This window comes from Manis pentadactyla, chromosome 11 (assembly GCF_030020395.1).
Source record: "Manis pentadactyla isolate mManPen7 chromosome 11, mManPen7.hap1, whole genome shotgun sequence".
In the NCBI taxonomy this organism is placed as follows: domain Eukaryota; kingdom Metazoa; phylum Chordata; class Mammalia; order Pholidota; family Manidae; genus Manis; species Manis pentadactyla.
The window spans coordinates 26,700,237-26,772,044 of NC_080029.1; the positions used below are offsets into that span (position 1 = coordinate 26,700,237).

General features: G+C 47.0%; 1 protein-coding gene across 4 annotated transcripts; it reads right to left on the reverse strand.

Moving 5' to 3' along the window:
- Positions 1-5,632: 5,632 nt before the first annotated feature.
- JDP2 (Jun dimerization protein 2) lies at positions 5,633-43,436 on the reverse strand. Of its 4 annotated transcripts, none has more exons than XM_036913128.2 (4): positions 43,317-43,436; positions 33,631-33,854; positions 13,252-13,356; positions 5,633-6,605 (listed from the first exon to the last, which is right to left on the reverse strand). In XM_036913128.2, exons 2-4 carry the CDS (start codon positions 33,829-33,831, stop codon positions 6,420-6,422), a joined length of 492 nt encoding a protein of 163 aa, XP_036769023.1. In that variant the 5' UTR covers positions 33,832-33,854; positions 43,317-43,436; the 3' UTR covers positions 5,633-6,419. The 4 variants fall into 4 exon arrangements, with proteins under 4 accessions (XP_036769023.1, XP_036769024.1, XP_036769026.1 ...); XM_036913129.2 differs by lacking the exon at positions 43,317-43,436 and adding an exon at positions 42,914-43,150; XM_036913131.2 differs by lacking the exon at positions 43,317-43,436 and adding an exon at positions 42,448-42,566.
- Positions 43,437-71,808: the final 28,372 nt, after the last annotated feature.

The window sequence follows — 71,808 nt, forward strand, 5'->3', positions numbered from 1 at the left end:
CAGTACAGTCCACCCTGGTGAATACTGTCCTTCAGAGCAGTACAGGTAGATGCTTAACTGTTAACTTCACTGCAAATGGCCCAAACCATTAGGAAGCATTTCTTTAGGAATCACCTACAAAGCCAATTTAGAAGCCAAACAAGAAATTCAGTCTCTCATAATACTTAGTTTTTAAACCAAAGCAGTATGCCCAGCTTAATTAATTTACTCATTAACCATAATCTAACCCTCCCCAAAGAAAGACAATTTGCTAATATAGAGAACAAGCTCATTTCAAAATTATAGAAATGTAATATAAAGGAGAAAGAAGACAGACATCAATGTTATCACTTTATGCTTAGCCACATCTTTTATGAATAAATGTGTGTCTGTGTATCTGTGTGTTGTATATGTAACTGTGTCTGTACCTCTATTGTATCACATATCTGTGAGTTTATATGAGTGTCTGCGTGTATTGTGTGTCTTTGTTTTGTGTGTGTAGACCATATATTATGTGCCAAGCACTGTGCCAGGCACTGGGGTGCCCCATGTAGAGACTAAACAGCCCATCTTGCCAGAGAGTGAGGAAGACCACAGTTAAGAACCTCCAACTTTTAAATTTCTGTTATGGTAGGCAGAATAATGGCCTCCTAACGATGGAACCTGTGAACACGTTATGTCACATGGTAAGGGGGAATTAAGGTTGCAGATGGAATTAAAGTTGCTAATCAGTTGACCGTAAAATAAGATTACCTTGTATTATCCAGGCAGTCCAGTATAATCACAGGGTCCTTAAAAGATGGAAGGGAGAAGGCAGCAGAGTCAGTGTCAGAGTGATGTGAAGAGAGAAAGACTCAACCAGCCCTTGCTGGCTTTGAGGATGGAAGGGGCCAGGAAAGGAGGGCAGCCTCCATAAACTGGAAAAAGCACGAAAACGTTCTTCCTTAGAGTTTGCAAAATGAATGCAAGCTTGCTGATACCTTGATTTTAACCCAGTGAAACCAATTTTGGAATTCTGATCTCCAGGACTCTAAGATATTAAAATTTGTGTTGTTTTTTAACCCTTAAATCTATGGTAATTTGCTGTGGCAGCAATAGGACATGCATAACATACCTGTAAAAACTGGGTTCATGTCTTTAAAACGCTCCCCCTTTACTTTGCTACTAGCTTTAGTTTAAAGGTGCAGTGGATTGCATTTTGTATTGGGTTGAGAAGTCAGTATGTAATGAGATACAGAGTCTGAATTAACCTTGAACATACTTTCAATAGCCCACTATGTAGACAGCAGGAACCAGGATCCCCTGAAATGAGCAGATCGACACTCCCAAGGTGCCCTCGCTCCCCCAGGCACCCAGTGCTTACTCATTGCAAGGGCCAGCTAAATAAATCACATCCTTTGAGTTATCTCTCTCTCCCTCTAGGCATATAATTAAATTTGCATCAGTTCAAAGAGCATGGCTGCAACTCCATTGTAATTTCAGATTTTGTTTTTATTTCCTGAATTTGCTAAGGAAAGAAAGGAAAACCAAAATCTTCTCTTTGTGTTATGGCTTGTTCTCTTTTATTATGAAATATACCAAGCATACAAAGTGTGAAGAAGAATATAACCAATGTCTGTGTGCACATCACCCACCTCTGACAAATTCTAACGTTATTCTACATTTGATTTAGATTTTTTTTTTAGAGGGCATATCTTATATTTATTGATCAAATGGGTGTTAACAACAATAAAATTCTGTATAGGGGACTCAATGCACAATCATTAATCAACCCCAAGCCTAATTCTCAACAGTCTCCAATCTTCTAAAGTATAATGAACAAGTTCTTACATGGTGAACAAATTCTTACATAGTGAGTAAGTTCTTACATGGTGAACAGTGCAAGGGCAGTCATCACAGAAACTTTCGGTTTTTGATCACGCATTATGAACCATAAACAATCAGGTCAAATATGAATATTTGTTTGATTTTTATACTTGATTTATATGTGGATCCCACATTTCTCCCTTTATTATTATTATTATTTTTTTTAATAAAATGCTGAAGTGGTAGGTAGATGTAAGATAAAGGTAGAAAACTTAGTTTAGTGTTGTAAGAGAGCAAATGTAGATGATCAGGTGTGTGCCTGTAGACTATGTGTTAATCCAAGCTAGACAAGAGCAACAAAACATCCATGTATGCAGAAGATTTCTCTCAAAACAGGGGGGGGAGAGGTTCTAAGCCTCCCCTCTGTTGATCCCCAATTTCTCACCTGATGGCCCCCCTGCGACTGTGCCTGTCTTAGGTTGTTCCTCCCTTGAGGAATCTTACCCGTCTCTGGCTAACCAGTCATCTTCCGGGGCCATACAGGGAAATGTAAAGTTGGTAAGTGAGAGAGAAGGCTTATTGTTTGAAATTGATTCAGATTTTTAAATATAAGTGAAATGTTACACAAATAGTTGAAACCCAGTGTCCTTATCCTCACAGATGCCACCCCCAGCCCCTGTCTTCCTCACCCCCAGGAGCATTCCATAGCACTGATTTCTACATTTATAGTATTACTATGCTTTTATACCTCTACTACCCAGATCTGTGTGTACCCATAAACAATGAAATATGAGTTTGCCTGTTTAGAAAGATTACATAAATGGCATACTGCCTATATCCTTCTGCGACTTGCTCCCCTGTCTACACTGATACCTGTAGCTCTGGTTCATCTTTTTAACTGATGAATAACATTTGATTATATGAAAACACAATTTGTTTATTGCTCTTCTGTTCATAAGTATTTAGGTGGTTCCGGGTTCTCTTTATTACAAAGCTTCAGTGAACATTCTTGTTCATTTCCTTGTGCCCCTTTGCTAGAGTTCCTCCAAGGTATATATTTAAGAGGGAAATTGCAGGTCAAAGGATGTTTAGCTTAGTGTCACTGGTTATTGCTTAATTGCTTTACACAGTACTCACACCAATTTCCCACTGGCAGTGTATGTAAGTTCCCTTTAATCCACATCCTGAACAACACATTCAAGTTTCTACCCATCTGATTGCTAATGGGTCTTGTCCTTCTCAAGTTGCACGATTGATTTTCAGAGCAGCGCTGGGCAGAGGTGGTACAGGTTTTGTTTATGGCCACCTGGAAGGCAGGCATAAGGGGGCCCGGGGGAGGGGAGGATGCGCCCAACGCAGGTGGCTGTGGCCATTATGTAGCCAAATGAACCCAGGAGTCTCGGATCCCAGGCATTCATCACCATGGAATCAGACACATGGCCAGAACACAAACTCTGCAGCCACCTTTAAGGAATAAGAAATATTCGAATAACTTATACTGAGATAAGTATCAACAATTATTCAGGCTAACAGAGGGCAAGATCAAGATAATTAAAATTCTATGGAACTTTGTTTCACAAAACACTTCTATATGCATTCCTCCTTTGACCTGACAACAACCCCATAAAAAAGACTTGGGTTATTACAGTTCCCGTTTAACAGTTAAGAAAAGGGAAGCTCATGGCTTGTCAGTAGGAGATTGGATCATGAACCTATTTGCCTTTAAAGTATGTCTTTTGTACCTATGCTTGGTGATGGGGTCTGAGAGTGGGGGATTCTCAGTAGGTATCATCTCTTCTGGTCCCTGTGCAAGTTCTCCTGGCAACAAGGTCACACCACAAACAGGGACATTTCCCCTCAGAATGAGGCCCAGCCCAGTCTTTGTACACTTGGAGTTAGACCAGAAGAACATCCCAACTGCCACCCAACAGGACTGTCACCTTGGGCAAGGCATTTCCCTGTGCCTCAGTTTTCTCATCTGTAACATGGTGACAGGGCACCTGTCTCCCAGCAGGGTCTTATGAACTGGTCGCAGTAACACACGTACAGTGGCAGGCACACAGAAAATACACAAACATCAGCTCTGTGACGTGACTTCTGGCTACACACACAAAGAGGCAGTGGCCCTGATGCAGAAGAAATGCCAAGGAGGGCTCTATTCTGGAGGTACGGGCTCGTGGCACACAGCCCAGGACCAGGGGAACCACGACCAGGGGCAGGCGGCAGTCCTGCAGCAACGTCTGCCGGGTCATGGGAGGGGTCCTTGTTCAATTTCATTTGCACATTTTAAGTCCACATGTTCATTTTTCTGGCATCTTAAAAAATGTCAAAGGATTATTGCTGAGGGTTTACCATGTGCTGCCCCAGCTGGCGGTGCGCTGACGGACTCTGCTTCTAAAGTAGGCTCGAGGCATCCACACCCAGCTGGGGGCAAGGGATCTGAGGTGGGTAAGTGAGGGGCCACAGGTATATGAGTGACCTTTCCTCAGCTCCCATCCATCCCAGAAGGCCTTGTTCTAGATTTGGGAAGCAACACCAGGTCACTGCTGTTCTTGACATGAAGCCTCAACAAAGAGTTATTTGGCCCCAGCGATGGGGGAGAGAGCAAGCACACACCATCAGAAGGCAGGAAGGCGGGGCTCCGCTCCTAGTCCTGCCTCTTCCTAGCTAGGGGAACCCGAATCTTCCCAAGTCTAAGATGGCACAGCTATACAGTGGAGAAAAACACCTACTCCACCTACCTCACAGAACTGTAAAATCAAGTGAGATAGCATGCATGCAAGTGCCTTGGGAACTGTCGCATCCCACGTAGATGGCAGTCACGGCTCATCACACAAGCTGCTCTTGCTCTTGCGGTCAGGAATTCAGCTGTGCAGCTGAGGGCGTGGCTGGTCATCCACAGCCTCTCTGCTGGGTCAGCACACATTTGCCTGGATCACTGGCTCACTCCGTGATCATGACACAGCCAGCAATTCCATCTAACCCTCCCAGAAACTAAACCTATACCTGTAGCCTCACAGAATTCCTGTTCTAATCAGACAACATATTCAACCACAGGGATAATCAGCCGGTAACAAGTGGAGAGAGTCATGGGTCTTTGGAGGCAGAGTTCAAACACCTGCTCTGCCCTATGATGGCTGGGTGACCTTGGATAAATCATGTACCCTCTCTGAGCCTCAGTTAAGTTCTCTGTTGGGAGAAGTAAATGAGACTATATATGCTTGTTACACAGTAAGTCAATAGGTAGTAGCTGCAAGTTTAATCTCCCTGGGCCTCTAATTCCTCATCTGTGAATTGGGGACAATTGTTGCTCCTTGGCAAGGCTGTTGTAAAGATGAACTGAGCGTGTAGAGTAAGCACAGGATTTAAGCTCATGACTGTAAGCTCCATGAGCACGGGGCCTCGGCCTGTTTTATTCCCCACACAGAGCCTTGTAGCACACCCCTAGCAGGCACTCAATAAACATCTGTGGAATGAATAAATGAAAGAAGGACTGAAGATTTCTTTAACTTTTCTGAGCCTTGATTTTCTCATCTGTAAAATGGACATAGAGGCACCTGGGAGCACTGTTGTGCAAACCAAGGGCCTACAGCAGATGCTCCGAACATTCTCTGATGCAGCACATGAGGAGGCCCACCGAGCACGCCTTGCATCCCACCCCCTAGGCAGACACCACAAGAGGCAGCTGAGTAAGTAAGAGTAGCGTTTACTGAGCGATACAGGACTGAGTACTATGAAGGGTTTACCAGGATGGAAATGCACCCCACCCCCGCCCCGGCCACCCCCGACACCCAGAGACTACAGTACTTAGGAGTTACACACAACGGCCATAACTGCTGGATATCTGTTCGTAACAAACAAACCATAGCATATTTATACTGTATCACATCAAGTGATTATAGAAATCCACATATATATTGCTTGTATAAAATCTTTTTTTTGTAAAAAATATTAAAAAAAAAAAAGTATAAAAAACATGTGCAGTTGAAAGCCCTGCCAGGACAGCCAGTCTGTAAACATTCAGTGAGTATGTGCTTTGGAAGGGCGCCTGCGCCTCGTGCCCACAGCAAACTCCAGCAGGGCCGGCGAGGGTGCGCCCCGGCTGCCGCTCCGGCAGGGCCGCGCTGGACCGAGGTGGGCGGGTATGGCAGGGCCCCCTCACGCCCCTCTCCAGCCCCCCAGGGTCAGGGCTGGGGGCAGGCTGATGGCAGTTTCATTCTGAGTTCCATCCTCAGCGGCATTTGGTTGCAACTCATGGCTTTTCCTGGCTGCTCAGAGGTCCCTCGGGTGGGCACCCTGGCAGAGAGGCCAGAGAAGTGCCAGAGGCTGAATGGTTGGGCATCTCTCTGGCGGGGGGGGGTCTATGCCCTGCCTCCTGCAATCCGGGCCCCAGGCAGGCCAGCCCCACCCGCGGGTCTACTTTGGTCTCAGCGCTGGGTCCTTCCGGGGTTCATCAGCCGGCTCTTCCCCTCGTGTGGCTGATCTGAGTGTCACAAAAGAGCCCGGCCGGTACTGGCTGTACTGAGCCTCATTACAAAGTTTTATATGCAGCCAGGAGGGGCCCTCTGGGACCCCTCCTCTTCCTCCCTCTCCCCAAGTCCTCCTCTTCCTCCTCCTCCTCTGCCCAGCCATGGTCACTTCTTCTCCAGCTGCTCCAGCAGCGGGTTGCCTTCTGACTCGGGGGTCTTGACGCTGTCTGTCCGGACGATACAGGTGGGGCGATGGCGGTTCAGCATCAGGATGAGCTGCTGCCGCTCCTGCTTCAGCTCCTCGATCTGGGTCTTCAGCTCTGCGTTCATGAGTTCCAGCCGCTCAGATTCCTGTACTCAGACACAGAAACACAGCTTTAAGCTTTCACTGGGACCGGCTCTACCTCTGGGTTGGTACAAACATCCAGGCTGGCATTTGTCTGTTTTCTGTCTGCCAGGTTCCCACTGGAGGAAGCACAAAACCAGCCTTGAGCCCCTGGGGGGATCACTTTCTGCAGTGCCCATCACACCTGTGACCCTGGCCTGTGTCCCCAGAGGGGTGAGCCCAGGTTATATGCTGAGGCCAGCCTGGCTCATATCCCACCCCCATCTCCTCACTCAGTCCATTCCAGCCACAGTGACTTCTTTGCTATTGCTCAAATATGCCAAACACTCTCCTGCCTCAGGGCCTTTGCACAAGAAACAAAGGGTAGGAGAAGAATGGAGGCCAAATGGATCTAGAGCAGATGTATGGAGAGTCCATGGAGTGGGTAGAGTGGCCCACAGATGGCAGTGCAATGGCAAAGTGCTTTGATGTGTGATAGACGTATGTTGGGAATACTTTGGCCCATAGGATCTATAAGCCCCAGTGTGGTCATGTAATTCCTCCTAGAACATGTGCTTCCTGGTTGTTAGCCCATAATTATTGCTTAAACAGCCTCTTCCTTACCCTCTGTTATCTAGAAGTTTTGCCCCTTGGGAAGCAATCAACAATCATCCTTCTGGATCCAAAATGGGGTTTCAAACAGACCTCAACTGAGATTTCCAAAGAACTCCCAGTTCAGTTGGAGAGGCTCCAGGGAAAGCAAGGAATGTTGATTTGATTTTGCAGGGACTTTACAAGTTCACAGTGTGGACAGGTGATGGGCATAGCAATTCAAGACTCAAGGATCAAAACAGTAAAACAGAAAAAAGAAAAACCTGGATGATTTTTCTTGGATTATGCCTAAAAACACAACCAATTAGAGAACTGGAATTTACTCAAGGGCCAGCGAAGCTTTAGACCAGCAGTTCTCAACTTAGGTGAGTTTGCCTTCCAGAAGGCGATTTTGGTTGTCACAACTGGAGAGGCTGGGTGCTACTGGCATCTCATGGGTAAAGGTCAAGATGCTCCTAAACAGCCTACAGCACACAGAGCAACCCACAGGAGCTCTCTAGTCCAAAATGTCAACAGTGCCAAGCTGAGCAACCGCTATCAGATTGTGTGACACCTGGGCTGCACGGTCCCGGCTGTAGCCTGTGAGCTTGCCCTTTCACTGCCGGGGCCTGGCTGCACGGCCTCTCCTGGGGGTCTTGGGCTCTGTCAGGGCTGCTGTCTCCCTCACACCAGCTGGTTCATCTGAATTGTTGCTTGTGCTCATCTCTGAGGTGCCAGGGTGAGGCCTGGGGATCTCAGAACTGCTGAGATGTGCAGTCCTCATGACCAGACACCGAGGGAGCACAGCCTCCAAAGAGGAAAAAAATGCTCAGGGGAAAATATTAAAAACCAGCTCTGGTGATTTTGGTTCAACAGGATGAGGCATGACAGGGAGGCTGGCCTGGTCCACTGTTCCCAGAATTCCAAGAGAAGTCCATCTCTGAGGGCCAGGAGAGACCCCACGTGAAGTCATGAGTCTGTGACTCTTCACTCTGGGGCAGGTAGGTGCTAATCTTAGCTGCCTGCTCACCAGGTCTGATGTGCTGGTGACCCTGGGAACTTCTCACAAACCCTCAGACCATCTGTCTCCCCCAGCCAAGGATTTAGCTCCAACTTCGAATCCTCTGAGCCTCTACCTCTAGAAGTCTCCATTCAATCTACCTATTCATGAGTATTTGCTGAGGACCTGCTGTGCACAGTGAAGCCTCTGGGGGAATCCAAAGGCCCATGAGCCCCCAGCACGGCTCTTGTGCAGCTTCCCCTAGAAGGGGAAGCAGGATCCATACAGCAGGGCAGAACTAACTATGTGCCCATCAACCATGCAGCGTCTGGAAGACCTTCAGAGAGGGCTTGATGGCCAGGTCTGACCCTGCGTTTGAAAAATGGGTTCATGCTGGTTGAGTAGTGAAGGTCTGGGTGGGGGGTGGGGAATGACTTCAGGAAGGGACCCCTGAGTGAACAAGGGGGCAGACATGAGAAAGCTTAAGCTGTAGTCAGGAGATACAGTCCTCCATTGTGACCACAGTCACTGTAGGAGGTAGTAGGGTAGAAAGCTGGGAAGATGGGCTTAGAGCCAGACCCAGGAAAGCTTGCAGGGTGTAGGATCAGAATCTAGAGCAAGTTTCTTCTCTGAGCCTCAGTTACCTCATCTGTAAAAAGACGATGATTGTAGGGACTAAATGAACTCACAGGGGAAAAGCACTCTGTAAACCAGTTAGGAGGCTTAAGGGATTTTTACTTTAAGTGATGAGTAAGAGAATATGAGGAAAGAGAATGAGGAGAAACAAAGGAGGAGGCTGCTTCAAAGAAACCTTGGGAGGTCCTGGTGACTGCCTGGGCTTGAGGAATGGAAGACAGGGCCGAGAGCTGCCTGTGGGCCTGGGGGAAGGGGCCAAGGAATGGGCAGCCAGTGGAAGTTAAAACTGGACATGCAAGGAGTGGCGTCTGCCATGCCGCACTCACTGCTGTGTTTAGACCCACCTCCTAGGAACGGCTGCATATCCCACTGACTTTATGTGTGAATATATGTATCACACAGAATGATCGAGGAGGTGACAGCTACTTCCTTCACACATGCATTTCTCGGAGGAACAGCATCATATTCTGTGGGTTTTAAAATGTTAGAACACATCATGGAATAGCCTGAACTCTGCCTGTCAGAAAGGAAGTCACTGCTTTTTTGTTTTATTTCCTTCTTGACTCAAACAATTATTGTTTCATGTTGCATATTTATTTATTGTGTAAGCAGAAGTTGAGTTCAGAAGAATCTTTTTAAAATCAGGCTTGCAGAAGTGGTCTGTGGTTTTATAACAGCAATTACCTGATTTGTTACCCTAATTAATTAAGGAATGTGGGCTAGGATCTTCATATGTTAATTATGAAGTGAATAACTCTGCTTACATTTTTGTTTATCATTTTGCAGATGTTTATTGCTCTAGAGAAAATGAAACCATTTGTTATTTTAGAACAGAATAAGTACAAGTGAGGCTTCTGTCTCCTCCACTGTGGTCAGCAAAGGCAGCTGAAAAATACAAGGTGAGGGGCTGGGTGTCTGGGCTTTTCATCCTAGCTGTATGACCTTGGCCAAGTCACTTGCCGCCTCTGGGCCTCAGTTTCCTCCTAGAAAATATAATGGTTGGCCCAGGAGACTTAAAGCATTAAGATTCTCTATTATTTTTTTAAGTTACCCTAATCCACTTACAATAGAGTAAGTTGAGAAGAAGCCTCTGTGGCCTCCTGAGCCCAAAAGACTTGCCTGAATTAAAATCTTGACTCTGCCACTTGCCAGCTATGCCACTGCACACAAGATTCCCAATTTCTCTGAGCCTGGGAAGTAAAAGAAGCACTGGGTTCTAGTCCTGACTCAGCCATGGTGTGACCTTGAGCAAACATTAACTCCTCAGAGTCTCAGAGTCCTCATGGGTGGGACGGGGCTGCCTTGCCTCCTCCCAGAGTCACTGCGACCATGGAGGAGAGGGGCTGTGAATCCCATGGGAGTGAGATGGTTGTACTGCCACCAGCAGCAGGACACCTGGGCCAGGCACAGCAGCCACAGAGACCAGCCTTACAGAAAGGAGAAGCCTGGGGCTGCTGCTTCTGACTGCAGACAGAGGAGGCACTGAGGAAGCCCTGGCAACCTCCGTCCTTTGCTGGTTCAGGCAGGCGGCCTCTGAGATGCTATGAGAATCTCCCAGGTAGATCTGGGTGTCCAGGGGGCAAGGACGGGAGGGTAACTTTACAATATACATATATATGTATATATGTGTGTGTACACACACATACCCCTTTGTACCTCTGAGCTCTGGGTAAACATTTTTACCTATTAAAAAATAAGTTACAAGGGAATCCCCAGGTCTATGGGCACTGTCAACACAGCCATCTGTATCCTTGACCTAAACCTCACACCCAACCTCTGCTTCCAAGACCAGAGGGGAGGAGACGAGCAAGGTAGGAAGGGAGGACTGGGCCTTGGCGCAGACAGACCTGCCCAAAGCTCCCTCCTGAGTCCCGAGACCACTCGCTTCTCCCCGTCCTCACAGCTGCCTTCTCGCACCGGGAAGACACAATGGCCATGTCACTGATCTTCCCACTCTATTCTCGGCTGCCCCATTCATGCCCCATGCTGCAGCCAGAGGCATCTTTCTAAGGTGTGTCTCTTTCCTCCTGAAGCCCTCCACAGCTCTCCAAGACCATATAATTCATCATCCTAATGAGAACATGTGTGGGAGAAAGAAGGTGCTCTTAACCCGTAGGCCAGGACAGCAGGCATGACCTGGGACTGCCCAGCATCGAGGCCCACCCTCAGAGTGAGCACCTGGGGCCTGCCTGCCTCTCCATTCACCGACTTGTCCTCTGCACTCCAGCCACTCTGGCATTCTTTTCAATTCCTTAATCACATCCTTGAGCACCTCTTGCCTCTGGCCTTGCTTATGCTATTTCTGGTAACCCCTTCCATCCCTGGGCTTCCTCTCATTAGTGCCTATGCTTCTGATACGTCTCAATCATCTGTCTTTCCTCGGCCTAGACTAGGATAGGGTCTCTCTGTGTGTTTTGACAGCTCTCTGGGCTTGCCCAACATAACAGTCAGTATACATTACTATTCCTTGTTTACCATCTGCCAGCCCACTGCAGATGTCGCTGGCTTGTTCAGTGCAGAGGATACTCACTTGCTTATTGGTTGGACAGATGCATCAGCGAAAGATAAAATGAATCCTAGCTCCACCACTTGTTAGCAGTGTGACCTTGGGTGAGTAACTTGACCTCTCTGAGCTACAGGTCAATCTCTAAAATGGGGATAACCAATGTCTGTCTCATTGGAATGTTAGAAGGTTAAATGAGCCATGTGAAATGCCTGGCACATAGTAGGTGTTCAGCAAGTGTTACTGGAATGTGAAGAGAAGCTAGCACCACTCATCTGGCACTGTTTTCTGCACTAACATGTATTCACTTGGCATATATTGCCTACAGACTGGCTGACAAGCCCTTGAAGGCAGGGATCTGATGTGAGACCTCTCTGTTCCTCACTCAGTTCTGCAGGCATTCAGGGCTGGAAATCAGGTATGAGAAATTCCGTCCATCTTAAAAGCCTGTGGGATACCCATGTATTAGAAACTTCTTGAAAATTGCTGGCCTAATGTTGGTCCACCATCTCTTCCAAGGGGGTTCCCAGCCCTAGGAGTCTCCCACCTTTAATAGCCATTCTCCTGCCCTAGATGCCCAAAGCTGGAGGGGTACATGTGTCACCATGCTGTCTGCACATGTAACCTCAGATTTACTCTCTGCTTGTTGCAAGCATGAGAAAAGACCCATAGATTCCCCAGTGTCCCAGAAAGGCAAGGCCATTCCGGCCTGGTCTCTCCAGCTCCCATAGGAGGGACCACACCTGCTGCTTCTTGGGTGCCCCCCACTGCACCTAGCACGGAGCTGGGTATTTAGTACAGGTACAAAAATGCTTGTCAACAAAGCAATGATGAGTGAAAGAACACATGCCCAAATGAATGAATGAGTGAACGAACGAATGAATAAGAGCTGTATAACAGAGTGTTCAGAAAAACTGCTTTGAAGTTAGCCTCAGGCTTGAATCTCAGTTTTACAGTATAGTGGCTGAGGGACCTGGGCAAGTTACTTAACCTCCCTATCTGTAGGAAGAAAGCAATGAAGGCACCTCATTTGCTGTTATTATGCCAATAAAATGAGATAATGCGCTTACAGTATTTCATATAGTGCCCAACTTTACAACTGTTACAATGCTGTTAAGAGCTGTGTACTGTGGAGCAGAGCCTGACTCATGATGTTATTATGTATCTTTAATATAATTCCTTAGTAATGAACAAATGATCGTTGAGGGGAGGCTGAAGACTAGTGGTCTGAGCTAATTAGCTGTCTGGTTATGTTCCTTCACTGTCATCTACCATTTTTGAGAAGCAGGGAAAACCTAAGAAATGGGACTCAGGGGAGAAAGAACAAACGCCATGCTCGGCACATTCAGAGAGGAAAGGCAGGACCTGCTCGGAGGGCCAGGAAGAAAGGCAGCCCTTGGCTGGCGTGTGCACGGAGGGCTGACTTCTGGTCCCCAGGGTAGTAGACAAGAGCTCAGGGGGCATCTTCCGTGGGACTGAGGCCAGCAAGACGGGACGCAGGGCTGGAAGGGCTCCTGCAGCTAAGCACCGTCAGGTACTGTGTCCGCTGTCCGTGTGCATGCGTTACCAGCTACTTCATTAGCACCCACCCCACACAACTTTGGTAGCCACCAGGGTACCAAAATGGGTAGTACCGGTTCTGGGCCATCTGGGTCCATCAGCACCAAGGGTCTAACTTCAGTGGCGGGAACTCGGCTCCTCTCACCTCCCCCGGGGCCTCCGGGCATCTGGATGGGCAGGACCTGCTGCAGGCTGCCCTTGGCAGTCTTGGTTCAGGGAAGGGGCATTCGGTAGGAGGCAGGGGAGAGCCGCGGCTATGTGGGCAGATGCCAGGAGGTACACATGGGTTCTGCAGCTTTGATGATGCCTCCTGGTCCAGAAGGACATGAGCCCGCTCCAGGAACGAGGCAGCCACCCCGCCCAGGCCAGCTGCCCTGCTCACCCGCTGCAGAAACTCCGTCCGTTCCTTCTTCTTGTTCCGGCATCGGGCCGCCGCCACTTTGTTCTTCTCCCGGCGCCTTTTCCTCCGCTCCTCCTCCTCATCTAGCTGTGAGGGCGAAGAGCCACCGATCAGACACTGAGGCAGGCCTGGAGTACAGCCTCCCCCTGACTCACAGACAGATGGACGATCCCCAGTCCTAACCTACACCTCGGCAGTAAGCAAGCCGTCCCTGCCTGCCAGTCCCCTGGCCTCTCAGCGGGTGAGATGGAAACACTCCCAGCGGCCCAAGGATCCTCTTGGAGCAGGCGGGCATCGCTCCGAGGAGTTAGTGCCCCAGAAGGGCAGGGCTGCCTGGGTTCTGCCAGAGTTCAGGAGGCCTGGAGCCTGGCGAGTCTCCTTGCGCAGAGGTGGCACCTGATGGGTGGTGACGGTTTGTTCTCCTGCCCAGCCCAAGCCCTCTTGGCACTATTTTCCAGGCCAGTGATTCCCAGGCACTTCCCAGGGCACCGGCAGAGAGTTCACATCCTGCCCCCACCCACTTCCACCTTCCTGAGGCATCTTCCTCTCCCTCTTGGTCCTTCCAAATGCTCCCATCTACCTCCTGGTGTGACTGAACTGTCTCCCTGGCCTCCTCACCCGGCTCTAATCCTTTTCCCTGCCTCTACATGTTCTTCCCCCGGGGAACCCACCTGTATCCCTGAGTCCCAGGGGTTCCCCAAAGTGCCCGGCTCAGGACCCAAGTCAATGGGCCTCCTTGGTCTCCAGGCTTGTTTCTCCCCCAGGACACATCAGGAAATTCACCTCGCGTGAAAGAGGGCCCATTAGGTGGGAAGGAGGAAACTTACCGCCCCCCAGCACTGACTTTCATCCCATTTACAGCTTTCATTGCTTCATCAGTAGCAAGAGCTGCTATTGGTTGTCTGCTTTGCTAAATGCTTTAACAGAGGTCATGTAAACCAATGCCTGATGAGGAACACACCATTACTATCCCATTTTACAGATGGTGAGACCAGGGCTCAACAGCTGTCTGCCCAAGGCCATACAACCAGGAAACGGTCAGGATGCCCACTCAGATTTCTCTGACTTCAGCCTTCCTGCTTGTGACCACCACCCCACACAGCCCCAGCCCATCAGGATCACTTAGACATGGTGCCTCTCGCTGTCCATTACCTCCCAGAAGAATCCGGAGGATCAGCTGGCCTGGGGACAGCCTAAGTCAGAGGTCAATAGAAAAGTCTCTGGGTTGCCCTGGGCTTGCCAACTCTGTCACTTTTCCAGCCAGGGAGGGTGATTTTGGCAGCCTGAGGCTTGGAACAAGGTCTCAGCTGAAAGGGTTTTAGGCCAGGAAAATAAATTGCCTCTCTCTGTGCACTGCCGACATGTTCTAGGAGCTCAGGACGAAGGGTCTGGCCAGAGACCAGCACCCACGGCCATCAGCACACTCTGGCCCAGCAGCCCGGTCTCCCTCTCCACCGCCTTGTTGCTTCTCCCTGACCCGCTCCCACCCTGCTTGGGAGGCTGACTGCAGAGGCGCCTTGTCAACCCTGCCACACCCAAGCACCTCCTGGCCCCTTGGCCTCCTTTGAAACAGAACCAGATGTGACAGCTCCTCTGGCTGACCCGCATCTGGGAAAAGAGAAACCTGACAAAATTGATTCCACCCAACCTCAACCTCACTCCCAACAGGGCCGAGGTAACCGTGACGACAGGCAGAGGGAAGGAACTGGAGGAAGTGGCTGGCAGTGCAATCTCCCCTCGGCCTAGAGGGTTTGCCCACAAACTGCCAAGGTGATGTGTGCAACCTGGGCGCTGCTGGGCTCATGGGGCCTCAAGCCCCTCCCTGGAGCAAGGCCTGGCCTGGCAGAGTCCCCGTTTCCTAGGACACACTCTGTCCTCCAAGGCCTAGCTCCCCCCTCCCCCCATGCAGGGCATCATCTACATAAAGTCCAGGGGCAAGGGGATGCTGCTCTAATAGCAGATGCAAGAGGGTTCAGCTCTGGAAGTTTAAGAGATCAGCTGGGCAGGACTGATGCCCAGACAGGGGGCTGCTGCACCCTCCCCCTCCAGCCACATCAATCCCCTCCAGCCAACACCCTCTGTTTGAAACATCTCTCCCTTCTCCAAAAGCCAGCCAGGCCCTCCTGAGATGCAGGTAAATGCTTACTCAGTCTTCAAGAGCAAATGTCACATTCTCCAAGAGGGCTCCTTTGATTCCCCAGATAGAATTAACTGCTTTTTCTGTGCTGCTAGAGCACTCTGAGTACCTCGCTGTAAGAGTCTCTATCACATCTCCTTGTTTATGTAGGTAATGTAATTCTGTTTATGTAGGTACCTGTCTTCCTTGCTGGGGGACAGGGGCATCCCCAGCACCTGGCACAGAACATGGCACTTATTAGGGGCTCAGCAAATACTAATCAAATTAACTAATTGAACAAAGGATGCCAGAGAAAGATGCCACAGGCTTGGGTTCTATAATTAGAGAAGTGATTTATTACCTATGTTTGCAACTGCTTAACTTTACCCCCATGCTGTAAGGAGCCTTCTCTGCCAAGAATGGCCTCTTCTTGCTGCAGGAAGCCAGCAAGGCTTGGGGACTGGGTCCTGCTTTTCCCAGAAGCATACTTGCCAAAGGCAGAGTCCAGATTCAGGGCACAGGCCCTTAACGGATGGGGCATGTCTGCACAAATCCTGAGCAGGCCTGAAAATACCCAAGCTGTGCCCTTAAGCCTCAAGCCCCCAGTTCCACAAGCACCACCAGCCTCCAAGCTCATGCTGACATGTCCCAAAATGGCAAGATATGGCCCCAAAGCCCCATCACCACACCTTCCCCACTGACACTGTGCTGCATCTCTGCCAAATCTTCCTGCTACTTTAAGAGCTGCCAGAGGAGATGTAGAAATCAGCTGCTGGGATCCTGCCAGAAATCAGGTAGGAGTTGGCAGTGCCCCTCAGCCTACTCTATCCCCATTGCTAACTCTGGCTCCTTTCCCCCATGCCTGCATGGTCTGTGCCCCAGGCCTGGGACTGGCTGGAGACACCCCCCACCACTCCCACCCCCAGCCCTCCTACAGTCTTTCATCCCCAAAGTCAAGGCTGCTGCCCTCCCTGCAAGACACTCTAGATTCTCTAAAGCATTTGGCCATGAGTGGGTGAGAGACAGAAGAGAGTTTTCACCACACACAGCTCAGACATCTGAAACCGGAACCCACAATGGGAGATGACCATTCTGTCCTGCAGATACAGCTGGAAGAACCAGAATGTTTGAGGAGGAGGCAGCTTGAAGCTCGGCACACATAAAGAACTACGAGATGTGGGCCTGTTCTCAAACTTAGTTCTGGCTGTGTTTCTACCAGATTCCCAGGAAGGCTGAGGCAAAGCTGTCTGTGTTCTGGGTGAGGGGACCCCTGTGTGACACTTCACACTGGAGGGACAGACCTGGGAACCCACAGCCAAGAGGGCCCTGTGCTGAGCAGCCCCTCAGGGCGCCTGTTCTCAAGCCCCTGCCGGTCTGCGGGGCAACCAGCTTCAGCCACGTGCCAGAGAAGCAGGAAGATCAGGCTGCTGATGTGTGGAGATGAGCAGAGACCAGAGCCCATGGCAGCAGGAACAAAGGCTCTGCACCAGCAGGGAGTCAGAGAGACAGAGCAGGATGATGACGAAGAGAAAGGCGGGGCCTGGGCCAGGGTGAGACAAGCCAGGGGCCCAGGACAAGCACTTAGAGAGGCGCTCACTTGGGCTTGTGCCAGGGCAAAGGCAGCCCCTAAGAGTAAGCACCTCCTTAAATGGGACTTTGAGAAGGTTTCTGCCTCTTGCCCAGAAAGGTGCCCAGGACACAGGGTCCCATCCTTGTGAAGTAGTGCCAGGTGAAGTCAGGTGATGCCAGGTGAAAATGGAGGGGCAGAACATGGTCCTCAGTGACTCAGGGGAGAAACACTGCTACCCAGGAACCATGTTTCTAGACCAGTTGAGAACGGAGCAGAGCCTGGATGCAGAAGAGCCCTTGCGCAGAGGTGGGTCACCTTGGTAGGTATCAAATCTCCTGGATCAGAAATCCCAGTGGGTTAATGGTCTCAGTAAACCATCCAGAACCATCCTATTACCCTCCCAACTTTTGCAGATGAGGAAACTAAAGATATGAAGGCTGCTTAAAGGTCCACGACAGCTTTGAATGCAGGCCTTGGGCCCTGGGGCCCAAGCGCCTCCTGCTCCTGGGTCAGGTGGTCTGTGCGCCCCCACCTGTCAGCTCCACCCTGGCAATAGGACTAAAGCAGAAAGCAGGGCCTTTTGACTCTGAGGGCAATGGCTGTTTTGTTTTTTCTTATTTGGTTCTTTTAATACAAAAACGATTTATTACAAAGTAACACTGACTGTGTAACATGAAAGCTGCCCGGCTCACAGGAGGGCGCCCCCAGGCCCCTTTCCTACCTCGCCCTGATGTGTGGCCCTGCTTCTCAGGCCCCGTCTGCCGGCCATGTGGCTTTCACACGGTGGCAGCCTTCGCCCAGATGGGATTTTGAATTATGATGTTTCATAACCGTTTCCAAAAATATATCTTGCAGGGTCCACAAAGAGAGAGGATGAAAGAGCAGTGACACTTTTTAACCTGACGCACTGAAATATACAAACTCTCACTTGGACAAAGCAATAAAGGAGGCAACAAGCAGATAGAGAGGGGAAAACCCCCAAACAAGCCCCCAGCACTAACTAGAGTAGTGATGGTCTGAAAGGCTTTATCTTGTACTCTACGTGGGTGCAGAGAACCAGGTTTACCTGAGGCTCATGGCTCAGGGTTGTCAGCGTGGGCTTTGGGGTCTGTGAGGCCTGGGTCTCCCAGCAGCTCTGCTACGCACTGGCTGTGTGCTCCTGGGCAGGTCACTTGGCCTCTCTGATCCTCACGTGTACTAGGAAGGCACTGAGCCTTGCCACACAGGGTTATAATGAGAACTAAGTCCCAGCCCAGGAAGGGCTTTGTAAAGGCCAGCTCCCGGCCAGCTTCCTGAGTGAGGCGCCGGGGCAGTTCTAGCGCTGCTAAGGGCACACCCAGCCTCCAGCATGGGCAGAATCTGGCAGAGAAAGGAGACCTGGGGGTGGGCAGGAGAGGGGTGTGCTTCAGGGCACACAAGCTATCAATGATCAGGCCTGGAGTAACAGCTCTGCAGCCTCCAAATCTAGCCTCACCCAGGCCCACTAGGGTCCCCCCCACCACCACTACCACCACACTACATGGAGGAGCAACATTTCAACACCAGGGACCCATAAGCACCCTGGGAAGTAAACACCCAAATACCAAACATACCAGACATTCCCCCACATAAACACGGCTGCCCTGAGCCAGGGGCTGTGGCCCCTTCACGCTCCCCTCAGTGTCAACAGAGCAGGGCAGCCGGGGAGCGAGACCTCAGCCAGCCCAGCTGGCCACATAATCCTCTCTACCCCCTCCCACTCCCACAGGGAGGAATGAGGAAACCCCAGGGGTCTTAGTCCAACACCCTTACTGACCCCCTGCAGGCCCTCCCCACCAGCATCCCTGCCAGGGCTGAGCTGTTGGAAGCTCTCTGCCCTTCTTTCTCTCCCATCTTCTCTAGCCAGGCCCTCTCACTCCAAATGGCCAAGGTCTGGACCTCAGCTGTGAAATATTGGACAGTTGCCGTGAACAGAGGACAGAGCTGTAAGGGAAAATTCAAGACAAATTGTCAGTTGAAGGCTGGACTTACAAAACACAGGTCACCTCCAGGGGTCAAGCAGGTAACCTTTAGGGAGGGAGAAGGGCTGGATGGGGCTGTGACCCCCAGAGGGGACAGCCCAACTGGCCCCATTGCAGAGCAGGCTCAGGGTTGCCAAATCTCCCAAGTTTTCAGGACTAGCTGAAAATACAAGTCTTTCAGTAAAATCTCCCAATTTTTAGTGCTGGCAATGAATTCCATCTTGGAAAGGACACTTTACAAGCCAAACAAAACATATCTGTGGGCTGCACTGGCCCATGGGCTGCTAATTTATGGCCCATGACAGACCCCGGCAGCGCTGGTCATCAGACACCTGGTTCTAGTCACCATGACGCCCTATCCTGTGACCTTGGGCCAAGCAGTTCCCTCCCGTCTCTCCCATCCTGTGGCTCATCTTTAGTAACCACAGTAGATCCCGATTCCAGCTAACCTTCAAATACCTCTGCAAGGTCAGTATTAGGGACCCAAGGTGGGTATTAGGTGAGGAAAGTGAGGCTCAGCATGACGAAGTGTGTGCCCGAGGTCACTACACTTAGAAAAGACAGGAATTTAACCCCGTTACATCATGCTGCCTTCCAAACGGTGGGCTGCACCAAATCTCCACAAAGTCCCACCCGGCTCTGACTTCCCCGGGCTGTTCTTCATCCCAACTTCAGGGCCAGTGTTCGCTTGATTGACAGGAGAGGTAGGGGATGTGAGGAGGACATCTCCCCCTTTTCAGAAGTTTCAGAAATAGTCATTTCACAGTTTCTTACAGCCAGAAAGGGACTCTTACTAAGCACCTGGGCCAATCCATAGAATTTACAGATCAGAAAACTGAGGCTCAGGGAAAGAAGCAGATTGCTCCAAAGCTCACACTTGAGGGCAGGGCTGGGTCCTCTTGGACAATTCCAAAGGACATTGCTTGGTCAGCCCCCCAGGCCCCCTGGCTTCACCTGCCTATCTATCACTCCCTCTTTCTGGAATTCTCCATACCCTGAATGCATGACATTGATCTTGTCTGTCCTCTTCCTACTTCTCTGACCTCTGCTTTTCTGTGTCTTGCTCAAGATCCTCTTCCTGATTCTTTCAGGCCAATATCTCCCCGGGTCGTATCCTCCTCTTATCCTGTGTGCATCCCTGATGGGTCATCTTTTTCATCTACTTGAGTAGTTTTAACTACCACTGAGGCACAAATACCAACCCCATCTTTATTACCAGCCCAAAACACCCAGCTGCCAGCAGGACATCCACTCTGGATGCCCTTGGCCCCCTGGCATCTCTATCTTCACTTGGTCATTTCATCTCCTTTCTGCACCCCCGGCTGGCTCCACTACCCACACTTGCAGTGGAGTTAGAAACTCAGGCATCCCCCCTCCCCCGCCCCTCCTTATCTCCAGTTTTGACCACACAGGCCATCCAGTTCTACATCCCAGATCTTCCTCAGATTTGCTCCCCACTCTCATGCCCACTGCCACTTGCCAGGCCTTCTCACTCTCTTCCTCGGCCACCATCTGGGAGGCCTCCTGACCCTGCACGACTATCCTCCATCCCAGCCACTGGAGGGATCTTTCTAAAATTAAAATCCAAACCAGTTATTGGCCTTTGGTGGGCTCCTTGGGACAAAGCCCAAGATCCTTAATGCATCAAGCAAGATTCTCCGTGACTTGGTCCCGCATGCTCTGGCCTCACCTCCTGTCCACCCTATCCTACACTCCACATTCCTGCAATACTGTGCCTCTCTATGTCCCACACTTTCCTGGCCTGATGCCTTTGTCCCTGCTGTCCCCCTGGATCACTCTCATCCTGTACATTCAGTTCGAGCATCACCACCTATAGGAAGTCCTCCCTGATTCTTATTCCCTCCAGGCTGGGGAGGTGTCCCACTGCTCTGGGCCTATCTTGGCTCCAACCGTGCTGTGTTCTACCTTCCGTTTCTGCCTCCTCCACTAAACTGGGAGTTCCAGGAGGGTAAAATCTGCATCTTGCTAACTTTTTGTATGCCCAGCCCCTTGCCAAGTTTGTGGCCATCAGCAGTGCTCGATAAATGTTTGCTAAAGGGAAGCCTGATCTACAGAGTCCATGACCTGAACAAAAATCCAGGACTCCCGACTCCCCACCCAGCACCCGTTCCACTTCACTCCGGCTGCCCCCAATGCCAGGCTATATTCAAACACGTTCACCAATGAATAGACCCACACACCGGACACTGTGCTCACTCAAAGCATCAAACCAGCCCAGCCAACCACCAGGTGAGGGCTCTGAACAAGAGCTGGCAGAGCCAGTGGCTCCACCTGCCAAGATGACTCACTCAGCTCGCTGGGCCGGGGGCGCAGGTGGGTAAGTGATTGCGCAGTGCACTCTGCCTCTGCAGGAAAGGGTAGGGCACAGCAGGGCTGTAAACTAAGCTCCATCCTGACGTTCAGGAACTGAGAAGAGGCTGAAATCCTAGGTCCCTGTGCATTCCAGGCCAGGAAACTCAAGTTCCGAGGAGAATAAGTTACCCAGGTCCCTGGGTTGGACAGTGGCAGGACCAAGCAGAATACCACTGCTTTCTGGAAGGGGGAGGGGACACCTTTGTGAACTGAGAGCCTGACAGTTCTTTCTCTGTTGGGCATCAGCATCTACAGGGGGGGTCCATCCAAATGGACTTCTCTGTCTCCTCGCAAATCAGCACAATAAAGCATTTCCCTGATGCGGCTTTCCCAACCCCCCTGTCCTCAGTAAAAGCCATCTCCTAGGTTAGGAGAATGCATAAAACAATAGGTCGCTGAGGCATGGGGCTGGTGTATATGAGCAGAATCGGGAAGAGCCATTCTCTCTGAGAGCAGTGGAGAACAGCCCATTTCTACTGCTAAGAAAAGACAGCCTTGTGTTTGGAACAAAGCCTGAAAAAGCCGGCTGGGCAGGGTGACACCCATTTGTGGATGGTCCTGCTAAGGAAACAGCAGACACTGTTCCTACGAGAGTCGTAGAGGCCAGGAGACAGGAAAAATCAGCTTGGCATGGGCAGAAAACCTCACATGGAAGAGAAAAAGGGACGATGACTGCGGAGAAATCCTTTTGCTGGAAAGAGTTATTTAAAGGATGATGGCTTTTGTTGAAAATGTCTATTTCAGGTCCATTTCACATTTACGGTTTAGTGAAGTGGTTTCCTACTAGGCAATCAATTTTCTTTTCCAACTGAGGATTGCTTCAAAAGAGGAGAGAAGAAGGGAACTGGTGGGCCCCACAAGACTCTCTCCACTTTCCAAAAGACTTAAAAGAAGCAGAATATATCTGGCAGGGAAAAATCAATTTTCTTCTCAAAAAAAGTTAATAATACAGTTGAAACTGATTCTTTAGCAACAGCAGCAGCCTTGTGATATGCACTAATTGCACTGGGGCAAAAAAATTAAACAGATACAAGAGCTCCTGCAAAATGACTATCTACAATTAAATGAAAATGCAGTTCCTGTGAGGAATATTTATGAACACGGCTTTTCTAAAAGTCCCAAGTTGGCCAAAATAGAACATTTCAAGTACCATTAGCCTATTAAAGCCTTGGAAGTCATTTGTCTTTCATCATGAAGGTGAAAAGCAAGGTCCTTGGCTTAATTATTCTCCACCAATGCATTTTCGTTTAATCTGTATGCAGGGTGTGCACCTAAAACACAGATTTCAGCCAGTTTCCTTCAGGCACAAGGCATAGATAACAGACAAGTCGTGGAGCAGAACAGCGACCTCCACTTTGCCAGCACTGAACGCCAGCTAATAAAAATCCCACCCAAGGTGACACGGCCTGACGAATTCCCAACCAGGGATACCTGGCCTGGAGTTTGGAAGGGTTTCACCATGAATGATATATGTCATGAAATGGATGCAGTTAAGGTTGGAGGGAGGAAGGAAGGAAGAGCTTCCCAGCAGCAGGCAGATGCAGGGGTGGGGTGGAGAGCTCCTCAGGGCTGCTCAGAACTCCCGCCAGATACCCAAATGAGGGCTCCTCTGGCATGGGAGCCGCTGATCTGATTCTCACTTGTAGAACAATGAAGGAGCCAGCCTACTGACAAGCTCAGCAGCTTAATTAATTGGTAAGCCCCTTAGGGTGTGAAAGCTGGCAACCGGAAGATCTCAAGACCTGGAAATAACTCGTTTGGAGATGCTAAGGTGTTTGCTGACTCAGAGAGCCACACACATTAATGAATACCTGACAGTGTGCAGTTCCTTCAGGAAGCTTGAGACTGGTCTGGAGAAAAATGTGGTTTAGACCCTGGTAGCCATTCTCAGGGAGAATCATTGCCAGTTAGCTGGAAGGAATGTTCAGGTCATCTAAACATGCAGAGAGCATCAGAATCCCCTGGGGGGCTTATTACATCACAGATTTCTGGCCTCCACCCTCTCGTGTGTCTTCAGGACATACACTTCAGGACAAAGCTCTTCTGCTACTTCTCTTTAACTGACACACATCTGAGAGTGCAAGGTAAGCGGATAGAAAATGATTTACATATATGCAAATAGATTCATATGCAAAGTGAGATTCAAGAATCTGTACTTCTAATGTGCTCCCAGATGCTGGTCACTGGCCTACGGACCCCATTTCGAGTAGTGCTGATGTAAACCAGTGGATTTCAGATTGGTGTCAGCAGAACTCTCTTGTTCAAACAATGCCACAATATACTAAATAAATAAAGGTGGTATTTATTATGGAGCTCAAAATTGTGTCACATATTCATTATAGTCATGCAGTGGGAACAATAAAATGTGTATGGTTGATGCAAAACATTTAACACTTAACTCAGAAGTTATGGGAGAAGGTTGCAGGTTTCTGACAGTTTCAGGATCTAAATTATTCCTGTCTTGGTTCCCTTGCACACACAGATCAGTAGTTACAAATGCTGTGTATGTGTGTGTGTGTGTGCATACATATATATACACATACATATATGTGAATAATTTTCTATCAGCTTGCCTTGCACGCTCAGGATGCGCATCAGTTAGAGAAGCAGCAGAAAGAGCTCTGTCCTGAAGTTTATGCAAAAGGAACCTGGCACCAGACATCACCTTGGCAGAGCTCTCCAAGGTTTTAGATTTGATAACTAAGAGCACGTGTGTGTATCTTGCTTTGTTGTTGTTTTTTAAGTAGTTAAAATTATGCTTTAAAAATGAGACCCTGGCAAGTTAACCTCTCTGAGCAACTAATGGTATTAACAGCACCTACCTCACAGAGCTGTTGAACAGACCAGAGCAGATAATGTGTACAAAAGCAGTTTGCAAAGCACAAAGTGCATTGCTTGTGTGAACCTTCTGCCCTGAATGCAGATGTCCTTACTTCTTCAGAGACCTGGGCCAGTTTATACCACACCAGGGGGCTCAACCAATGGCTACAGGCTAAAACCACCTGCTGGCCCCACCCAGTCCAAGTGAATCACAATCTCTGGGCTCCACATCAATTTTTTTTTTTTTTAGTGTTCTCCAGGGGACTGTAATGAGCAGCCAGGATTACTTTTTATTTCCTCCCAAGTTCCTACAAAATCCTGCCAGATTGCTCTCATTGCTTCTGGATAGTCACTAGCAAAAAAAGGTAAGAGGAGAAAATGCTCCTAACCAGATTGTAGCTTTCTGACTGCTGTTGGCCTAAACATGGTTTTAATAACTATAGCTACTAATTCTGGAGCACTGAAACATGCTGGGTGATTTACACACATTATCCCTTTGAGTCCTCTCCCTGCTTCTGTGAGGTAGAAACTATTCTTCCCCATTTTAAAGACAGGTTTATTGAGATAAAATTCACACATACCATGTAATGCACCTACTTAAAGTATACAATTCAACAGCTTTTAGTATATTCACAAGGTCATACAACTATCACCATGATCAATTTTAGAGCACTTTCATCACCTCCAAAAAAACCCCTTATCCCTTAGCTGTCACCCCCACTCCTCCCATCTCCCACATTCCTAGGTACCAGGGAACTGGTTCACCAATGTCTATGGATTTGCCTATTCTAGACATTTCATATCAATGAAATCCTACAAGATGTGGTTCTTTGTGCCCTGTTCCTTTTGCTTGATGTAATATTTTCAAGGTTCATCTATATTGTAGGCAAGTATCAGTACTTTATTCCTTTTTGTGGCCAAATAATATTCCATTGTGTGGATATATATTTTATTTTACTTATCTTTTCATCAACTGATGGACATTTGAGTTGTTTCCAGTTTTGAGATATTATGAATAACATTGCTATGAACATTCATGTACACACTTTTTGTGTGAACATGTTCTCCTTTGTATTGGGTATATACCCAGGAGTGGAATTGCTGGGTCATATAATAACTCTATGTTTAGCCTTTTAGAAACTATAGACTGTTTTTTCAAAGTGTCTGCACCATTTACATTCCCACCAGCAGTTTATGAAGGTTTTACAACCTCTCTACATTCTAATACTTGTTATTATCTGTCATTTTCATTATATTCATCCTAGTGGGTGTGAAGTAGTATGTTGGTGGTTTTGACTCGCATTTCTTTGATGGCTAGTGAAGTTGAGCCTCTTTTCTTGTGCTCAGCCATTCATACTGAGGTACTTTGCCCATTTTTAAATTGGGCTATTTGTCTCTTTTTATTGAATTGTAGTAGTGATGCCGGGGTTCTTGTTTGCGGAGCTGAAGAATGAACTTCACAAACAGTCAAGGTAGGAGAGCAAGGTACAGGCTTTTATTTAGAGATAAAGTGAAAGGACAGAGCTCCTGGCTCACGCCAGGAGGGGACAAGAGAGTCTGTATTGGTGCATTGTCTAGGGGGTTTTATAGGCAGTTGAGGATTTTTCGAGAACATGAAGAAACTTAGGGGTGGGGACTTGTTAAGTGGTTCTTGAATATTAAAAATTAACTTAACTTTCCTGCCTTGATTTCTCTCTGGGACACTGGCACCTTGGTCTGGGAGCATATCAAAAGGCTTTCTGCCCAGCTCCCAAGGTGGGCTGAGGTATTGTCTACTTGCTAAAGAATCTTGCCTCTTGAACTTTCTGGGTGTTAAAATGCAATCTTATCTTCAAGATGGAATTCTTCCTGCCCTTTACTATGCTGTTTATAGCTGGGTCTGCATGCTAAGTTAGTTGCTCAGTTTGCAGAATTACCTCATCAGATCTGAAGGAGGAAAGACAGCATATAGGCCTGGGCCTTTTAGTATGCTGAAGTGAATCTTACACATGGTTACAAATGATTAACATAATAAAATATGTGCTACTTTTCTTTATCTGGGGAACATTAACTGATTTCATTGAAGAATGATTCTAGAGCTTAATGTTTAACATAGAGTTTTAGTAGAAGGGTTTCCTTGCATGTAGTTACATTGCTCTGACTGCAGATATCCTGCCCTGCCCCCTCCGGAGGCTCTCACTTTATTCTGACTACATCTATGGCCCCGGTCTCAGTAGTTCTTTGTATTCTAGACATAAATCCCTTATCAGATCTATAAGTTGCAAAAGTTTTCTCTCATTCTGTGGACTGTCTTTTTTACTTTGGGTTCTTTAAATCACAAAAGTTTTTAATTTTGATGATGCCCAATTAATCTATTTTTCTAATTCTGTGGCTTGTGTTTTTGGTGTGATATCTGAAAACCCATCACCTAATTCAAGGTCACAGAGATCTACAGCTGTTTTCTTCTAAGAGTTTTATAGTTTTTGCACTTATATTAGGCTTCGATTCATTTTGGATTGATATTTGTAAATTTTGTAAGATAGGGGTCTATCTCTCTCATTTTAACAAGGGAGGAAATTGAAGCTCAAATGTCTAGTAACCTCTCCAGAGGTTCCCGTGCAGCAGTCCTTCTTTGCTACAATACTTTTAAAGAACCAACATTTTTTACTGATGGTGGCTGGGGGCAGCGGCAGGGAGAAGGGCCTGTGACAAACCGTGGGGGAGCCTGTCACCCAGAACATGGACACACACCATGCTTAGTAAAGGGGGACTCCGCAGCCACAGAGCACAGCACAGTCTACGAGCTCCAGCATAGGGCAGGGCGTGCGCAGCCTCAGCCTCACTCCTGGCACCTCTGCAGCCCACCTGAACCTTTCCATTTGTCCTTCTAGGTCTCTGAGCTCCAAACTAGGGCCAATTTGTTCTGTGCCCTTTGGGCACAGTAAAGGGGAGAGGAACTTGGCCGGAGGAGCCTCACCTGAGACAGGACTCAATTTTCCAACTCCGTGTCTATGTTGCCAGCAGACCTGGGCACCCCAAAGCAGGACAACTTGCACTGACAAAAGAGGCCACTTCATCAGGCTGCTGAAAAACTGATGGCTCATGGCAATCTAGCAATGGCCTTAACATCACAGGAAACAAGATAAGGGGTCACACCAGGCAGCTCAGGGGAAAACAGGGTTGAAGGGCCTTCTCATTTACAGTTTGTGATGGTAACTAAAACTCTGACTGCATCTAAACTGCATAAATGGCCAGAAACAGGAAGGTCTGCTTGCTTCCCTGAAACCCAGATCACAGGCTCAACACACAGAGGAAGGCCAATGCTGTCCAAATTTGCACCATGATTCACTGCACGTGGACTCCGTCCCTAATAAAGGTGTACTGTGCTGCAGGCCAGTCATCTTTACACACAGTGCCTCACTGAATCTTCATGATGAAAACTCAGTGAGTTTCAGCTTCCTCCTTTTATAGATGAGGAAACTGACGCTCAGAAGAGCAGCTGACTTGTCCAGGGTCCTACAGGGAGGGAGCAAAGGAGCCAGACTTTGAACCCAGAAGCTTGAACCCAAGCCCAGACTCTTCCCAGGCCCCAGAAGCAGCCTCACTGGTTAGGAAGCCAGGATGGGTGCCCTGCATGGGGGCACCTCCAAACTCCAGGCTGTTCATCCACCTTCAAGGGCAAAATACCCCCTCAAGGAAATGGAAGCCCAAGGAACAGTTTCTGAATCAATTATAAAAGCTAACATAATTGACATATTTGAAAAGTGAATCACAATCATATCTTACATTTGTTGTATACCTTAGTAAATGCCAGGCATTATGTGAAACCCATCACCTGCATTAGTGCATTTCATCATCCCAGCAACACTGAAGGAGGTACTAATATTATCCCCATCTTAAGACAGAGAATCTAACACAGCAGCACAGGACTCCAGGAACTTTTCAGAGGTGTATGATTTTTGCAGAGAACATCCAGCCATGTCCCCACCACCACCTCCAAGAGACCCTGTGCTATGAATGACAGTGGGTGTGACCAACCTATGATGTTACAGAAGAGCTTCAGAACCCTTGTAAAGGTTTGGGGTATTGTATCAAATAAGACTCGGTAACACAGGCCAACATTAAACACGGTCACAGCTGCCTTGAGTCACCACTCATTCTCCTGTAAATGAAACTACTAAAGGAAAAACACAAGCTAACTGCTTTTTAAAATGTGCTAGCAAAGTGATGGAACTAATGCAGAAACTCTGATTTCAAAGATGAGTTGGGAGATTGTGTTCCAAGAAGGGACAGATTGGATCTCTGTGCCAAACAAGTATGAGACAGAAAAAGCATCTTGAGTCAGGGGAGGAGGGCCAATGCTATTCCAAAAAGCCACAAATTACCAACCAATGATGCAAAGCTTGCTAAAAAAATGTCAGTGAGCTACCTTAATGTTTTAAATCACTAAAGACACAGCATATTTATGCCAACTCATCCAGCACATCAGCTGGTTCTGGGCAAGTCTTTATGCTCAGGCTAAACATGAGCAAACATTTTGGTCTTTTTGGTGAAAAAACTAAACTCTGGGGCAATCACCAATGAGGGAGAGTGAGCCACCTTCCAAAGCTACTCTATAGGCCCCGGATGCAAAGTCACCCTTCATCGAAAGGTGAAAACACTCTCAATGTTCTCCAGCGTGCCCAGAGAATTTGGGAAGTGACCTGTGTGAAATCTACAGATGGCTATGTCTCCTCTCCTGCTCTGAAGATGACGAGGACAGGCATCCAGTCCCCAGGTGGAATATGTGCGGAGAGGCAGTCCATGATGAATGTGCAGGCTTCTTAAGGTGAAGCCACCGGAATGCTCCCTGACAACAATCAGAGGAGCCTGAGGAGAGGAGTAAACAGCTAAAGTCAGGTTCCCAAACAGAGCCAGTGACCTCTGTGCCCATAAAATATACAGATTCCCTGGACTCTTCCCTCAGAGGTTCTGAGTCCTTGGGCTCAGGGCAGGTTCTGGAAGTCTGTAAGAAGTTTTCCAAGCAGCTTTGGTGATCTGTTAACTTTGGGAACAGTTGGTTTGATTTGCATTGTGTTTTTTTTTCTGCCTGAAACTACTTAAGTTCAGAAACAGAATAACAAGTGGACAATGCTTGGAAGTAAGAATTGAGAGAGACAGAAATCAAGGGACAGAAAGTTTACATGACTTGCCAAGTTGACACAGCTGATGAATGTTCAAACCAACAGGTACATGTTAAACATACCTTTCATGCAAGGCCCTGCACCCAGTCTGGTGAAAGTAAAAAGAAAAGTGAGATGCAGTCCTTGTCCTTAGGACCTAAACACAGGATACAAACTCAAAAGCAGGCTGTTGTCACACACAGAGTGAAGTGGCCTAGGGATAAGGCAACAGGGAGTAACGGGGACTGGGGTGAACTAAAGCCTGCAGGCTAATACAGTGAGCATCTGCTGCTCAGCTCTAGCTTCTTGCTGCATATAAGGGTGTGGGCCTCGGGTGGCCAGATAGTCTGGTTTCTTTAAAGAAGCCAGAAAGTCCACATTTCCTGGCTTTTAAATATAGTAATTCATTCAGTTTAAAAAAAAGAAAACCACACTGAGGGCCAAGTGCGATTCATCTGTAGGCTGACTCCTGCTCAGGGAATGACAGTTAGCCTCTTTCCGAGAAGGTCAATCCAGTCCATCCTCCCTTGACTAGAGTTCCCTCTAGAGCCCTGCGGAGTAGCACAGGGTGGGAGGGGCCCAATCCAGCAGGTTCTTAAGAGTGGTTGGTATGAGTCTGGGTGTGCAAGGGTGGGGCTTCTGGCCTCTCTCTCCCCGCTAGAAATGCACTCCAGGCCCAGAGGCAGGGTGTGGCCACTGCAGCTCCAGCTTCCTCTCCACTAGAGATGCTCTGGGAGGGGCCACGATGGTCAGGTCATTAGGGGCTGCCTGGTTGAAGAGTCTAGCTGCAAGCGGCTGCAGAGTGAAAGTGAAGGAAGGAAAGCTCGGGAGAAAGCCAGAGAGCAAAGCTGTCTTAAAAAGGAACATTGGAAAAGAAAGAAGAACAAAGGCAAGAAAGAAAAGCGTGGGCTCTAAAAATCCCACAACCCAGAATAACATCCCCAGATTCCTTAGCCAGCCAGCCAAATGAGCAGTCTAGCCACTCTCCATCCAGTTGGTCTGCTAAATTTTCCTCACAATACTCACCACTACCTGACCTTTTCTACTGACTATTAATTTGCCTATTTTTATTTCTGGATGCCCCCAGTACAAAACGTAGCTCCAAGAAAAGGGAGTGTTTCGTCTACTCTGTTTATGGTTCAGTTTCCAGTGTCTGGCACCCTGCCTGGCATACAGTAGGTGCTTAGCAAATATCTTTGGACAAATGGACTGCAGGCAAGCAGTTGGCACTGGAACAGTTTAACATTACGTGTCAACCATACAACAAGAACATCAGCACAAAGCACTTATCGCTTACAAAACCTGTCCTTTAACTTAACTCCTCCAGTTTTCTTTTACCAAACTGCTTCGTGCATGTGGGCATGGCTCAGGAGACCACTGGCCTCTGCAAAGTGGGCAGCCTGCACAGAGCTGCCTGCACAGCAGCTTGGCTGGCTCTCTCTCTGGGGCCTGGGAGATGATGCGGCTGCAGCAACAGCAAGGCTCAGCACTAATCGGGCCATGTCATCAAAATGATCAAGGCAGGTTCTGGGGCCAGGTTCACCCCCAGATCTCCAGAGCACTGATTAGAAGCTTATAAGGGACATTGAGAGCATGGGACACAGCACAGCATAAAGAAAGCTCTGGCTCTGACCACTGGGCTTGTTTCCCAGCTGTATGACCTTGGATGCCTTTAAGCCTTGTTGACTTCACCAGAAACGTGGGCAAACCAACAGTAACAGTAATTACTTCAAAGCATTCTTGTGCAGGGTTCAATGAGATACTTCACAAGGAGCGCCCAGCACCGTGGCTGGAGCATGCAGTGCCATGGGGACACCACTATTCACAGCAGCTGCCTGGTCATCTCCATGCCAGCCCCAGCTCTGCCGCTTTCCAGCAGTGGGACCCTGAGTGACTTGACCTCCTCTTCCCTGGACTTCAAATTCCTCTTCTTTCAAATAGGGAGAACCCAGTCACCAGGATCAGGTAAGAAATATATGAGATCATACATGATAAGCAATTAGCATAGGGTCTGGTACATATTAAATGCTTAATAAATGTGAGCTAGTATCTTATTATTATTCAAGAAACTTTTACTAATCTAGAATGCCAACATGAAAATGCAGCAAAGGCAGTTTGCCATATGCAAATAAATCTTCGGGACATAAGGTTCTCCAGCTACAAGTTTCTCTCCCCCCCCACTTTATTTTTCAGTTGCTCTAAGAATGAGCCACTGCCCCCACCACCTTGGGTCTGACCTTGGAAGCCTGTGGAGGCCATTTCCCAGTGCAGCGCTGACCTTACCCCACAGCAGTACAATCCCCACTTCTCCATCTGCCTCTTCGCCCCCACAAAGCTGCAGTCTGACAGTGAGGAAGAGGACATGCAAATCCGCCCTAAAAACGGCTTGTTATTTTCACGGCCTGGATGGTGCGTGTTTGTGGGTGCCTGTGAAGACAGCGCGTCGCTGTCAGGTACAGGGCATATGCCACCAATCTGGGGGAGGCTGTGAAATGTAAAAATACTCAACCCAAATAAAAGCCGTTTCCAAAAAAAGAAAGAAAGAAAGCTCCTCTCACTTTTTGCCCAGGGAAGAGGTGGGAACTCAGATCCCCAGGCAAATTCCCTCCAGACCAGCCCCAGACCAGGGCACCTGACTCTGTCAATCCCAGGACCTCAGCTCCCCAGTAAAACTGCTCAGCTACTGGTTTTAAATGGCAGTTATACTGCAGAACACAGAAACAGCTGCTTTCAAATGACACGCCTGAGAAGGTGACTAGGGAAGGACCAAAGATAAGGGCCCTCCATAGAGAAAACAGAACACTAAATAAGCCAGGAAGTGCCACTGACAGCACGCTGATTTACAAAATCAAATCAGAAGACTAATTAGCATCAAATCCCATCTTGTAATCAACAGTCTTTAGTGGGCATCTACAGTGCACCTAATCCAGGTGTCTTGAGCACAGTCAACAGTAGGGGCCAAGCAATTCAGGAAAAAGAAGGCAGCAGGTGGTAGCAAAAGTAAACCCAACAATGTAAGCAAAAGCAAGAATAACAGGGAGGTGTGGGGGCCTGTGGCAAACTGGAGAGAGGAAAGAAGTAAAGTGGGTCTCTCAGTTCCACACAGCTGTTGCTGTGCCCGAACAGGGCACCATGTGACCAGATCTCCCAACTTTTAATCAAAGATTAAAATCCAAATTTTCAAGTTTCTCTTAAAACACAGTGCAGACCAAATAAAACACATCTGAGAGCCAGATCCAGCCAGCAAAGGGCCAGTTTGCCACCCTGGCCAAGCCCCCGGCAGCCCTTGGCAGGTTTTATGGCATGCAGGGGGAGGAGGGCAGAGCAGTACTTGCAGACCATACCCATCTCCCCTTCGAGTTCTCAGACACCTTTCCCAAGTCAAGCACCCTCTCTCTGGAATGCCCAGCCCTCAGAGCCCATCCTAAAGATGAGCCCCCAAGCAGGTGCACCTTTGCCTGTGAACGCTCCTTCTCATCTGAGCTGCTTTGGGCAATCTGCCTCCAGCCACCTCTGCACCTCCCACCACCCACTGGACTCCTCCTTTCCAGCTGTGCTGGCCTCTGAAGAAATGGCCCTGCTGGGGACCTTACTGGGGCAGGCCTTTGGACAAACTGCCAGCCCTGGGAAAGTGGCTGGAGGCATGAACAGCAACAATGCTCACACATGCTGGGGACTTCTGCTTCCCACCAGTCCCCAGGGAAAAGTTGTTCTTCTGCAATAGGCTCCTGAGTGCCTCAGCTGCAGGGACCTGAGGAAGGGGCATTCCTTATTCTAAGGTGCTGGGTGATGGGTGCCATGCCCAGCTCTGGCAGCAGCTGCTTAGGAAGGGAAGCCACAGCACCCTTCCTCCAAGTTCCCACGTTTACTCCAGTCCAGGACCAAGAGAAGTAGACGCAGTGATGTAACTAATGATAACAGTTCTTAAAAATAACCCAATATTGGCATTTCTCGTATGCTTTTCAAAGCATATGCATGCTTTCGTGATCTTCCCTGATCCTCCCAGTACTCCGTAGAGACTGTCAATATAACATTATTGTTATTATTAATCACTCTTTCCTAACCCCTGAAGAATCAGAAACAGGTTCAGCACTCTGCTCCAGCCCAGGGCTTCACAAACTTTAACATGTCCATAAATTCCCAGAGGGAGCTTGTTAAAATGCAGATTCTGACTTAGAAGATTCCGTAGGAGATTCTGCATTTCTAATAACCTGGGGGTCCTCAGACTCCATATTGAACAGCAACACTTGGGTTATGCCACAGCAAGGGTAGGGGTAGACCCAGGACGCTAACCCAGGCCTCCTGCCTTTGGTTCTGCCTGAGGGAACAAGGCTAGCTCACCTCACTTTTCACAGGTTGGGGCCTCTTGCCCAGTTTCACCTCCAGGAAGTGCAAAGGAGCAATCATGGCCCCGATGTTGCGGATGTCGGCGTATTTCAGCTCCTCCGCAGTCAGAGCCGAGCCAGGGAGTCCAGTCAGGGGGCCAAGCCCTGGCAGAGAGCCGGCAGTCACGGAAGGGTCTGGGATCTGCCCAGGCATCATAGCAGGAGGAGTAGCAATCCAGCCTGTCAGTGGGAGAAGAGCAGGACAGCCGCTGTCAGCCAGGTAAGAGGTTTGCTGAGGAGCTCAAACCCCCATGTCTTGCCAGGGCCTCAGGCTTTTTTTTTTACTAACGTTCCCTTAACCCCTTCCCCACCCAGTTGCTCCTCCTGCCCTTAAGTCCACCCTGATAGAGAGGGAAACATTGATCAATTAATTCACATCAAGGTTATTCTTGGCACTTAAAGCAGTGCTTAACCCTGTCATAGGTCACATCAATTCAGCATTTGTTCTGTGGCACTGCGGTAATCCTTCCATTAGCCCCATAACACTGAGTCAGAGCCCATTACACAGAGGAAGAAGCCAAGGCTTAGAATGGTAACGTGCTCAAGACTGCACAGTCAAAACTGGAGGAGCCAGCATTTAAACTGCAACATGGATTATAATGGAATCTCAAGCACCTTTGCACCTGTTTAAGAGGGAGCTATTTTTGGTCTGGCATGGTGCCTCCCCTCAAATCACACATCCCCTTCTGCATAGCTGTCAAGACACCCTGAATGCGAAATGAAGCAAATCAAAGTTAAAGGTGAGTGTATGTGTGACTATGTGCATCTGTTATCTTTGAGGAGGAGACTGGGGCAAAGGAAATGGAATTAATTAGCATGTGCTTTCCCAGTGGAGGCCAGCACCAGAAAAGTCCTCCACGGTCTCTTCATTCTCAAAGCAAACACATATTCTGGCTCTGCCAGACCCTGAAGGCTTGCAAGGGAGGACAGATTCAGGCATGAAAGAAAGACATAAATTAGACATATCAACACCAAGAGAATTCTTATTTCTTCTTTGTCTTTACTGGGGGAAGCAAATGGGTAAGAAATGGTCACTTCAAGGCACAGATGGAAATGAAGAAAGCCTGTCTGCCAATCACACCAGACTTATCTAGTCTCTTACAGGGCTCCCACCCATCCATCCAGTCATCTGTCCATCCCATTGCTGACCACCTACTATGAGCGAGGAGGCACCAAGAATTTGGGGATCAGATGTGAACTGCTTTGGCTTCTAAACAGCCTTGTAAGTAGCATTTTAGTACAAAGCTATTCCTGGATTCCAGTCCTGAAAAGGAAATCATTTCTCTTCCTTCCCACCTTCCTGCCTAGGGCCATAAAAATCAAAACTTTGACTGTCTTGCAAATCCTGAGGGAGAAACTTTGGCCTACCCCTTCCATCTTCCCATGTCTCTTCCAACCTAAAGGGATATATTGAGTGAGACTGGGGGGATGTGACATCCACTGGACCATGCTTCTCTGTTGCACAGAGTGAACGTACTCATATGGCTACACGGTCCTGGGCTCTCTGCCTCCCACAAGAGTGGCCCTGGAGGGTGACCCACAACTTCTGACCCCCATCCAGGTTTTCAGGTCTAGATTTTCAGAGAGGCATATTAGGGGGCCCACTTTGGCCACAAGTACATGCCACATTCTCCATCTCCATTCCATTTTCAGAGGTGAAATGTGGTTCCCAGTCTAATCCTGTGTCCCTTTCTCAGTAGGTTCTGCACACTGATGGGGAAAGCATGTGAGTGATTTGCACCCCCCAACCACAGAGACTTCCACTGGACATCCCTTTCTTTAAAGAAAGCTGCTTGTGAGTGCACAGTGGGCGGGCCATTTCATCTTCAGCACACATCTGCCCAGGAAGCCAGAGCTCCCTGCCTTGCGCCCAAGTTTACATTTGGTCACCAAGCTCTTTCATCTATGCTCCACCTGCTCTACCTCCCACATCTGGCCCCTCAGCCCCTCTTTCCCACCCCACGTCCTTTCTCCTCTTCCTTAGCACCCAGTGTCCCCTGGGCCCTTTCAGAAAAGGATCTGAGACTCATTCACATCAAGTTATAGTCTTACAGCTGGAGGTGGTCTTGTGCTTATCTAAACCACATCCTTATTTTGCATATGAGGAAATTATAACTCAAAGAGGTTAAATGACTTACCCAAGGTTGCACAGCTAAAGAGGGAAAGAGCCAGTGCTGGACTCCTGGTTCCTTGATTTTAGAACACAAAACTTTCTCACCCTGCCCTTTTTGTTTCCCCTCCTGGGGTTCAAGAGATATTAATGCAGAAGGAATGATCTTCTAATAGTGGACTTTCAGACACTGGTCTATAATGAAAGAACATTCTCTTGCACAGAGGACCCTCTACTCTGACTCCCTGAGATCCAGGTTTAGGAGGAAGTTGCTCAAATAACCCCATGGCAGCCTACATAGGAGTCCAGACATAGAAAAGGCCCCTGAGACATCTCACAGGTGGTTGGTCAATGTGCTGTGACCTTCCCTAAACCTGAGCTGGACCGGAGTCCAGGGTCAATGAGAGAGTCATGACTTTCACACTCTAAAGCCAGATCTGCAATGCAAAGAGGGCTGCAGGCTGCCACACCAGGAGGCTGCTCTGGGATGTGGTGCATAAGCTGCATGTCTCCCTGGGTGTCCTTCAGGGAGAATAAGAAAGGAAACTCACATTTATTCCTCAGAAAAGGAGAAAACCCTATAGAATCCCCTCTTCTGGCCCTGAACTGATGCTACAAGGAATGATTGACCCCAAAAAAGAAGCTTAATTGAGCTGGCCAAATGGACAGGAGATGAGAGGGTGGAATCTCCTCTATGCCTGGTGCTTCAGCTGGAGACAAACCCCTAAGAGAGGATGCAGATGTCATACCTCAGGTATGGAGCAATGTGAAAATACAGAGCAAAATTCCCTTGTTGGCCAGAAGCCCCCAGAAGCTCCCTGTACTGTGAGAACATTATGGTGTGTGGCAAAATATGCCAAGTGGCCACTCAGCAAGTGGAAGGGTGATTTCCAGGGGCAGACATGAGTCATGGCTGGTTGTTGCCCCATGAGACCCCAGTGCCTAGCATCATTTCTGGCACAGAACTGGTAATCAACAAATATTTGTTGAACTAATGAATGAGTGAATGAATGAACAAATGATAACAAATTAATGGCAGAGGAAATTCAGTGAGTGGAATATTGATCTGTCTCTGGAAGTTTAGATGCTCGTTATCTACCTCCAGATTATTCACTCCCACAGTAGACCCCCAGAAAAATACTCCAGAAGCTTTGGTATGTTTCCCTGCCTAAGCCATCTCTGGGAGATGGAAGCCAGACCCCACTCTGTTCCAGGAATGATAGGCTCTGCTTGCAGCTTCTGTTTATTTTCATACAGATGGTATAAATGAGACACTAACAAATGACCCCAAAATATAATGAATTCTCTGCTACTGTGGAAGCCCCCCAGAGGGTAACCACCCCCTAGTAGCAGTGGCCCCATGAATTCTTGCCATTCTTGCTCCTCTGTGAACCCATCCCAATGACAAGCTTCACTCAGGGGATCAGGCACCAGGCTTTCCTTTGCAGAAGCAAACCCCCCACCTCTCTTCCCTTCCCCCTAAAGGGCGCCCCTAACTGCTCAGATACAAACCACAAAGTCCTTAACATATGCCATTCCTAGGAGACAACCGCAACAGCTGACATTCACCAGCAAGAAGTCATCCTAAACGGCTCCTGGGGGTGGAGGGGCAGAAGATGGAGGAGCTGGAGCGGCTGCCTTTCATAACTGGATCCTCATTAACTGCAAAGAGCTGGTTGACAATCCAAGGCGGAAAGGCAACTTTGGTGATTTGAAAAATAAAACAACTTGATGTGACTTGGGGATCTATAAAGGTGTGGGGTTGGTGGTGGGGCGGGGGGTGGGGATCGGGGGCAGTAGCAGGGAACTGAACCAGAAGGAATTTACCCACTTCAAGGAAGTCACAGGAAAGATGACAAGAGGTGAAATCATCTCCCAAGCTGGTTGTTCCATACGGAAACAATTCAGTAGAAAAAGGAGAACTATGCACTAAAAGGTTTAGGAGAAGAACCCAGTTTTTTCCCCTTCAGGGCCCAGGAGGTTGAAACTCTAAACACCCTCCATGTCTCCATTGGTAACTGGGATGCACAAATAGAGCGAGCTCTATACATCAGCAGAAGACCAAAATTGGCAAATGGGACCTGTGCCTCCAAAAACAGGCCTAAAATCCCAAAAATATGTTGGCAGTTTGGGACACCAGGAGCAACTTGGAAACTAGCCAATAAAGTAAAACTGGGAAATGTGCAGATCCATGACACTGACAAGCAAGGCTTGAATAAGACAGAAAATGTTCAGGAGGTCACAGTGGACCCTAAGCTGTTGTTGAGCCTAAGATTTTGGGTGATTTGATGCAGCTACCCAAAAGCCAGCTTGAAAGAAACAGGGACCTGATGGATCCAAGCGGTAAGAACCTAAAGAAAAGATCTGATATCTGTATCTATTCTGAATTCCTCAGGGATTTATAGGTACAGTTTGAGGTGCTGCCTTGTACAAACAGAGGAAAAGACACAAAACACTTACAAGCCCAGAAAAATGTGCCCTCTTGGGAGATATTAACATGAAGAATCATTTCAGTTGAAAGAAGAAAAGAGAGCTACCTTAAATTTTCCCCCTTATTTTCTTCTCTTTATACTGTCTGCAAATCTGTAAGATACAATTGTTTTCAATGGAAGTATCTACAAATAAATTACAGTCTTGCTTCAATGGGTCGAACTCGTAAAAGGCTGTTCTTATTAGAAAGTGCCCAATACTCGTCATTTTCATCTAGAATGGCAGATAGCTTAAAAAAAAAAAGACAGGTGAAGAGAAAGGCTGCCTGGTGGACTTTCCACAGAAAATAAAGCTTAAAGGCCTCTAAAATCCATGGGCCTCTTTAAGAAGGTTAGCTCTCCTCCAGGCAAACAGCTGGCCTGGGCTGGCATCAGGAGCCAGGAATGGGTGTGCAAGTGAGTGCAGATGGCCTGAGCTAAGAGAAAGCGGCACTGGGTGAGGATGGCTCAAGGAGTAAGGGAGCTCACAGGGTCAGACCCCAGGAGCACCAGTGGGATTGGAGGTCAAGAGCAGGTAGCCAGCAATTAGCAAGAGAGGGTGGGAAGTCCTGGGAGCCAGAGCCCAGGAAGATTCCCAGCAGGAAGATGTGGAGGGCAAAAGTCCGTGAGGTTCATGGGGGAGAAAGGTGCCAGGCCAGTGATCACAAAGCATAGTATTGTACTATCATGGATCTTGGAGAATTAAATACCAAACCTGATCTTGGAGCTAAGAAATCATCTGGAATGATCTCTCTCCTGGAATCTGAAACAATGTAGGTCAACCAGCTTCCAAAAGACAAGGAGAACCAGAAGGCAAGAGGCAAAAGGATGAAGAAAGCCCCAAGACTGAGAAAAAGGGCAAGAGGCAAAGACTGCCTGCAGTGGCTGTCCCAGCTCTGGTGCAGGCGAGTGAGGTACGTTAAGAGTGGAAACTCTGGAGCCAAATCATCTGAGTGTGAATCCTAGCTCTGTTGTGTGACCTTGGGCAAGTTCCCAAACCTCTCTGCATCTCACTGGCCTCAGCTGTCAAGTGGGGATAGTAACATTATTTGCCCCATAAGGCGGCAGAGAGGATTAAATTAGTCAATACTTGGAAAGTACCTGGAACAGTGCCTATACCTAGTGAGTTCACGTGAAGTCAGGGTAGCCATGAGGGCCTTCCTTCCTGGAGGGACATTGCTGCTGGATGACCCCTCAAGGTCCCCTCTGTACAGTGTACATTGGACATTCATCTCCCTTTCCCACCGTCATGAAGAGGATTCCCCCAGAGGACTTATTGCTCTCCCACTTTTCAGCTCTAAACTCGCAGGAGGCAGGACCATCCTGTATCCAGGCAGTTACTGCAGAATAGAAACAAAGGGTGCCAGGTCAGGGCTGGGTACAAAGATGCAGAAATGAGGCCCTTTGCCTTGGTTTCTCCCAAGGCCTCCTCCTTCAGGCCATAACACAGCTTCATAGGTCACTAGCAGTGAGGCACCACCAGCTGGCTGAGTTTCCACCCCTGCCTCCAGAAGCAGAGGGCTTCTGTGTCCTGCAGTCTATTCTATCTCTGCAATGCTTGGAAGAGGACACTCCTCAGATCTTCAAAAGAAAAAGCTGAGGGTTGGTAGGGGTCAGGAGAAGCCACAAGGATGGTACATTGAAATGCATGATTTCTGCATAGCCATCTCAGCCATACAAGAAAGTGGAACTTCTCCCCAGGAAAGGTTCTTTCCTGGAGATCAGAGAAATGCTTTTGACAAGGTCCTGCCTATAAACGCAACTTTCTCCCCTGGCTAATGTAGGTGCTCAATAAATGTACATTAAGTCTTTTCTGCTAGGACTCTTATTCTGAGCAGCAAGAAGCTGGGAAGGTACAGCCCCTGGACAAGCCTTCTATACCCCCTTCCCACCTCACCTCTTCTCTGTTCCTTGGTGTCAGGAGTTCACAGTATGATACACAACACAGACATACACACAGTGTGTGGTAAGTCCTTTGGCCCTTTTTAAAAAATGCTACTGGTGTTAAAGCTTTGGAAATAGAGCTCCACATATGGAATCCCATGGGCTGAAGCAAGAAAACAGACTTAAAAAACCCCAGAACAGTGGGCTCTGGCCTGGCCTCCAATGGCCAGAAATGAGTGTAAAGAAATACAGGCTGAAAATTCCAACCCTGGGTCACTAAGGCATTTGTCTTTGCTGAGCTCTGAGGCCAAACCACACACACAAGAGTGTGCACACACATGCGTGCGTGTGCACGCTCACACACACACATACACAGGCGCATGGAGCTTGGCAGCCTGTAAGTTCCAGAGCTGGTAACACAAGCCATGGAACCGACTGCCAAGACAAGCAACAGAACGAGCCAGGCCCAGTTTCATTGGCCACCATACGCTGCATATGGCCCAGGACGCAGCCAAAACAGTGTTCTCACCCTCCTCAAAGGCATAGGAGACCCTCTGTTTTCAAACACACCTCCACAGAGCCTTAATTAAAGGAAAATGGAAAAATAATGTGCCTGCTGCTCTCCCCCTGCCTATATAAGTATGCACACACACATACCCATACATACCCACTCTATTTTTCTCTTCCTCTCATTTTGGTTTCAAACATAATTCATTCGCATAGAAAAAAAGCAAACTGCATCCTGCAGCAGAAAAGCAGAAAAGAATGTAGCTTGCCCTCAGCCCTGGCTCTGATTGCTCAAGTTGAACAGGAGCTGAATGAATACAGAGCAGGCCAACCTAGAGTCTGCACTGGCCCCTCTCTTACAGAGCAGGGCTGGAAACAGACACTGGTGTGACAGACAGCCCACTGCAGCCTGGCAGCCCGTGACAGACAAGGCCTAGAGAGCCGAAGCCTTCTTATCCTGCCAAGTGTTCTGCAGGTGAAGCCCACACATCCTGCAAACAGGTAGGGGGAGACAACAGATGCTGGTGGCTGCAAAAGCTAGGCGGTGAGTGGGAAGATCCTTGTTCAAATCCTTTTCTCGAGGACGCTGTTACCACTTATCAACACATCTCCTTGGAGGTGGTTGCAGCCATCCTAAGAGAAAAGTCAGAGGCCTCCACACCCATTCCTTCCAGCAGCCCTTCAAATCTCATAGCACCCAGTCTTCAGGAAGATTCTGGAACTGCCTGCAGCTCTGAACCAAAGCCAAAGTAGAAGGAGGAACAGAAGAGTCTTTGAGAAATCCATCCTCCCTGTTTTCAACAGGGCAAAACCTTAACTAGCCAGAGGCACGAGAATAGATCTTGCTTCTCTTCCCTGGTCCTCAGATTTATATAAAATTAGAGTCATGCTCACACCTGATATCTGGTTAAACTCTCCCCTAGAAACCTGCAAAGGAAGATAAGGCATTCATCCAAACTGCAGCCAGATTTGCTGGAAAGATGAAAGCAATGGGAGGTGTTTTTAAAAACCCTCAGGGAAGAAAGACTGGGGGGAAGGGAGATAATATGTGAACACAGTTCATAGCCAAATCTTAAAGGACGAGCAGACACCCAATTATGGTTCAAAGCTTCAGTTTCTGAGACTCCTCAAACTAAGACCTTGAGGTGAGTCCACCAAAATTTAAACCTCGGTACCCATACCACACAGTCTGCAAGCCCTCTTTGACAGACCTGAGCACATCTGTCCTGAGCACATGAACTCGGGTATAGCCCTATGCCCTGGATGCCAGTAGGGAGGGCGGCATACTGGGCAAGGGTCAGGCAACCTTGCAAATGGAGCTTACCCAAGGGTTCAGTTGAATTCCCCTTCTACCAGCCTCTCCATCTCCAGCCAAATGCATGGCCCATCCATCCCTGCAGAGAAGCCAAGCCCTCCTGACTTCCCAGCCCCTCCCACTCACCCAGGCAAAGCCTGGTCCTGCCACCTCAGAGTCCAGGGGTCCAGGCTGTAAGGCCCAATCCCTCAACTCCTTTGAGGGGAACAGCAGAAACAGCCTTCTAAACTGGGCTGGGCAGGAGAGGAGGGGCTGGTTTCCTAAAGGAGCCTGCTTGCCACCTTATGTAACCTGGTCTGGGAGCTGCGAGACCCCACTGGGAAGCTGGGTTGCCCGTAAGCCCCCTCCCAGCCCAGAACCCCAGAGCAATGGCCCCGAGAGAAGCCCTCTTCACTGGATCAAGAGCCCCAGCCCTTCTCAGTACCCTCCTCCAGGTCCTCAGGGAGCCACGCTTCCTCCCTGAGAGGGTTGTGGCGGGACTCGACTTACCAGCAGGTCCCTGTCATCCTCCAGCACCAGCACCCTGCACCTCCCTGGCCTTTCACCCTCCGTCTCCATCCCCGCAGTCCGTCTCCCTAGGGCAGTTTTCCCCCCACTCACCCGCCTTCCCCGCCGCCCGAGGAGAGCGCCTCTCTGCAAACGGACGGGGGAGGAGAGCGCCGAAGGGAGACGGAAGGAGCGCCCGGGCTGCCCCAAGAGCGGACGGAGTCTCTCGTTCCAAGGCGGGAACCAAAGGGAAGCCACTGGCTCCCAGGCGCCTCGCGGGAGGGGGCCGGGCTGCAGCGCCCCCCGCCGGGACAGCCCGGGATCCCGGGACTGCGGGAGCCTCCCCGCGGGGCCGCGGTTCCGGGGCTCGGCGCGCTCCGCCCGCATGGGGGCGGCCGTCCCAGGTGCCCGCGGCCGGCGCGCCCCACCCCGCCCGGCCGGGGGCCCCTGCGCGTGCCCTCGCACCCACCGTGCAGAAGCCGCGGGCGGAGGCGGCGCCCCCGGGGCCGGGGCTCGGCTGCAGGCGCCGTGCCCACTCAGCGCCGCTGCCGCCCGGCCGCCGAGCTCCGCCCGGTGCCCAGGCCCGTCCCGGCCCGGGAGCCGCCGCGGCGCCAGCCCCGCCGCCGCTGCAGCGTCCGCCGCCGCCAGCGCCCCCCGTCGCGGCCGCCGAGCGTCCCTCCCGCAGGCTGTGGCGGGCGGCGGGACGGGTTGCATCAGCCCCGGCTATATAGCGGCCCCTGGGCGGCGGGGAGGGGTCGGGAATGCGGAACCCGCCGAGCTGCCAGCTCCAGACGTCAGAGGGGGACGGAGAGGAAGGGAAGGAGGGGACAGGGGAGGAGGGGGTGTGGATCCGGCGCTTCACACCGACTGACCTTCACCTCCCCCGCCGCCGTTCGCGCCCTCCTCCCCCGGCTCGGCGCGCTCCTCTCCCCGCAGGGGCGGCCTCGGCCCCGTAGCGCCAGCCCGGGCTCCATCGCGTCCCCCGGCTCTCCCAGGAGCGCGCGAGAAAGCAGGACGCGGCGAGCGGTTATGTAAGAGCATCCCCGCGCACCGCCGCCCGGCTTCCACCCCGAGGCAGAAACGGCAGCTCAGGGAACAGAAATGGGAAGGCGGCGGCCGGGCAGACAAGTCAGAAGCCGCTCGAAGCGTGTGTAGCCTGCACTGAACCATCTTCCGCAGTCCTTAGCGTTTTTCCGTCAAACGAGAGGGAATTTCAGCACATTTTCATCTTTGGACCCTTCACTGAATTGAGTGAGGATATGCTCTCGCAGGCCTGTTTTGTTTTTCCGTGGAGAAGGATGGGCCTTTGGGTGCCTCTGCCCCCACCCACTGGCCCATCTGGCCACCACAGGCGCCCTTAAGCGCTGCAAGAGGCCTGCCCTCCTCTGGGGCTGCAGTGTGAGCCCAGCTGCCTTTTCAGTGGCTCTCACAGTTTGACCGCTGGGCAATTTGTGCCACCCCAGCAGGCTTTCCCTTTCTGCTCATGGACACTCCTGAGAGCAGATCCAGCCCTGAGCCCACACCAAATGACCCTCTTCCCTATTACACCTTCCATTGCCAACTCTACTCCACGTTCCCTTCTCCTACCACTAGACTGGTAGTGGTACAGCGGCTCCGAAGGAGTCCTCCGTGGTGCCCTGCGGTATACAAAGTAGCAGAGACACTGAACCCTCAAGCACACCAGGCACCTGAGACCTTGGTACCATGGTTGGCATCTACTACCTCCAGACCCCCTGGGTGCTCCACCCCCCCCCCACCTCTCTGCCTAAGCCAGATGGGTGACAGTGTTTATATTGGGTGACCTTCAGCCTCCTTCTCAGAGTGATGTCAGGTCATTGCCCAAGAAAGGAAGTGAAAGAAAAAGTGCATGCCTTCCTGGAGTGCAGATGCTCAGAGCGAAAGAAACAAGACTTGAGACAGATGGAAGCAAATGAGCAAAGCCAAATGCACACATCCCTTCAGTGTGAGCACAGGAAGGTTTTGTTCTCCTTATTTCCCAGAGCCGTGAAATCTTTGTGGATAAGAAGACGGGCCTTACGGAGGGAAGGACAGACAAGTCCCGATGACATGGACTGATCGTTTTCACCTTCACCATGAGCTCTCTCCCTCAAACACTGAAATTGGCAAGTAAAAATAAAGTCAGGACCTGAAAGAATATACAACAGAAAATGAGTAATTTGATAATCTTGTAGAAGAACATGGCTCGCAGCCCCAGAAAGGCCAATGGCACCTTTACTGTGGCATAAAGATCAAAGTGGGGTACTATGAAATTGCCCTAGGACATTTGCCCCATGAGGCTGAGGTCTGGACGTTTATGTGAATGAAAATACTGAACAGGGGCAATGTTACTTTATGCATCTTCATCTGGGACTTTGAGAAAACTAAACTGATCTCTGTGTGGGGACTAATAATCTGTGTGATTACAGTAAGTCCTCTCCACGGCCTGCTTTGGACGTAGCTGGGGCAGTCCTGCGGGGCCTCTGCTTTCTCCACCATTAAACATGCTACAGGGATGACACCAGGGGTAACTTGAGGGTTGTTAACCCCCTCCATCTCCCTGTAATATCCATTAGATCACCTCCACTATTTGATATGGATGTTTTTCAATTTTATATAGAATGATGTGTAAACACAGCTTCAAGACCTCCGTTCTTGCCTCCTACCATGCCCCTCTTATATAGTCACTGCCTCTGGAAGCAGCTGAAGGGAAAGGCCATAAACTGGCTCACTTATGTGGACATTGATGTGCCTCTCCCTGCCTTGCTAGATAGAGTTGATATACCACTGGCTCTCAGGCACAAACAAGTGACCTAGCCTCAGGCAGTTTGGATTTAGTTTTTCTGTCACTAGAAACTAAAAAAAAAAAGTCCTGATTAATATACTCAGCCCTTGGCAATGAGCTGTTTCAGAAACTGCCACATATCCCAAGTGAGTCTGATGAAGCTAGGCATTTTGTGGATCTGGTGGAAAGAGAAGGGCCAGAAGCTGGATCTGAAACTGCCAGAAGCTCCTACACAGAGATGATCTGCTGAGAGTGAAGCTAATGCAAAGAAAAGCAGGGAAGAGTATAGCCAAGCAATGGCGGGCAAGACAGACCAAGTTCAGATGGAATTGTCTGAGTTCCTGAATCCAGCTATGTCTGACGTCATCCCTCCCTCTGGGATTTTCACTTATAGGAATCAGTAAATTATATCTTACCTAACACAGTTTGAATTTAGGTTTCTTATTACAGATGGTCCCTGACTTACAACGGTTACAATTTTTCAACTTCACAGTGGTGCAAAAGCAATACACATTCAATAGAAACTATTCTTTGAATTTTGAATTTGGATCTTTTCAGAGCTAGTGATCTGCAATGCAATATTCCGTCATGATGCTGGGCAGAGGCAGCCACCCTCAGTCAGCCACACGATCACAAGAGTGAGCAGCCAATACCCCTGCAATCACTCTGGACCCATACAACCATTCTGTTTTTCAATCTCAGTACAGTACTCATAAATTACATGAGACAATCAGCACTTTATTATAAAATAGACTTTGTATCAGATGATCTTGCCCAACTATAAGCTACTGTACGTGTCCTGAGCATGTTTAAGGTAGGCTAGGCTAAGTTATGATGTTTGGGAGATTTAGGTATATTAAATGCATTTTTGACTTAAGATATTTTCAGTTTAGGATGGGTTTATTGTAACCCCACTGTAAGCCAAGGAAGATCTTTAATTTCCAGCTAGAAAAGTCCTGATTACTACACTGGGTTTTGAATCTCTGACTTATTTATACTATTATGTTTTAAAACTTAATGGATTTTGATGTACCTCACGCTCTTTGCAAACAGGAAAAGGTAAAATAATGAATTCCCCAGACATGTTCCTCCAATATCAAAGGAGAAAGTGATTGTTCTGAGAAATCAACCAATCAGCTAGTCTTTATACTAGTATGTATTGAAATCACATGTGCGCCTGTGACGTACACAGATTTTAAGGCATGATCCTCACCCATCCCCACCTCCCATCTAGTTAGGAAGGGTGACTTGAGCACTAACGAACAGCAAGACCAAGAGTAGCTAAGAGCCAATATGTGATGCTGACTGTAAGCACTGTAAGAGTTCAGGTAGGATTACTAGACAAGAGAAAAATGATTCATTAATTACTCCATTCTCTACTCAAACGGTGTGGACCAAAAATTGCAAACAAGTAGCTAGAAAGCTGAATTTGGCTTTGTTGGCTCAACCTGAATTTCTTCTTTTTTTTTAACATACCAAAGATTTCACACAAAAATCTCTAACTTTTCTTGAAAACAGTCAAAAGTCAGGCAACGTGTAATAGTCAAGATAGGATAGGTTATACTGCAATAGCAAGCACCTCCAGAAGTCAGTGGCTTAACACAAGAAAAGTTTCTTTCTTACCCACACAAGATAACTTGAATCCAGGTGATTGTTCAGGATGGCTGTCCTCCAAGTAACGGCCTAGCATTGCGCCTCCACATTAGCAAGTAACTAACTCCCTGGTCATAGTGGCAGGGAAAGAGTAGAGAGGGCCAGGTACCAGCAGTTAAGTGTTTCCTCCTAATGTCGCACACGTCACTTTAACTTATATTTCATTGACGAAAGCAAGTCACATAGCCATTCTTAATTTCAAGGGCATCAAGGAAGCTCAGTCCTCCCATGTTACCATGGAGGAGAAGGGAATCATGTATCAGTGAATTAGTATCTGCTGCAGCATGCACTCCTTGATGGCAGCAGTGGGCTGTGCCTTCTAGAAGCTGCCGCCTTGAGATGGAACTTTTACACCCCAGTTTGACACAGTCATTACCCAGCCTGCCAGGTCATTTACATGGCTTGTCTGGTCCCTGGGGACATTTGATTTTGCTGCTCCTGGTATAGACAAAGCTAATCTCAACATCAGGCTTTCAGGTGTCCCTGGTGATTTAGGGAGTTAACCTAAATTTTTCAAAAATAATTTTTTAAATTTGCTAATTAAAAAAAAAACACCATTGAGAATTCCTAGGTGAAGGGCAGGATGGTATCATAAAATCAAATAAGTTGAGACTAGCTGTTACATATTCTGCAAATTCGAGAGCTGTTTGTGATGGTTTCTTCCCCCTGCTCTTCCCTTGCTCCATCAAACACCCACCAGGAGAGGCCGGGAGAGATGAGCCTCCCACTCGCCTCCCTAGGGTGGGCGGAGAAGTTACACAGTAGTGATTTTGGGGAGCGGCCTGGGTTAAAGTTTTTAAAAATTCACACACACACATATAGACAGATATTTCTTCTTTGAGAAGAAAGTTTGTGAGTTGAGAATGGGAAGGCCTCTCTTCCAATAATCACCAGTGAGAACAGGCATCATGTCTAAAGGTTTAGTAATAAATTGGCAACCATAGTAATGCAGCCATCTCTGGGGAAAGCCAAGCAGCTTCTCTTCAATCTCCTCATACTGTAAGTCTTTAGAAAATGAGGAGATAGTAAACCGTCTGCTTAAAATGCCTGGCCAGGTGGAGCTAGGGAGAGGAGGAGTGTAGTGGATGTGTGTTGTTCTCCTCAGCATTCATTTCTTTCTTTGGAGAACTACTACTCTCCCCCTCCGTGTGGCCCCAGGGGAGGGCAGGGGCCCCATCATCCATACACCCCAAGTGTGAATGTGTTACCAGAGTAGGTCAGTCCGAGTAGTCCATTTGCAAAGATACAGTGATTGGTTCGGGAATGGGCACATGACCCAAACCAAGCCAATCAGAGTCTTCCCCGAGATTTGGTATGTGAATGTTAAGAAAGAGGAGAGTCACTTTCCTTTAAAACACCAGTGCAAGGATGTAGTTTGTATGCCATTTCTCCTGTCATGTGCCGAAAGCCTGAGAATGGAACCAACACACAGAAGAACAGAGAGCCAAGCCATGTAAAGAGAGAAGCAGCCATGAGATCATGCAAGTCCCTGAACATAACGTGCCATGAGAACGTGCTGAATCGGTCTATGGACTCCACAGTGATGGAGTCAATACATCCCCTTTCTCTTTCTTGCTTAGATAGTTTGAGTTGGGTTTTCTGACACTTGGAACCAAAGGAAGGTTGAACAATACATGAATAAAATGGCCCAAAGTCAAGTTTATAAAGGACTGCTGAACTGACATTGTGGAATTTTATCTGCTTACTATTCTTGCTTCATCTATCAAATGCCACTCAGCCATCTGAGACTAAATACAGAACTGCACTGAGCTGCGTTCTTACAGCTCAGCGTTCAGTTAGTCATTTAAATAATTTATTCAGACAACCTTGTTTGAATGTTTTCTCTGAGCCACATACCATGTGCTACTCTGTTTGAGGAGGCAAAGCAGAAAGATTATCGGTCCTGCCCTTAAAGGATGACAGACCAAAGACCTAGAAAGATGGTTAATATTCATACAAATGGGGAAATGAGGACTTGAGTGACCTAGGGAAGACTTGCTGCATTCCACTCCCAGAGTGTTGTGTATCAAATGTGTCCTGAAAACACGTAGGCAGAAGGCAAATGATCCATGCTGGGGACGCCATTGTGTAAGTCATCCACATACAGGTGTTCCTTGAGGTCGACACCAGGGTTATAAAAAGAATCACCAAACACCTTCAGATCAAAGATGATTTTTAGAAATATTAAATTTCAAATAATAGGTGATTAACAGATTTTGAGTTAATGAATTTTGAGTTAAACCGAAACTGGTCTAGGAGCCAATCTTAGGAAATACTGATAATTAACAAACTGGGGAAATAAGTGGAGGTAAAGAAATTAGTAGACAAAGGGTGCCCCAGAAGATAAAATAAATAAAGTCACAAACATAAAATCATAGAACCTCAAGGCTCCCCAAATCCTGTCTCCCTTAATGCAGGAGTGAGATTTCCCATGCCATGGAAGCCGAAATGGGTCGTAGGTGTGGTTAAATGTAACAAAGAGAAATGAGATCTGTGGTGACTCCGACGTATTTGTTCAGATCTGGAAGGTACATTATAACCTTAGGTATATATATTCAATAATCCTCCAGTCATTTTTCAAAAAGGGAGTTTAATCTGAAAACATAGACATTATGCTACAAGGATGTTTCCACTTAGCATACATTATGCTGCTTCTTGAGGGATTGAGACCCTTCTCCACTCCTTCCCTTCTCCTCAGTCCCTGGCCACCCTCCTCCCAGAAGGTGTTACTATGATTGGCCAGATTCCTTGATAAAATGTTTAGCCCTTGGTTTTATCAATTGTTAAATGGGGAAATAATGGGACCTACACTAGAGGGTTGGTATGAGGACTAAGTGTGATACCTATGAAGCACGGTATCAGTACCTCCCACATACTTCAAGTTCAAGAAATGTGTCTGTCTTCATTATTATCATTATGTCCACCATTACATTTTAACTAATCCAAGTCCTAGTGCTATGGTAGCCTTCTTAGATCTGTCAGACCCACAGTGATTTCTCCCTCTTCCAATTTGAAGCAGCACTTCCCTGCCATCTAACATCAACTGTGTGTTATTTTTAATTGTTCTCTTTATTTCATGTATGTACTGTCATTCCAATGGGCTTGAAGTTAACCTTAGAGGTAAGGACAGCAGCTTACATTTTCAAAACTCCCACAGCACCTACTGTGTACTGAGCTTATGTTTGACACTCAGTGGGCACTTAAATAAATGATGGGCAAAGGTCAGGAAGTCATTTCTTTTGTATCCTCAGTAATGCTGAAAGTGGGTGGGGCTCTTGGCATAATGTAAAGAATATCCACTGATCAGATGCTGAGCAAAATGTAGTGATCACTCACTCTGGCCTTGTTCAGCACACACGTGTAGGATATTAAAGTGATGGGGGGGCTGTATTTTATAGGTGAGGAAATTGAGGCCCACATTGATGACACAGATCTCGCTGAACAAAAGTCATAATGGGAATAATTCTCTGGACTCTTTTTATGCTATGTGTTTAAAACAACCACCAATAAAAAGTTATTTCAGCAAATGTTTATTGAAAGGAGAAAAAAGTCCCCTAGGTTTTCTGCGGGAGGTGGCGTTTCCTTTAACACTCAACAATTTTGGTGGTGTGGTGGAGAGAGATGTGGGCAGGAGCCAAGGGGCCCTATAACTGGGCCGTTGTGTGGGCCTGGGGTAGGCGGGGGGTGGGTTTCACTTCTAGGAAAGCTCTTCCAGCTCCAGGTAATCCACGCCTGCTTTTCTGAGCTCACTGCCCTAAGTTGGTCCAAGTGTCCCTTCCAGAGAGCCCCACTATCCCAGCTCTGTACCTGCACTGAGCAAGTCCCCAAGCTGGGCCCACAGAACCTCATCTGGAACCAGAAACGTTCCCACACTCAGAACCTGGGGAGAATCTGCTGTCCCTAGGCACTGAGGAAAAAGGTTTGCAATTAGAACTCCCTGCTGTACAAGGCCACATCTGGGGCTGGCCTCAGGATGAGGCTCTGCTGCAGAGGGCCGCCTCTGGACAAGGGCTTCTTTGGTAGCCCCGCCAGCCTCACAGGGCTCCCTTTCAGGTTTTATGCCGCATTTTCCTGCCCTAAACTCCCGCCAGTGTTTCTCTATCTCTTAAATACACCTCCCTAATCCTCTCCTTCCTCCTTTTTAAAGCCTGCCTTTCCTTTCAAATACTTCCTCAAATGCCAACTTGTTATTTTGGGGCCCTCCCCTTCAAGAGCCTTCCCCAGGAGCTCTGACTGCAAGTAGACTTCAGACCACTGGGCCTGACTTTTACTCATCCAGTCAACAAATATTTGATGATCTACATGTGCAGGGCTGTGACAGTACCATCATGAACAAGGCTGGCCCAGTTCTTTGGTGAATGAATAATTAGCTAATTAACTAAATAATTACAAGTGTGCAAAGGAGAATTAAAGGGTTTTTTCTTTTTTTGAGACATTGGAACCTACCTTCCTCTCTGTGTCAGAAACTCATCCCAATCAGCTTGGTGCCCCAGGCCTACCCCACTCACTGGCAGGAGTCCTTTAAAATGCCTTCCTGGGGATTTGCTCCTTCCTCCCATAGGCTAAAGTTTTAGCGCCACAGGGGATCTCAGACTCTCCTGCCCAGCCCTAACTCTCCCAGACCTGTCACCAGCTTGGGGCTTCAGGTTGTCATCCATGGCCCAATATGTGGTTTTCACCTAGTTATCTGGTTTTTTAAGGTTGATGCAGCATGCAAGGCAGTAGAGCATAGTGGTAAATAGTGTGGACTCTGGAACCAAACTGTCCCTGTCTGCATCCTGTCTCTGATGCATATTAGCTGTGTGGCCTTGGGCAAGTTACTTAGCCTCTCTGAGCTCAATCTCACCCTCATTAAAATGGGGTGTATGGGATAAAACACAACCTATAGGGGTATTATAAAGCTTTAAATATATAAATATATGAAGAGTTACTGCCTGTGAAACACTTGGAACAGTTCTTAGCACAAGCAAGGGCCCAGGAAGGGAGCCTTGGGTTGGATCTCCCCCAACAAGGTGTTCAGCCTTGGCTCCTGGTACCCAGCCTGGGTGAGTCTCAGGCTGCTGCTGCTGCCTGGGAAAGAGGCTGGAATTTTTTAAAGAGCTAAGTGCTGGCAGCAGTGAAGACTGCCCAGGACCTAAATAGATGAGGGCACTGAAGCCAACTGGATGTGCAATGTGGTGATCTCATTCCCCATCACCAGGAGCCACTCCAACTGTCCATTGCTCAAGTGACAAGAAGGGAGCCCAGAGACCTGGTTATGAGCAGGGCTCACCTACCTCTAGCTTCTTGTGTGGCCCTAGACGAAGATCATGTCTCTGCTACAAATCCATTTTTTAATGGCAGAAGACACTATTCATAGAATCATAGAGTTGGAGCTAAAATCGACCTTACAGAGTTCATATTACAACCGCCTTATTTTCCATCCAAGGAAATTGAGACCCAGAAATGGCATGTGACATGGAAATCCCAGCCCCACAACTTGATCTCCTCTCCGAGATTCATTATATTCTGAGGTAAAATGAAGATAGGAATCCCTACTGTACAGAGTCACCATGAAAACTAACTGAGACCACAGGAGATGCACCTAGCCAGGGCCTGCCCACAGTGGGGTCAGCCCCCACAAAGGCATTTCCCAGGGTCACCTGACTTGCTGGCAATCTCTTTCTTAGCTTCTCCACTGGGTTGACAAAAGAATACAAGGAAGCATTGGAAGACTCACTCTGACAAGAGAAATGCCATGTAATCATTCTCTGCTGTTAATGTTGCTCATTCAATTAAAATTCACTAACCCCATTTGGGAAGCTGTTCAGGGTAATAGGAACTAAGGGTTAATGTCCATGTGTAAAAACTTAGTTTCCGGTTCTTGGAGGTTTCTCATCTGGGACCAGCCTTTCAAAGAAGAAAGGACTTTTCCAAACCACAGTGCTTAGTAACCATGGTGTCATGGAGGAAGCTCACTTAAGGAGGGCATCATTATCCCCATCACCCCTTCTCCTGGTGTTACTGAAGCATCAGGGTAAAGCACATGCATGGTCGGGAGCTTGGCGACTGGGGGGCCTGAGTCCACAGATGCTACCATGGGTCAGCCACGTATGCAGCACATCCAGCCAGAACAGCTGCACTCTCTCCCTATGGGGAGGCTCTCTGCCTCTAGCCAATGTGCAACTGCAGCCAAGTGCCATCAAATTGCAGACCAGCCTGAGTACCATCCAGAGATACACCAAGGCCATATGACCAGAGTCAAAGAAAGTCAGCCATGTGCTTTTTAAAAGAGGGCCATGAGCAATGAAGTGGGCCTTAAAATAAAATGAGTCCAGTGAAAATACAGGGCTCTGCCCATCCATGGAAGAAGACTGGCTCTTTCTTACCTACTCAACTTTTAAGGTCTGAGAAACCTCTTCCTTAGACTTCCTTTCACATCTCATTGGCCAGATTGAGTCACGTGCCCACCTTGAGGCCCAGTCCTTGGCCAGGGTGCTGGAATGATTGTGATTGGCTTAGTCAAATGGAGGAGGCATGGTTCCTGAACAAAATAAGTTGGGGCTCTGCCCATCAGTAAGGGGGAGGTGGGTTGTTAGAGGTGCAACCACTGATACCGCCTCCAGCAACCAGTTCACAGCACAAAGGGAGAATTTGTTACAAATTAAGGGATCGAACATGGCTTTGAAGCCAAAGAGCCGGATCCAAATTATACTTCTTACCAAATGAAATCCTTGAATAGGACTCTTGGCCGCTGAGCTCCTCAGATTCATCTAACAAAACTGTTGTGAGGTTCAGATGAGGTAATTTAATGTTCATGCAAGCCTTGGCAGACTTAAACATCCCACACTATAGGATGTCTTTTATCACAGTTATCACTGTCAATAAAAGTGAGGTGACATGAAGAGATTTTCTATGGAAGGGAAAGTGTTTGCAGCTGCCCATTGGGGCACTCAATCCTTAGTCTTTACAGGCTGTGACTAAGTGACCCTTTTTAGTCAAGACTGATTGTAGTATCTATTCTTAATTCCATTAATACCTGGCTTGTTTTTTATCTGAAAGCAATATATGTCATTTAGGGTTCTTAATCTTGATGTCATCAGTGTTCTGGATTTGGGCCATTCTAACAGATGCAGAGTAGTATCTTATTGTTGTTTTACCTGCAATTTGTAATGATCTATAATGTGGAGCATCTTTTCATACACTTGTTTATCTCTGTATATCTTCTTTGGTGAGGGGTCTGTTTTGGTCTTTGACCATTTTTTAATTGGGGTACTCATTTTCTTACTGTTGAGTTTTACAATGCAATATGCTTTTAACGGTATACTTATGGATTCATAGAATGTCAAGGATGGAAGGAAATCATCCGGTCCATCCCCCTCATTTTACAGACGTGAAAAATAAGGCCCATAGAAACAGGCAGGGCAAAGCTGGGACCAGGCCCCATGAGTTCAGGGCTCCTCCACCATGGCGCATATCATAGGGCAACTTCCTTTATGAGCATTCAGCACCCCAAGGACAGGAGTCACACCCAACCCCCACACAGTGCCTGGTATTCAGTGAATATCTGTGGGAGGGGGGAGGGAATGACTTTACAAGGGCAGGCCCCTCTGACTTCTGTGCTAATCTGTGAAAGAGGGAAAGAAGAGAATTAATATACTAGATCTCCCATGGTGGAATGGTGGGGGCAGAGGCCAAGTCAGACCGAGTATAATTCTTAACCATGCTATGTGTCAGCACCAACCATGGATGATGAGCCCTATGCCCAGGCATTCTTATTCTATACATTACTTTAATTCTTACTGTGTACTAGGTCTTGGGCTAAGCTCTTTACATGCATGATTCTACTTAATCCTTCCTCATGCCATTCTACGATGTGGGCCCTATTGACATCTTCACTCTGCAAATGTGGAAACAATGGTTCAGAAAGGTTAAGGAACTCACCTAGGGTCACACAGCTAGTATGTGCTGGCGCTACCAAGCAAATGAAAACAACCTAACTGCTGTCAGAGTTGTTAGCCAGCCTCTCTCCTGCACATGTGTGTGTGTACACATACTGAGGTCTTTCCACTCAACCATGTACAAACAAACTCTATACCCTGAAAGTAGAATAGCGGCCCCCAGAAGGCTGTCCTGAAAAAGCTTTTCACAGGGGTATGACTGTAAAGGAAGCCTTCGTACGGACTCTGAAAATTGTATGTGAGGCCCAAAACTAGAGCTCATCATCTCCACCAGAGATCGTGGATGCCTACACTTTATTCTAATTTGCACACCATTCAGAGAAAGCCCTCACTCTTTTATTTTTCTAATACTTAAGTGAATTTTTAACCACATGATTTCACTCATTTGTGGAGTATAAAAACAAAGCGAAACAGAAGAAACAAAAAAAGCAGTAGACTTATAAACACTAAGAAAGGACTAGTGGTTACCAAAGGGGAAGGGTTGGGAGGTTGAGTGGGGAGGGAGAAAGGACTGAGGAGCACCGTAGTTCTCAATCACAACATAGGCAGGTCACTGGGATGGTAGTACAGCACGGAGAATACAATTAATGACTCTATAACATCTTACTACATTGATAGACAGTGAACACCATGGAGGGGGTGAGGGCTTGATAATAAGGGTGAATGTTGAACCACTTTCTGTATGTAAAACCATCATAAGATTGTATATCAATGATACTTTAATAAAAAAATAATAATACTTAAGTGAATTCTTAATCAAAGTATAACATACAAACAAAAAAGTGTGGCAGATGGTCACAAAGTGAACACATCTGGTAACCTGCTCCACTTATTTTTTTATGATAATATAGTTTATACACAGTATTATATTGATTTCAGATGAACAACTTAGTGATTCAACAATTATATACATTGCTAAATGTTCACCAAAAGTGTAGTTACCATCTGTTACCATACAAAAATTTTACATTATGAGCTATATCCCCCATGCTATACTTCTATCTCTGTGACTAAATTATTTTATAATTTGAAGTTTGTACTTCTTTATCCCTTTCACCTATATGACCCACCCCTACGCCCACTCCCACAGTAACCAGTCATCTGTCCTCTGTGTTTATGAGCCTATTCTGCTGTGTTTGTTTGTTCTTTTGTTTTGTTTTCAGATGCCATATATAAGTGAAATCATCTTTCTCTGACTATTTCACTGAGCATAATACCCTCTAGGTCCATCCATGTTGCAAATTGCAAGATGTCTTTCTTTTTTATGGCTAAGTAATATTCCATTATATGTATGTACCTCATCTTCTTTATCCTTTCATCTGTTGATGGATACCTCAGTTGCTTCCAAATCTTGGCAAAATAATAGTGCAATAAATATAGGGGGGCATATATCTTTTTGAATTAATGATTTCATTTTCTTCAGGTAGATTCCCGGAAGTAGAATTGTTGGATCATATAGTACTTCTATTTTTGTTTTTTTGAGAAACCTTCATACTGCTTTCTACAGTGGCTGCAACCATTTGCAGTCCCATCAGCAGCATGCAAAGTTTCCCTTTCCTCCACATGCTCACCAACACTTGTTATTTCTTATCTTTTTGATACTAGCCGTTCTGACTTATGTGAGGTGATATACCATTGTTTTGATTTGCATTTCCCTGATGATTAGTGATGTTGGGCATTTTTTCATGTGTCTGTTTGCCATCTGTATGACTTCTTTGGAAATATGTCTATACAGTTCCTTTGCCCATTTTTAAATCAGATTTCTTTTTATGTTGAGTTGTATGAGTTCATTGTATATTTTGGATATTAGCCCCTTATTGGATACATCATTTGTGAATACCTTCTCCCATTTAGTAGGTTGCCTTTTCATTTTGTTGCTGGTTTCCTTTGCTCTGCACAAGCTTTTTAGTTTGATGTAGTCCTACTTGATTACTTTTGCTTTTGTTTCCCTTGCCTGGGGAGACATATCCAGAAAAAAATTTCTAATGTTCAATTTCAAGAGTTTACAGCTTTTATTTTCTTTTAGGGGTTCTATGGTTTCAGGTCTTATATTTGGGTCTTTAATCCATTTTGAGTTTATTTTTGTGTGTGGTGTAAGACAGTGATTCAATTTCATTCTGTCCAGTTTTCTCAACACCATTTATTGAAGAGACAGTCTTTTCCCCACTGTATATTCTTGCCTCCTTTGTCAGATATTAATTGACCATATAGGCATGGGTTTATTTCTGAGGTCTCTATTCTGTTCCATTGGTCTATGTATCCATTCTTGTGCTGCTACCATACTGTTTTGATCACTATAGCTTTGTAGTGTAGTTTGAGATCAGGGCATGCAATACCCTCAGATTTGTTCTTCTTTCTCAAGATCACTTTGCTTATTCAAGGTCTTTTGTGGTTCCATACAAGTTCTAGGATTATTTGGTCTCGTTCAGTGAAAAATGCCACTGATATTTTGATAGGGATTGCCAGTATGGTCATTTTAATAATATTAATTCTTTCTATCCATGAACATGGAATGGCTTTCCATTTACATGTGTCCTCTTCAATTTCTTTCATCAGTGTTTTATAGTTTTCAAAGTACAGGTCTTTCACCTTCTTAATAAGATTTATTCCTAGTATTTTTTTTTCTGATGTAACTGGAAATAGGATGGATGTATATAGAAATGCAACAGATTTCTGTGCACTGATTTTGTATCCTGGGACTTTACTGAATTCATATATTAATCCTAATAGTTTTTTGGTGGAGTCTTTTGGATCTTCCATGTATAGCTGCTCCACTTATTTTAAGTAACATCTTTAGGCATCTCCAGCTTTCTTAAAGGGTTTCATTGAAGACTTCAAAGCAAACATTTTTTAATTGAATTTCATATACAGATAAATGTCCTTTTATAAAAAGGATATTTACAAAAACAAAGAAAAAAAAGCAACCAAAAGCAACAGAGCATTGCAAATCTAAAAAGACTGGAAATCACTGTGCTGCTATTTTAAACCAAATTTGAACTTTTGAGGAGGCAGGTTGATATTTATTTCACATAATTAAATCATGGGAAGGGTGCCTCTTCCACATTTTCTCCACAGGGCATGCAATGTGGAATGGCAGTCCCATTATCCTGGGCAGCTTTTATATTTCCTTTGGCTACATTTGTACGTCTCACCAGGTATACATACTTCTCTATGGTTTGCTCACAGGACTTAGACAGAAGTGCAGTGTGCTAGCAGTTCCAGCACGGGCTTGACAATCAGACAACCTGTGCTCAAACCCAGGTTCTACCACAGACTGGCTCTGTGACCCCAGCGAGCCATTTAGCGTCTCCAAACATTAGCACCCTCTCCTATAAAATGTATCCTCGTCTGTACCTTCTGTAACTGTAGTGAGGGTAAATGATGCATGTAAAGTGCTTAGCACAATGCCTGGCATGTTGATGAACTATTGCTTAGTCCTTATAAGAAAACTTGCATCCTATTTCCTGGAAAATATGCAGGAAAAAAGAGCAATCAAGGTGGATCCATATCAAAGCAAGGGAGAGAGGAAACAGCTAAGGGGCGTCCATGAAATATTCTTCCTACATTCAGGGGACCTTTGCCACTTGCCTTCAGGCCTTGACTCAGAGTGTCAGTCTTATTCCTGCAGGTCAGCAAAGAGACTTCTGTGCCAAGCCAAAAATAAAAATATTGATTCTTGAGGTTGAATCCTGGAAGTCCAAGGAGTCAAAATCAGAAATGCAATGGCCCCTTCATCTAGAGGGTCTCAGCCTAGCCTGAATCAAGGCTGTCAGCCAGGAAGTTATCAGCTTGCCTTCAGGCATACCCAGATCAACCTGACATTGGCTCAAGGAGAGGTTACCATGACAACCCAGGGGCCAGGGTGGCTGGCAGAACTTGAAGCCCTCCTCCCAACACATATGTGCACACACCACATGCTCAGACCCACCTTGAAAGGACCCTGGCTCTCTGAGGTGCAGGAATTGGGTTCCTTAATAAGGAGAGAGCATGTGGGCCTGCCACCCTGCCTCTCCAAGCTCAGGGCTCCTAGACCTTTATTAGGCTGTATTTGAGGGGAATGAAGGTGCTCTCAGGGTAAATGCCTTTCCAAAGTAGCTCACTGGAAATGATCAGTGTGAGGGCCCCTGGGAATCAGGCAAGAAGCTAACCTTGGGCTCAGCAAGGTCCCAGGGAAAAGGAGCCCTGAGCTAATGAAACGCTTTAATTCTGCACCTCTTTTCCCAGCCGCTAGGCCTTCCCTTCCCTGTCCCCGTGAGGCTGGCCCATTAAACTCTCCCTACTCCCTTGTTATAAGATATATAACCCTGAGAGTGGGGTTGGGGGTGGGGGTATGTAAGAAGCAGGAGGGAGCTGGTTGAGGGACCAGGTGAGAAACACCTTGCCAAGAAGATCATAGTTCAGGTTTAAAACCCAATAGGTTTGGGCTTGAGTGCCCCCTGTATGACCTTGGGTGGGAGCCTCAGTTCCTGTGTATATAAAATGGGCCCACACTGCAGAATTCCTGTGGCTGTTAGCACAGTTGTGAGCCTGGCCCAATGTCTCAAGGCCTCAGAGTAGGATCAGCCGAGAGGACTGTGAAACACCCCTGCCAAGGACCAGGATTGCGCTCTCAGTAGCACTAGGTCCAGCCACTCAGATTGGATGACAGAGGGAGAGGGGCCTTAAAGAAAGAACAAATTAAACCGCCAACACTTTGATGCCATTATGCTTGTCCATTTGGGTTTCTCTCTCAGTAGGGGAGACTGAGAAAATCTGAAAGCACAAGGCACCTAGAGCAGGGAAGAGGAAGGGAAGGTGTTTAGGGGACAGAGAAACGTAAGCAGTGAGGACCACCTGCCCAGTCACTGCTTAGCCTGGGGACCCCCAAGGTGCAGGCACCTCTGCATGAAATGCTCAAGCTCTGGGCAAAGGATTTGTTTCTCTTTGGGATGTTTTTGGCAGGGGCAGTGACTGGTTTTAATACTAGTGATGTGTGAGTAGCTGTACTACAGAGCTATCAACTGCTGCTCTAACTACAGCGGGTTGACTTTTATAAAGCTAGTGTAGCCACTAGACACAAAGGGTGCTGAGCTAGAATAACCCTAATCATTTTGGAGGGAGATCTAGATTTGAGACAAACCCCTGGTGCCCCCACCTCCAATAACACTTGGCTGACTTTGGTAAGGGTGCCACCCTTCTCTTCCGGGTGGCAGGATGGGGCAGGGAGCATAGCCCCATCCCAGCTCTATCACTGCCTGCTGAGTGACTAGGGAGATTCACTCAGGTCTTGAACCTTAGTTGACTCGTCTGTGTAAAGTCAGGATGATTATACTTGGATGGACTGCAAGGTTAAATGTGGTATATATGATACAACTAGGGCAATAACTAGGGACATATAGGCACTCAACAAACGTCCAATTCCTTCTTTGAGAAGCCAAAGAGTAGACTCTCCCATTTTCTCAGCTACAAATAACAGAAAATCTATATAACAATGAACTAAATAGGTATTTATTTCCCTCAAATAAGGATCTGTCTAGAGATAAGTAGCTGCTGGTTCTGTTTCTATAGCTCAGCAACATTCAGAATGTTGTTTCTTTGACTCTGTTGACCTTTCCTCATGGTTAAAATGTGGCTCCTGAAGTTCCAAGCATCACAGCTCAATTCCAGGCAGGAAGAAGAAAAGAACAGGGCAGCAGAGTTCCTTTTCTAAAAAAGGAAAAACATTCCCAGAAACCTCCAGCAGATGTCTTATTGGCATGCCTGTGTCACGCGGTCCCTTGTATGTACAAGGGAGGCTGGGAGAGCAAACCAGCTTCTGGAGTGGAGGCAAGCAAGGAAGAAAAAAAGAAATGAAGAAATGGCAGTTGAGTAAACCAATCCACAGTGTCTGCCACAGCTGTGCATCAGGTTGAATACAATGTTTCACTTATTCATTCAGTGGGTGAATATTGAGCATCAATGTGCTCTGAGCCAGGTGCTGCAGAGGACTGGTGAGTAAAATCAGACTCAGGTGATGATTCACCTGATGAGGGCTTCACATGTCTGGGTGCAGGGGGTTGTGGGAATAGCCCCAGATTTGAGAGGAAGGGAGTAAAAAAGGCTTCCTGGAGGGTTGCTGACAATGACGAGGAGTAAGCCAGGTATTTTTACAAGGGAAGGAGGCGGACAAGCTGCCCATGCAGTGTTCCAAAAAGAAGGACCAGCATGTGCAAAGTCCTAGCAGCAAGAAAGATCATTGCAAGCATTCAGGGAACTGAAAGAAGCTCCCCAAGGCCGCTAAAGTTTATTCAAACAAGAGAGATCAGAGTAGAGCACACAGATGTGAAGTGAGTAAATCTGACTAGCAGGGCCACTACACCGTGGTCTGCCAGTCCCTTCCCATGGGGGAGAGAAAGCACTGCCAGCCTCTTTAAACAGACGCTGCAGGAGGAGCAGAAAGCCCCGGAGCTTCTGTGGACAAACTCGGCTACCTCACTGGCTCAGTCACCGGGAAAGGGAGGGGCTCCAGTCCTGGCCTGCTGAGTCCTGCAGTCAGGGTCAGCCAGGCCTCTGCCTTCACAGAATCCTTCACAGGAGGTCTTAGCATCTACAGTGCTCTCTGCCTGGAATTCTCTTCCGCTGAGCCTGCGTGCTCCTCACTCCCACTTCCTCCTCACCCTCCAGATTTCAGTTCTGGCCACATTTCCTCAGGGAGGCCTCTTCTGACCAACCCGACACAGAATTATGTCAATTTGTGGATGGTCCATGCAGCAGGGACCCCCACCTTGTAGCTGTTAGCACAGTTGTGGTTTTATATCTATTTGTGTGGATATTTTTTTAAATTAATGTCTTTCTTTCCTGGTAGACTGTAGGATCTATGATGGCAATTCCTTTTTTGCCCACTGCTAGATCCCCACCCAGTGCCTTGCATCGTGCCTGGCACACACTAAGAGCTCAATAAATATTAAGACCTAAGCCATATCAAACTGACAACGCTTACCCATCGTTGATCTACAGAGTAGCAACGTCATATGATTTGGCTTAACTTTAATGGAATGAATGAATGAATTTGAGTTTTTCTGAGCACTATTTACAGCAACATGGAGGTCAGTAAAAGGAGGGTCCACTTTGGGCTTGTTCACGGGGCAGGAAGAACTGAGTATCTGGTCCCTGGTGTAGACTTGACCAGTGGGATGGGGCCGGAGATTCTGCACACAGGCTCCCAGGTGGTGTCCATGAAGAGGTAGCCAGGGGGTGGCCAAAATGCAGACCTTGTTGCTGCTTGATGAAGGTTCTCTGTGCCACACCCGGGAGCTTCCCCCAAGGCTCCTCCCTCTTTTCTTTCTCAACCAATAGGAAATTCAGAAAATACTAACAGAATTAAAGGGGGGAAAAAAAGAGATGGGACTGTAAGCCATTACCATAGTATCCCCATTGTACGGAAAAAAAGCTGAGCAGCCGTCATGTATAAATGAACTTCCCAGATGAAAATGAAACTTGGCTTTCAAAGTGCTCAAAATTATTTTTTGATTGCTATTGGTGGAAATGTTTCCAATGTTATTAAATATTATCTTGCCTTCTCAAACAGAGTAAATTGAACAGAACCTGACTCTTGCATTTTTTTCTTTCTTTTTTTAAGAAATTGTTAATGATGTGTATCATATACATGAATAAATCCTTCATATACAGTTTAAAGAACACCAATCAAGTGAGTATCAATAAACCCACTGCCCAGAAAAGAAAAAGAATATCACTCTAGTACCTCAGGAGCCCCATCTTTCCCCATTAAAGGCAACCACCACACCAATTTAATCATGCACTTGCTTTTCTTGTTTTCTCATCTATAAATGTAGCCCTGAACAATATAATTAATTTTGCTTGTTCTTGTACTTGATATAAATTGAATCCTATTTCTGTATTTTTTGTGACTTGTTCCTTCAGTTGAGTGTTGTTTTTTAGATTCATCTATATTACTACATATGGCTGTAGTGTGTTCATTTTCTCTATTGTATAATATTCCACTACACACTCTACCAGGATGCATTTATTCATTCTATTGTTTGATGGGCATTTGAGTGATTTTGAATACTATTACAGACAGTGCTGCCATGAACTTTTTGGTACATGTCTCCCATGGCCATGTGCAAGGTTTCTCTCTATACATACTTGGGAGCAGAACTGCTTGGCAAAGGATTCTGCACATGGTCAGCTGTACAAGGTGCTGCTAACCAGTCCACTTTTTAAGTTTTCCTAACTTTGTTGATGCCCAGAGTTTTCATGAATTGTACTGTCAGTCTGGGTGAACTGCCATAACAAAATACCACAAACCAGGTGGTTTATAAACAACACAAACTTATTTCTCACAGCTCTGGAGTCTGGATGTCAAAGCTCAGGGTGCTGGCATGGTCAGGTGAAAGCCCTCTTCCAGGTTGCAGCCTTCATGTTGTCCTCATGTGGTGGAAGGGTTGGGGTTCTCTCTGGGGCCTGTTGTGTACAGGCACCAATCTCATTCTTGAGGGCTCTGCCCTCATAACCTAATCACCTTTCAAAGGCCCCACCTCCTAATACCTTCACCTTAGCCATTCAAATTCAGCATATGACTTCTGAGGGGACACAAACAGACCATAACAAGCACTGTCTCCCAGCCCCACGTTCTTGGACTGGACTGTAGCATAGTGTGGTTCCTGTTACACTAAACGGGCTCTGAGGGTGTGCTGCACTCTCCTGTCTCCTTTTCATTCCAAGTTTATCTCTGCTTTTAACACAAACTAACAAGCACCTTCTCATTCCCATTGGAGTACTAAGTCTCCAGAAACCTCCCCTGCCCTTCAAATCTGCTGTGGAATGGGAAATTCTTTACACAAATTTTCCCTTGAATTGTGTCTGCACAAAGAGTAAGTGGTCTCTGAAGGAGGGTCTGAATGGCCTGCCTGTGAGTAAGTACATAAACTGTAGGGGATGAATTCTGTGAATTTATTTTAGCTGTGAACAGTCTTTTTTGTTTTGTTTTGAAGATTGTTACATCTTTCCTCATCTGTTTGGGGATTTTGTTTATTTTTTGTTCCTTTTCTGGTTCCTGACTGTGTTCCAAATAACTGAGGTTGCTGTACAAACCATCTGTGGATAACTGAAGTGCTGCTGCTTTTTGAATATACTTCTGATTTAATTTTGTATTAAATCTAATTAAATTCATATTTAATTTTGGTTGCTGGTATCCTTCCCAAATACCATGGCTTCAACTAGCAGATGGCACATATCCCTGTGACAAAAGAACCAAGCCACAGTAATCAAGACAATTTGGTACTGGCACAAGAACAGACCCACAGACCAGTGGAACAGAATAGAGTCCAGATATTAACCCAAACATATATGGTCAATTAATATACAATAAAGGAGCCACGGACATACAGTGGGGAAATGACAGCCTCTTCAACAGCTGGTGTTGGCAAAACTGGACAGCTACATGTAAGAGAATGAAACTGGATCATTGTCTAACCCCATACACAATGGATCAAAGACCTGAATGTAAGTCATGAAACCATAAAACTCTTAGAAAAAAACATAGGCAAAAATCTCTTGGACATAAACATGAACAACTTCTTCATGAACATATCCCCCTGGGCAAGGGAAACAAAAGCAAAAATGAACAAGTGGGACTATATCAAGCTGAAAAGCTTCTGTACAGCAAAGGACACCATCAGTAGAACAAAAAGGCATCCTACAGTATGGGAGAATATATTCATAAATGACATATCCGATAAAGGGTTGACATCCAAAATATATAAAGAGCTCACACACCTCAACAAACAAAAAGCAAATAATCCAATTAAAAAATGGGCAGAGGAGCTGAATAGACAGTTCTCTAAAGAAGAAATACAGATGGCCAACAGACACATGAAAAGATGCTCCACATCGCTAATCATCAGAGAAATGCAAATTAAGACCACAGTGAGATAACACCTCACACCAGTAAGGATCACCACCATCCAAAAGACAAACAACAACAAATGTTGGCGAGCTTGTGGAGAAAGGGGAACCCTCCTATACTGCTGGTGGGAATGTAAATTAGTTCAACCATTGTGGAAAGCAATATGGAGGTTCCTCAAAAAACTCAAAATAGAAATACCATTTGACCCAGGAATTCCAGTCCTCAGAATTTACCCTGAGAATGCAGCAGCCCAGTTTGAAAAAGACATATGCACCCCTATGTTTATCGCAGCACTATTTACAATAGCCAAGAAATGGAAGCAACGTAAGTGTCCATCAGTAGATGAATGGACAAAGAAGATGTGGTACATATACACAATGGAATATTATTCAGTCTTAAGAAGAAAACAAATCCTAGCATTTGCGACATGGATGGAGCTAGAGGGTATTATGCTCAGTGAAATAAGCCAGGAGGAAAAAGACAAGTACCAAATGATTTCACTCATCTGTGGAGTCTAAGAACAAAGAAAAAAACTGAAGGGACAAAACAGCAGCAGACTCACAGAACCCAAGAATGGACTAACAGTTACCAAAGGGAAAGGGACTGGGGAGGATGGGTGGGAAGGGAGGGATAAGGGTGAAAAAAAGGGGGGCATTGATTAGCAGACATAATGTGGGGGGGGCACGGGGAGGGCTGTACAACACAGAGAAGACAAGTAGTGATTCTATAGCATCTTACTACGCTGATGGACAGTGACTGAAATGGGGTTTGTCAGGGGGACTTGGTGATGGAGGGAGTCTAGTAAACATAATGTTCCTCATGTAATTGTAGATTAATGATACCAAAATATAATTTAAATATATATATATATATATTATATATATATATATATTTTTTTTTCAAAGAACCTAGTTCTGCCCCCACTGGAAGCATCATTAGAAGCAAGAGTGTTGGTGCTTACATGATAGATTAATCTATAACAAAGACAGTCTCTTCAATAAATGGTGCTGGAAAAACTGGACAGCTACATGCAAAAGAATGAAACTGGACCGCTTCCTTATGCCATAAACAAAAATAAACTCAAAATGGAATAAAACCTAAATGTAAGACCTGAAATCATAATATTCCTGAAAGAAAACATAGGCAGTAAACTCTTGGACATGGCCCTAGCAATTTCTTTCTGCATATGTCTCCTCAGGCAAAGGAAACAAAAGCTAAAATAAACAAGTGGGACTACATCAAACTAAAAGGTTTCTTCACAGAAAAGGAAACCATCAGCAAAATAAAAAGGCACCTACCAAATGGGAGAAGATATTCACAAATGATACATCCCATATAATATCCAAAATACACAATGAACTCATATAACTCAACACCAAAAAAAAATAATCTGATTTAAAAACAGGCAGAGGAAAGGAATAGACATATTTCCAAAGAAGTCATATAGACAGTCAACAGACACATGAAAAGATGCTCAACATCACTAATCATCATGGAATCACAAATCAAAACTATGATGAGCTGTCACCTCACACCAGTCAGAATGGCCAGTATCCAAAAGACAAGAAATGAGTGTTGGTGAGATGTGGAGAAATGGGAACCCTCATGCACTGTTGGTGGGAATGTAAAGTGGTATAGCCACTACAGAAAACAGAGGGAGATTCCTCAAAAAATTAAAAATAGAGCCACTGTACAATCCAGTAGTTCTACTTCTGGGTATTTATTCAAAGGAAACAAAACACTAATTTGAAAAGATACATGTAACCCTATGTTTATTGCTGCATTATTTACAAAAGCCAAGATTGGAAAGCAACCTAAGTGTCCATCAATAAATGAATGGATAAAGATGTGGTAGATATATACAATGATATATTAGTCAGCTATAAAAATATAAAATATTTCCATTTTTGACAACATGGACGGACCTAGAGGGTATTATGCAAAGTGAAGTAAGTCAGGCAAAAAAAGACAAATATGATAGGATTTCATATGTGGAATCTAAAAAACAAAACAACAATAAGAACAAAAATCCCAGGAACAAATTCATAAATACAAAGAACAAACTGGTGGTTGCCAGAGGAGCGAGAGATGGGGAGATGGGAAAAATAGGTGAAGGGGATAAAAAGGTATAAACTTCCAGTTATAAGATAAATATTATGGGAAAAGAGTACAGCATAGAGAATATAGTAAATGATATTGTAATGACTTTGTGTGGTGACAGATGGTAACTGTACTTACCATGGTGAGCATTTCATAATGTACACAAATGTTGACAAATCACTATGTTGTACACCTAAAACTAATATAATATTACATCAACTATACTTCAATAAAATTTTTTTAAAAGAAGGGTGTTGGAAATTCTGACTTCTAAATGGAATTCATGCCTCATGTTGAGTCTCAGTTCACAGATTATTCAATGGACTCATTTGATGACAAAATCAATTATCTTGGAAAAATTTTATTCCTAAAAAGTATTTTGACAGGGGCTGTGGATTACTGACCAACTTTGGTAGATGTGAGCAGAAAGGGATTAACAGTATACTGGGTAATTAAGAGTCATCAGTTGGGCTGGAAGACCAGGTCTGATACCATGCAACCGAGAACAGTACCCAAAATCATGAGGCAGAACTGGCCTAGTGCTACCACCACCAAGCACCGGAAACTTCATTTGCCTTCTCCATAGGGTGTTGGAAATTCTGACTTCCCCTAGCACTGGTCACTGAATGCAACCACTCAAGCTCCCTGCTGAGGCTGCCTTGATCAGAACGTCTGATCCCATGCTGCACCCTTGTTGCAAGAGAGGCTGGGAAGACACATGCATTATTCAGGCTTGGTTCCATGCCATGCAATAAAGACTCAAATAATTGGAATTTAAACAAAATAGAAATTTATTTCTCTCTCCATGTAAAAACATTTGAAGGAAAAGAGGCTACTCTGAAGCTCCTTTAACTCTGCCTTTGCATGCTGCCTTGTAGACCAAGATGGCTGCCTGAGTGTCTGCCATCAAGTCTACCTTCCAGCCAACAGGAAAGAGAAAGGGGCAAGAAGGATGACCCTCTCCCTTCACAACCACTTCCTGGAAATCATACACATTATTTATACCTCAGTGGTTGAAACTTTGGCTGCATTAGCAGAAAAAGTCCCAGAAATATAGTCTTTGATCCAGAGATCCATGTGCCTAGCTAAAATTGGGGTTTTTATTACTAAAGAAGGAGAAAATGGATATTAGGGGAGATGACCGGTCATGTATGTCTTTGCAAGTCCTAGCATTTTCTCCCCTGTACTGAGATGTGAGCTCTGATCCCTACCAACGTTCATAAAAGGGTGTATGCCAGATAGGGATATTTCCCAAACACAGGAAGGGAATTCAGAAGGTGAAAAGCGAATAAAGAGAGAACCAAAAGGCCACTACTCCATTACTGCTGCCCTTGCTATAACTATGGCTAGCTTAGTAACTGTCTCACATGGTATTGGAGCCTTTGAATGAAAGCATTTGCCACGGGGCAGGGAGAAAAAGAGCTCCAGAGGCACAGCTGGAAATAGAGGCATTCACACCAAGTAAATCTTTTTTTCACAAGTTTGTGAGACCAGGGCAAGAATTCAAATAAGACCCACACACCATGCATCTAAACATGTAAGAGCCACTAGTCAGGCTAAAAAATTGTCAAATAAATATTTAACTATGTTTTAACAATATTTGGGGTCCTGAGTACCAGGAGCAAGGTGTAGACAAGGGTAGGCATGGACATGGGCTCTGGTTGGACATCTCCCCAAAGGATCCCCAAAGGTCAGGGCCCTCTTACATGGCTCTCAGGCTGGTACTGGGTCACATTGTCACACTGACCCAGCAGGCCTGTCTGTAAAGTGAATGGAGAACAACTGGAAGCTATTTTGAGAGTTTTTCCTATTAGATCTGGAGTCTGCCGATTGCTTCTGGATTGCTGACTATGGGAGAGGGTTTCTTAGTTATGAATCTGCAGTGGGGGCAGGATTCAGCACTAAATGCATGTCTTCTCACCTCCGGAAAACAAACCCAAACTAAAAAACCAAAACCAAAATAGAACAAAACAAAACAGGGATCCCTCTTCCATCCTTGGCGCGCTCAGCCTCGTTCTCCGTTTTCTCCTGCTCCACCAGCCTCCAATCAGGCCCTCTCCCGTCTCATCCTGCTTTTCCCCACTCATTTTCCTCCCTCCTCCCTCCTTTCCTGGCTCCCGTCTTAATCCCTGCCATAGCGACAGGGAAAACAACATAACACTGGGGCAGATGAGAGCTGCATTTGAGAGCCCTTCTGAGAAGCGCGGGCTAGCGGGGAGCCAGGAATTTCCATAACGAAACAGACCAGGGGAAAAGCTTGAAATCTTGGAGAGGTGAGGAGGAAAACATTGGGGCTGGAGGAAGAAGGACCATCTCAAAAACCCAATGGAGGCTGATATAAAAGGAAACCCAGGGGAGGGTGACATATAAGGAGGGGTGTCCTGCAAAGTTGGTCAAAGATTGCTAATAGAGTTCCCCACAATGCCACTACTCAGCCCACGACCATCCCCAAATACAGTCAGCATTCTGTGGTTGAATTAGTAGCAGAGGAAGAAGCGGTGGGGGGCAGAAATCAGGAAACTGAGATCCATCTTCTGAAAGGAGCTAAGGGTTAATATTTTGTGAATTGGAACTTCAGCATTTCAGGTTTGGTGGGATAGTAAGGGGTTAAATTCCCAGAAACAAACCTGGGGTAGTTTGGAAGGGTGTGGTTCTGAAGTTGATTTATTTTAGAAGCCTAAAAAGCCAGTGAATGTACTTCTGGCCGCAAGACATGACAGGTGAAAAAAAAGAAAGGAAGGAGACCTGGTTTCTGCTTCCTGGAAAGGGGGCGTTGTTACACATGTGCCGGGGAGCACACACATGCCTCTTGTAAATGTATATGAGCCCTGATTCCCTGGCTCACTATCACCACCTTAGTGTGTTCCCAGGGGCTTGGCTCCCTGGCGTGCTGGCACTCAGGCTGCAGACACCTGCCAACAGCCAGGAAGCTGCGTATCGTGACCGCAGCATTTGGAGGCTACTTATGAAAGAGATGACTAAGCCCTGGGGCAGGAGGAGGGCGCAGCTAATGCCTAGCTCAGCAAGAATTGGTGCACTATCAACTCAGTCCAATTCAGCGTTGACCAAGTGCCAATCGTGTGCAGGTTAGTACCTGGGCATGTGAAGATGATGAGGCCTGGGGCCTGCTCTGGAGGACCAGGTATGTCCATAGGAACTGTAATCAGAGGCATGAATCCACCAAAGAGTCTGGCGATGTAAACAGTTCCACGGGAGCCCAGTGATGGAGGCCGAGGCAGAGGAAGGAGAGTTTCCTATCCCTGTAGTCCGGTTAAGAGGTTTTAAGTCTTCCCAAAGCATTCCTTCGTCCTCACACCCCCCCTATGCCGTCAGTGTGGCTTCCTGAGTGACCCTCAAACTCTCCCCCTCTTCTCCTGTTTTGGCTCAGCTCCCCATTTCTGGCCTCGGTCCAGGTCCTTTGCTCTCAGCACCTGAGGCAACTTCTTACAACTCAGGTCCAATCAGCTCACTCCCCTGCCTGGGAACCTTCTATGGGAAGAGAGGCAATAAATGGGACTGGCAGAAGGAGATGGACAGGACCAGGAATTTAGGTGTGATTATGGTAGTAGGAATGTGAAAATCTCTGGGGTTGATAGGTGAAAGAAAGGAAAACTGACACTATAAAGCAAAAGGAGATCAGCACCCAAAGGGAATTAAGTATAGTTATAAAAAAAGCAAAAAAACTTACAAAAAATTATTTTCTTTTTCCTTATAAGTAATTACATGAAATAAATTTTGCAGGAACCTTTAGAAGGTATTTAAGGAATACCTTCTACTAGAATTTTCTCTGCAACAATACCTGCCCATTTAAGTCTTCAATAAACATGTGATGTCATGAAAAAAAAAGAGAGAGATTGGGAAAACTTGCTATGGTTTCTCACTGCTCCCAGAATAAAGGCTAAGTAAGTCCCAGAATCCCTCACATTGTGGCCCAAATCTGCCTAAGGCCTAGGGGTAGAATGGGCTTCAGGGTAATTTTGACTCAGTAGCTCAACAATGCAATCAAAGCCCCTGCTTCTTCCTGGATGTCCTCTCTATCCTCCATGATGTTGTCCTTATCCTTGAACAAGCTTCTCTCATGGTGACAAAATAGCTGCTGTGATTCCTGGTCTCACACCTACACACTGTACCATGTAGAAGTAGAAACAGAAAGAGAGATTCTTTCCCTGAAGCTGCCGGCAAAGTCTTCTCCAGCCTCTCCAGTCAAAACTGAGGCACTTGATCATCCTCAGGCAAGAAAGGATTTCGCTGATGAGTCTATACTGGGCCATTCGCCCCACCCCTAGGACTAGGGTGGAGTTAACTTCCTCCAAAGTGCATGGGAAGTGTATGGAGGGTGGATACCCAAAGGAGAAGGAGGTAGTTACCAGGACAGAATGGATGTTGAGGAGGCCACCACAGGGTCCCCTACAACATCTACCCGGCACCTCCTCCCTTCCAGCCCCACCCAGCTACTTCCTGCTCCCAAACACGCTGTGTTCTCTGATGTCTCTAACCCTTTGCACATGCTGTCCCTTCCACCCGGGATGCCTTTTCATTCCACTTGTTCAGTGAACGCCTGCTCCTTTTGCAAGCCCTTGCTCAACATCACCTTCCCTATACTTTAGATACTGTGTTCACCTTCATGGCAGAAGCCAGATTCTTTTTCTCTCTCAGCATAATGCAAAACCTGGCACACAGTAGGTGTCCAATAAATGCTTGTTGAGTGAATGAGTGTGGATGATGAGACAACAGCCTTCCCAAAATCTACAAGGAGCTAATGTGTCTTCAAAATCTCATCCTCCCAAAGTCTGAAATGTAAGAAATGTAAGCAGAGTTGTAACATGTAAAGCTGTGATGAGGAAAGGATGGAGCCCCCAACAAGTTCAGCTCGAGGAATGCTGCAGGCGGGAGTTTGCCCAAGTGCCTCCAGTGCCATCCTGGAGACAGGGCTCCCTCCGGGCTAACAGGAGTGTTTTAATTCCTTGGCAGGTCGGTATATCCTTAAATGGAAGGGGTTTATC

Coding starts and splice junctions, on each gene's coding strand:
- JDP2 (XM_036913128.2), bottom strand. CDS start 33,831: ATGATGCCTGGGCAGATCCCAGACCCTTCCGTGACTGCCGGCTCTCTG. Junction 13,357..33,630: donor CCCAACCTGTGAAAAGTGAG/GTGAGCTAGCCT, acceptor TCGCCCTCACAG/CTAGATGAGGAGGAGGAGCG. Junction 6,606..13,251: donor GGACGGAGTTTCTGCAGCGG/GTGAGCAGGGCA, acceptor GTCTGAGTACAG/GAATCTGAGCGGCTGGAACT.